Below are 72,089 nucleotides of genomic sequence, written 5' to 3'. Positions count from 1 at the left end.
CGGCCTTCGGTAGATCGCTACCTTTTTATCACGTGACCAGGGACAGCTCAACGAGACCACCGATCACTGCTCCAGGGTCTCGGTGACCTTTGGTAGCCGGGAGCACAGAGATTTAAAATTTACCGGGCTCCCCAGCTGCTGCGCATTTTAAGGCAGGTTCATGTGCAGAAGCCAGAGAAGGTCCACGGAGGAGGATCACATTGAGGTTCAAATACGGAGGCTTCCAGTAAGAAGTTTCATCTCCTCTCACCGATCGAAGAGGGGAGATTAAACTTCAACTTTTTCTTAACTTTTACATGATCGCCATTATCCAACCGAGGATAAGGATCCCGGGGGACATCGCCGGAGGCCTATAGAAATATTTTCACCTTCCTTTACGGATTGGATTCGTTACGGAATGGATATCCATTGGCTAACGGCAATCACGTGATTGGGGACCACGTACTGCGGCCCACCATGAAATCTCCAGGCTCTCGGCTATGTTTGGTAGCCAGGAGCAGGGATATCTTAAATTACTCAGGCAAACTGCGGCTCTTGCATCGGCCAACGTTGACGACGGACGCGTGCGCAGAAGCCGAGGTGAGGTCCAAGGGTAAATCCGGGGGCCTTAGGTATGTAATTGCATCTCCCCTCACGAATATGAGCGAAGATTACATTTTCCCATTTTTTAACTTTCTGTTTACTTTTAAGGGTGACTGGTGGTCGCGCCAACAGCAGGGAGCTGTCATGTCCACAGCCCCCAGGGCTTTAATCCCCAGAGCAAGTGTCTTTTTACGGCCCTGGAGATTAAAGCCCACTTAGGCAGGAAGTCACTAAGGGGTTAAGGAGCAAACAGACTTCGTCACTAGGGCCGCTCTCACACAGACAGTTTTTACAGCGTTTAGCTCTGCGTTTAAAAAGCCACGGTAAACACTGTAAAACACCTCCATTGATTTCAGTGGAGCTTCTCAGTGATGTGGATTTATTTTGGGGTCTACGGCGTAATCAATAGGAATGTTTGTACCCTTCCAGATTTATGTTCAGAGATTGTGCGCACAATGTAAGAGATCACACGGAGACAAGACTGTCAGTGTAGAAAGTCTTCCTGACTGTTTATTAGTAGGCGTATAGCATCTTATATAGCATGATGAGTTAATTGCCCTTTATGGGCAGCAGGAAGCAATACGTGGTTGGGAATCAAAGCATGGGATTGGGTGGTCCAAATATGGTCTTTTTCCATCCGGTCCTGCGTGAGTTGCTGTCGTCATGGACGTCCGACATCACGTGGTTTCAGGTACAAAATCAGCGCCATCTCTCCGAGTTTGATGGAGAGGGCAGGGGCGAGAATGACGCCTGAGGGTTATGTGCAGGTAAAATGTGTCCTGAGGTTATGAGCGTGTGTTTCTATCATGCTGCATATTCTGATGACGGTTAGCAGTAATGAAACTGTCTGTTTTACTAACTGTCCCTACACTACCCCGCAGCCCTCAACGGTTGACCCTCCTCAACCCCCCAGATCGAGGCCGGCCCATCGAGCAAGCTAAGGCAAGCTCTCCGGGTCTACCACGGGGTTTTTCACAGCCCTTGCGACTGGACCACAGCTAGCCTGAGTCCCCTGTATTAGTTTAGTCGCTCTTCTTTGAACCCCCTCCAATACTGTAACATCTTTCCTGAGCACCGGTGATGAAATAAGAACATCTAAAATCTATTTGGTATCTTCGTGTCCATAACAATTCAAACTCTCAAAAAATCAGCATCATTTATGTTGTCAGAAAAAAAGCCAAAATGTCAGAATTGTACTTTTTGGGTCATTCAATTTCCCCCCAAAAAAATATCATAAAAAACGATGAAAAAGTGGCATGTACCAAGAGAAACCATAGGTTGTCCTGCAAAGTTTTGAGATGGCAGCAAGTAAAGGATTCCCCGAGGGAGCGTGCTCCCTATGTTATGTCGTCTGGCCCTTGTAATCGTGGCGGGCCGATTGGTTGCCATGACAACAGGTGTCCCTGCTTGCCATTACCTATGATCACTACTGTAACTGATGAGGCATTGCCGTACGTGTACGTATGTATATATATTTATTATATATGATTGTTCTGACCAGGTTGGGGGAGTAGTGGTCAATGTGAGTGGGTGGAGCGGATCTAGGGATCAGTAATACTGGTGTGATGTGACTGTTAACCTGCTGATTTTTCGTCATTTCCTGCAGATCTGACGTCCTTGAGAATGGGAAGGCTGTCCGACAGTGAAGAGACCCTCGACGTTCAGCAATCTTGAAACCCTTCGTTTTATGGACTGCTTTTTGCCTGTGGCTCACCTTTTTTTTTTTTTTTATAAGCTTTTTCTTTCAAAGAATTATGACGGAGGATCCTGAAAAACTGCGCAATATTTTACACCGATTGAGTAAACAGAAAAGATACCCAAACACAGCGGCCTTTGGTTTATCAGGGAATGACACTTGGTGTAAAATGCACATTTTTAATAAATAATAAAACGTGATTTGAATTTGTTTTTTTGTTTTACCTTATTTATGTTTTTAACTCCTGATTACCCACGCTGTAAAGCCGGCTGCACATAGCTGTGACGGGCTCCGCCATGGAATTCCGGGGCGGAGCCCGTCACGGCGGCCCCAAGAGACCCCAATACTTACCTCCGGTTTCGGAGTCCCGCATGACGCCGCAGCGCGCATGGGCAATCGAGCGTGTGACGCACCGCAGCGGCATGTGACGCGGTAGGCGTAGAGGCGGTTTCACGCTATCTTCCGCTGTGCTACAGCGGAAGATAGCGTGAATGGACGGCTTCCACAGACTGCAATGAAAGCCGTCCGCGCGTACACCCGCGGCAAATAGAGCATGCCGTGGGTGAGGACGGGTGATTTTACGGTGCGGAATTCCGCTGTGAAATTCCGCACCGTAAGCATTGAGCTATTAGGTTGAATAGATCCGTCTGTGGGAAGGAGCCTTAAGGCCTCATGTCCACTAGCAAAATGGAATTGCGGTTTCCGCAGCGGATTTGCCCCTAGGGAATCATTGGCCATCCGTGGTCCATTAAACTGATTTTTGCACCCGCGGATGGAATTTTAATAGAATTGCGTTTTTCACGCGTGGGAGAAAAAAACCCGGCATGCTCCATTTTACCGCGGATCGGACACATTGCTATCACATTGATAGCAATGTGTGCAGATATCTGCATGCAAAAATTATACAATAGAAAGCTGATTCTACGCGGATTGTATTTTTCCAGTGGACATGAGGCCTAAGGCCGCCTGCAGACGGCCGTGTCGCATCCAGCTGCTCGCAACGGGACCCGACCTGAGCGCCTGCAGAGAGCAGTGCGGAACTCGCCCGCTCCCGCAGCTCTGACTCATGTGCCAGCAGACGGCACATGCGCAGAGCCGGCAGCCAGCGAGTGACGTTTATGTCCGGGGCTCTGCGAACCCCGCACAGAATTAGAGCATGGCGCGGTTTGTTTTCTGCGCGTGATTTCGCGTAGACAAACCACGGCCTTCTGCATAGGATTGCGTATTAAAATGCAATCCTATGCAGGCATGTACAGCCGGAAATGTACGGTGCTGCGTCTGGCATAGACTGAAGTGGCAGCGGTGCGCACTCGTCATCAGCTGATTGGCAGGGATTCTGTGAGGCAGATCAACACTTCACTGCGCATAGATCATCAGTACTGGAGTCCCAGGGAACCCTTTTAACCCCTTGCCACCGCAGCACGTGAATGTATGTATATGTTAGGAAGCAGCTTTCTGGAATGGACTTGCATCTACATCCTACAGATCTGAGCCCATCTACTGCTGAAGACTGTTGCTAATGACAGTTGGCCTCCCGCAGTCACAGCGGGGATGGGTGAGACAACCGATTCCCGCTGTTAATGCTTTGCATGCAACGATTGCTCTTATTTCATTAGGTTTTTGCATGTAATCAGATATACTTCAGTCTAAGCCGACCTGAGTATAAGCCAAGGTACCAACTTTTACCCCAAAAACCTGGGGTCAATTATTGACTTGAGTATAAGCCAAGGGGTAATATTAGGTACCTCGGCTAACACTTGGATCGGCTATACTCAAGTATGCATTGTGGCTGCTGCTACAGGCCAAGTGGGCAGTATACCCCTAGGTAAACTAATTAAGGGTGTATTGTTAAAATTTTGTGACTGCTCAAGAGCTCTACAACTGTGCTATGGGGCTTTAAAGGCCTTCAAGCAAAATGTCTGTTACGTCTGCTGCTGGTATATGTTGCTCAAAGCTTCAGTTTACTAGCAGCACAGCCCTGAGAGGGTTAATTGATTAAGCTGCCTGGGTGTGGTACTTCCTGCAAGCCAATCTCCTGGCTCTGTGCATACATATAAACCCAGCTCTTGGCAGTCTGTGTCTGGGTTTCAGACTGAGCAGTTATGAATCCTTGTCTTGAGGTATCTGCCTTTTTCCCACGCAGAACTTGTAAGTGGTTATGTGTCTCTCAGCTTCCCCAAGACGGTTTGGACACCTGTAGTCCTCGTCTCCGTTATATGCATTCCCTTTACAGCTGTGGCCTCTGTACGTCTTGTCTGCTCTGTGTTAGTTGATGTAACTTGACACAGTCTCTTATCTCACCTTGTGTAGCTGTCTGTCTATTCCCCTTGGTATGAGGACACATTGACTTACTGTGAGTTTCACCTGTGTGCATGTGAGGTAGGGGTATTGTCTGTGTGGTTTTCACTATATTTGATAGTTGGTGGTGTGCCCCATGCTATGTCCTGCTCCACTTGCAGTTGGCAGTGTGCCCCCTGCTCTGTCCTGTCCCAGATGCAAGCTTTCTGTGTGATCTGTGTCTTGCAGTTTCATGCCCGTTTGTACGTTTACGTTCTGTCAGTTTAGTGTTACCTCATCTCCTGTGTGAATGTTGTCCGGGTCTCCTGGACTCATGGTTAGTGTAGGGAATAGCGGTATAACCAGGAGCTTAGAAGTTCGCCCGCTAGCTTCACGTTTTGTCTAAAATGTCAAGTAATACCTGTTCTTTATAATCAGCCTATCTGTTAGTAGTGGTTGCATTTTTGGCTTCTGTATGCAGTGTTTTCTATCTCTGTGTATTCTGTTCCGTCTCTGTTATATGCCATGCGTGTGTCCTGTTCTGTGGCTCCTAGGATCAGCTATGGCCCAGTTCCGAAGACCGCTGGGCCGCCCTCTTATTTGGGCGATGTCTACGCTTAGGTTGGGCCACTGTCGACCCCCCCCCCCCCTTTTAGCACAGGGTCAGTGGCATGGATTCCATGTGAATTTCCTGTGTGCATGTATACTACTAGACTACTAGTCCTTTGGTCACGATGGTGTTGGCAGTCTGCTAAATCTGCCCACACGATCATAACAGTCTGTTCAGAAAGCCACATAGTACTGATTACATTTTGGGTCCCATTTGTGCATACTAACATAACATTAGGGCCACAATGGGTACATTTCTGAAAACAATACAAACAGGGGTATCCATTTTGGGGTGTCAGTGGGAAAAATTTTAGAATAGCACAATACCCGAACACTTTTTTTTTTTTTAATCTAAATTGCATTAATTCCTGAAAATGTGGGATCTAAATACTCCTGACACCCCTCAGTGAACACATTAAGGGGTGTACTTTGTAAAATAGGGTCATTTTAGGGGGTATGTATTCTGACACCCACGAGCCTTTGCAATCTTGGCTCGGTGGAGAAAAAAGGGTTTATCAAAATGAGGAAAAGTAAGATTCAACTTGAATGTCTCCTAAATGGTTCCAAACAAAGGATGTTTTTGCAAATGTGCGTCTAGAATAAAGTGAACAGATGGAAATATATGTTGGCAAAGATTTGTAGAGTATGCTTGCACATATGAGATATAACATTTGCAAATGTTAAAAAATTACAAGTTATTCAAAATGTTGTCAATATTCTTAATTTTAATTAATATACACAACTTCTAACTGCCCATTTTTACCACTTAAACGAAGTACAACAAGGCACAGAAAAAACAATGTAAGAATCACTTCGATTTGCAAACATGCCCATCTTGAAAGCGTCCTACTGAGCCAACATCTAGGACCGTCAGTCTCTCTGCTGCTTCAACAATGATTGTGAGCAAACGCAGTGTGGTAATCTTGAAATAACTTATCAGCTCACCTGTAAAGAAGAAGGAAAAAAGTTTGCTTTATTCTGGTGGTTTGCGTACTTTGTGGCTAATAAATCTCTAAACCGCTATAAGCTACATACTGTCCCTGCTTTTCTTCACCACAACTTTAATCGATCCAGACATCTCATTTGGACAATTGGTATGTTTTTCCGAAGCTTTGTTAGCTGTGTGCTAATTTGGTACAGTATTGTGATGGCACCTGTACGTTTGCTAGAAAATAAATAAAAACTATTAGTGTATCCAAAAATGCCAAATAAAAAATAAAAATTCAAAAATTTTATGTAATCTGTTATCCAGCCTATAAAATGAAGTTTTAACACAGCAAATTATTGTCCAAATTCGATGTACGTGTACACACGCGTACGTACATACACACACAGTAATATATATACATATATGAACATATGAGCAGATGCAAGTGAAAACCTACAAATATGCACCAAATATGCACATATGAGCAGATGCTAGTGAAAACATGTAAACATGCACATATGAGCAGATGCAAGCGAAAACCTGCAAATATGAGCAGATACAAGCAAAAACCTGCAACTAGGCGCAAAATGTGCACATATGAGCAGATGCACGCAATGAAAATTTTGGCAGATGCAGCAGCTTACCTCGACGAGTTATGTCAGCTGGTGTCCGAGCAAAGCGAAATTCTTCTCAAAACGCGTCCAAACGTCAGGATCCTCTCCACACGTAAGTTTGCAAAAAGGCGCAAAAATCTCGGGTGGCCACGTCTCCACACGTAGCGCACAATTCTGCAAAAAAAAGTCAGGTGGCGTCGCGCAAATCTCAGGTGACGTACTCACCACACGTAGCGCACGAATCTCGGGTGGCCGCGTCTCCACGCGTAGCGCACGAATCTCAGGTGGCTGCGTCTCCACGCGTAGCGCACAGCGCACAAATCTCAGGTGGGTACTCACCACACGTAGCGCACAGCGCACTAATCTCAGGTGGCGTCTCCACACGTAGCGCACAAATCTCAGGTGGCCGCGTCTCCACAATTAGCGCACAGCGCACAAATCTCAGGTGGCCGCGTCTCCACACGTAGCGCACAGCGCACAAATCTCAGGTGACCGCGTCTCCACACGTAGCGCACAGCGCACTGGCTGCTGGGAGATCCTACCACCAGCCAATACATTCTAGCCAGTGTTAGGGGGGGGGCGTCACAAGGGGACCCATCAGCTGATGCTGTCTGCTTCCCAATCAATTGAACATGCGAGTATACTCGGAGGAGATCAATGGACACCACACCATATGTGCTAACCAAAGAAATGCCCGTTTAATGTTCAATGTATTCAATCTTTATACAGTTCTTACGAAGCAAGTGGCTTTATGCCAGATACAATTAAAATTTAACAAGCACATACGTTGATTAAAAACATATCGTCCTCTTATCAGTATGTCCCCCTCTGTGTAGGGAGGTACATTCTTGTGGGCTTGTTAGTGGGTGTCCAGAACAGGACATAAACCCAGTGTTATCCAATTAGTAATTCCAGGTGGGTCATTATAATTGGAATCTAACATCTTTCTAGGTAAAAGTTGAAATCCATACAGATATATATGTGTTTTATAGCAGTTTGTGAAGAAATACAAAATGGAGTCTCTGTAGTCTATTTTTAAAGCGTCAGCCTTTACACGTATAAGCTTAAACCTTTAGCAGAAGAAGACGCAAATTATAAACACATAAGTATTCTGTGAAATACACTTATCATTCTCTATTTAAAGGCATAAACCTGAATTAACCCCCCCACATCCCCCCATTTGGACATAGGGTCCACCATCATGCTAGGTACTACAACCGATTCCCTAGAGTCATGTGGTGGTCCCAAAGTCCATCTGGGTGGAAGTTTAGCAAAAGCCTTTTCACTACAACGTGTGGTACAAGACATGATTAACTTTAAAGCAATATATATATATATGACGAACAAAATCATCACTACTTAAAGCATACTTGGTAATACTCCCGTGAACCACCCTCCTAAACCAGAGAACCAATTGGCAGGGTTCAAAGAACTAAATGTGTTACCCCACCAGCTATCTCTGGTTTCTGAGTTTTCATTTGTCCATGCAAACAGTTCTTTTGACAGAACAGGAACAGCCAAGAAAGGAAAACCAGTGGCACCAGGTGTGTGTACAAGTCCAACAGTACTTGGTGGTGTCTATCAAGGTGGTTCTGGGCATTGTCCCTTTGCACCCTCTCACAAGGGCGAAGCATGGAGTGAGGAGTCCAAAAAGTCCATCAATAAACAAAATGTCCTTCATTTTCCTTCTCATGGGGGGGCAAAGGTAAGGCATGAAAAGTCCATTAGTCCCAAAACAAACAACAATTCCTTCAACCTTTACCAAAGTAGGTGCGATCAGCAGGACTCGATAGGGCCCCTCGAGTCCGGGCTCTAGAGATTTCCGGACACGCCTCTTTACGACCACCCAGTTTCCAGGTAGTAGGGAATGAGATCCCTCTAGGTTGTCTGGGCCTGGAATGGGAGAAAAAGACTAGATTCTGGGTTACCATTAGTTGGTCACACAGGTGCTTTGCATATCCGGCTACTATGTCATAGCCCTGCTGTAGGACCTGTGGATGATACAGCCCCAATCTTGGCATAGAGCCAAACAACACTTCTTTTAACTTAAGCGTACCATTTAGTCTTTTAACTTTGTCTAAACTCTGCAGGTGTGAAGTGTGTACCTTTGTTTGAGTCAATCACTTCCGGTGCCCCATATCTGCAGATTACCTCATTCATCAGCTCCTGTGCGATTACCTGCTTATTTACTTTGGTAACAGGGTAGGTCTCCAACCTGAAAAGACATCAACAACAACAAGCACGTATTCATACTTCCCAACAAGTGGGAGCTGAGTGTAGTCAATTTGCAATCCCTGAAATGGGTAGAGTGGTCTAGGCAAGTGTGATGTGGCAAATTTACTTCTGCCCTGTTGCTTACGGCAAAGATCATGCAAAATTGGACAAGTGATGATGCAGCAACTACAGAAAACCCAGGAGCCACCCGTCCTTGTTCAAGCGTCGACATCATTGCTGCTTTGAACGGGGTGCTGGATGAGGCAAGCATCGCCACCATGCTGAAGAAGGTGCTAGAAGGCCTGGAGTACCTGCATAAGAACGGCCAGATCCTCAGGGATGTTAAGGCTGGGAACATCCTCCTGGGTGAAGACGGCTCCGTGCAATTTGCAGATTTCGGCGTCAGCGCGTTTCTAGCCACAGGAGGCAACATCATCAGGAATAAAGTCAGAAAGACCCTTGTGGGCACGCCATGCCGGACGGCACCAGAGGCGACGGAGCAGGCCAGAGGACACGACCTCAAGGCGGACTTCTGGACCCCCGGTAGGTGTGTCTTTCCGTGCATTCGCTGGGCCATCATGGGGCACAGGGACCGTGGTGGGCAAGTTCTGTTGAATGTTCGCCATTCACCGTCCCATTTCTGCTGCTCCCATATTTAGCCCATTTGCCTTTTTCTTCCTTGCTGGCTTGTAATTGTAAAGTCTTTAGCATATCAAAGTCCAAAGTTTGTATCAAAGTCCAAGTTCATATCAACGTCCAAGGTTTATATCAAAGTCCAAAGTTATTGTTAAATTCTTCTTTTCTTCCACGGCTTAAGGGCCGCTGCCTTTGCTGTGTGGTCTGTGATGGCGTTGCCTCTTGTTTCTCTGCTGTAGGAATTGGTGTGAGCTCTCCACTTTGTCACCGCTGCACCATTCTTAATTGGCTGTCCTGCTGAGGTAACAAGCTGTCTGGCCTTCCATGTTAGACCGTAGTCATGAGCTATGCCAAATGCATACCGGGAGTCAGTGTAAATGTTTGCCATCTTACCTTCTACCACTCCACACGCCTCAGTGAGGGCCTGTAACTCCGCTTCCTGTCCTGGGACATGCGGAGGCATTCTGCTTTTAGGACATCTTGTTGCGTGACCACTGCATATCCAGCGTGGAGTCGTCAATTACCCTGGTACCATCTACAAAAACAACTCAGAATATGCTTTATTAACAAGGGCTTTCAGTTAACATAAAGAAGAGACAGTGTCTGCAATTGCATCTTCCTGGACATGTGCCAGGGGGTACTGACGGACCAAGGGGGCTAAGAGCTTGTTCCTCTGCGTACGTAAGAGTGAGGACGGGTAGAGGTGTCGCTTGGTCTGCTGCCATCCGACATAAGGTCGGGTGACTTTCAGACCCGGGGTGTATACGAGCCTCACCGGACGGGTGACGTTTGATACAACCTCCCAAGGGTCCCATCACGCAATTCTCAATATGCTTTCAGGACCTTCCAGCACAAGGAAGCGCGTGAGGTATCGTGACCCTTTAAACATTACCTCAAGCGGTTCAGTTTCTGCCAGCTGAATTGGCACTTCTGAAACCCCTTGCACCGATTACCGCTAGACAATCAGGCTGGTATTCTATTTCAAATAGATCATAACCTTGTTGTAAGAAGGAAAAGAAAAAAAATTTAAAAATTTAAAAATAGCTGACCTGCAATACCTAGATCACCTATATCTTCTCTCCCCCCCTTTTGAACTAGGGTACTTAATTGGAAGGGTAACTGAGTTCAAGGTAGTAGCAACAGTGAGAAGAATGACAAGAGCACATTGTAGCTGGATTTGACGGGCCAGAAATAAGTGCTTGGGTTGCACTTGCGTGTATATGCTCCGGGTGTCATGGGGGGGGGTGAGAACCAGTAGGGGGGGGGGGGGTTCAATACCAACTCCGAAGATTTGTTAACCATTGCCTGTACTGCTGCCACCGCACAAACACATGAGGGAGCTCCTCGAGCCACTGGATACAGCTTCATGGAGTAGCATCCAAGTGGCCGTGGTTGTCCCCTGTGCTTTTGTGTCAATACTGTCGTCCCCTGGCCAGAAAATTCCGTGCAGAAAAGAATAAAGGATAAAGTGTAAAAGGGTGAGAAATGAGCTTCAGGGGTGAGAGAGAAAAAAAGAATGACTGAAAGGCAGTCATAGAGTAGTTGTATAAGAGCGAAAACAAAGTGGACCCATGGGCGGCAGTATGAAAACAAAGCCCAGAAAGGTGCGGAGTTTGGCAGCAGGTGTAAGTACAGGTATGGCCGTCTGCACGTTTCTTCTATAGAGCATTCTCAGAAACAGTATAATTGTGACTTGTTGGCAGGCTTCCAAATTATCAGCACACAGCACCTACATCACACATTAACTCTCATCCGTTCATGCAGTCAAGTCTCATTCAAATATTAGTAAGAGTTCACACAGGACGTAACGCGTATGATGCAACTGTCCTCATCTTGCAAACAAATGCATTCAATCACTCCCACCCCTCCCTGGAATCAGTCAAACTTTAACTGTCTGTAATACTAGAGAAATATACCAGATTCCACAACAACCACTTTGTAAAACTAATGAAAGGAACACACATTTAGCAATTATGCACACGTCCGACCAGTTACAGAACTGACATTTACACAAAGAACAGCAAAAACAGTAAGATTCACTGGATTCATTACGGGTTTCATTCTATTCAAGCAAGCAGGGTTACTCGTCCAGTGTTCTCAGCTTTAATCTTTGGCCTTGAGAGGTACGCATTCCTTCTCTGTAAACTCTCACTATACCCCCCTTTCGGAGACAAGGGGGGGCGACTTGCAGCTGCGGCTTTTCACAAGAAGTACACATTAACCCTCTATCTCTCTTATATTCTTCCATTTTCAAAACCATACAATTCACACAATACATTCAACGTCTGTCTTTCTTCTCTGACTTTGAATTTTTCATCTCTCTCTGGAACAGAACAATCTTATATTTTTGGAAAACAGCCAGAATATCCAGGCTCCAAACCACAGCATTCATTAGCAGCAACAAGAGAAAACTAATATTTCTCTGCACAGACTATCAAACCCAGACGGCAGAGGAATAGTTAAACACATAAAAGAAAGGACAAAGAAGAACGTATAGATTACATAACATGAAGACATACAGACAATATTGGTTATTTGACACATAATTATCCACAGATTCTGCATGAACTTGCTTTATGTCCCAAAGGAACACAAACTATAAAAGAATTCCCTTTTTCTGATAATTACCGTATCTACACGTGCCTTACTCCATCTATCTAACATACGTTCCTCAACAACTTGCTAGATTCTCTCCCCACGGCTAACTTGCTTTGTCTGACCTTTGCTATTTCTCTAGCTGTTCCCATATAGACATACTCCTTGCCTTAAACATTTCTACTATTTCACATGAATTTTTGAGACAGGATTTGTAGCCCCAGTGTCTATAAGGAAGGGCACTTAGCTGCACCTTCCCCTCCTGGTTGCTATAGTATTTAACCGCCACTGGAGGGCGCTTCTCATCCATAGCAAACCCTACTGCCTTTTTATACAAGTCTCTGGGCTTGGCCTGTCGCCAGTCAGGGGTACATGCTTTCCTAGCCGGGTTTGGCACCGGGGGTGAGTACACAAGTATGCCGTCATCCCTCGTTGCGCAATCCCATGGTTCTACATTTACTTTTTTGCTATATCTTATTATGGTTTCTATCCCTCTTCCTAGACCGGCATCTCTGATCTCCTGCATGTGTTCTTCCTCGTACTGTTGCCAGAACTCATAGTTAAAGGTTCCCGCCGTTTTACCTATCTGTTTATATATTTCATAGGCTTGCCTATAGATGTCCTTCCCTTCCCCCAATCTTATTATCTCAATGGGTGTCAGGAAAGTCTGAGACCCCATTCTAGCTATGGACTTTACTTACCACTATTGTCCCTACTGCCGAGTCCGCAACTGGCAGGATACTATGGACTTTAAGTCCCTTCTGCCTACATCCGCAACGGGGCAGGATATTTGAGGGCCCTCCTGCCAAGTAAGTATTGGCAGGATATTTCTTTTCTGCAAGTACGCAACTGTCAGAAATACTTTTGGACTTAAATGTCCCTTCTGCCACGTCCGCAAGGGGCAGGATCTTCTGCGAGTCCGCAACTGTCAGAAATACTTTTGGACTTTTCAGTCCCTTCTGCCACGTACGCAACGGGCAGGATATTCGCAATCTATATTACGAATATATTACTACTATACTTACGGGGATAGAGGAAGGACCACGGCTTGCCTTACTGGGCGGCTTTTAGTAATCTTATTACAAATTACAGCTAACATTATGAGTCCGGCAAAAAAAACCAAAACAATAATTTCTACAGCACACAGCAGACAGCATGGCAATATACACAAGGGTTCTTCCGTCTAGCACGGTTACTAAGAACACCGTAAATAACAGGCAGAAGTGTCCTATAAATATGCAGCAACAAACCGTACTGTCGACACGTGACTTTTGAAGACAGGGGAGTTCAGATCTAGGGCGGTAAGTCAAAGGCTTACCTTACACCGGTGTTTTGTAGATCTGGGGTCCCGTGGCCTCTGGTCCAGGTGGTCGGCAGGCAGGGTTGTCAGATATCGGCTGCAGGTAAGGAGTTAAATTCTGCCCCAGGTTGGATGCGCCAAGTATTGTTAGGGGGGGGGGGGTCACAAGGGGACCCGTCAGCTGATGCTGTCTGCTTCCCAATCAATTGAACATGCGAGTATACTCGGAGGAGATCAATGGACACCACACCGTATGTGCTAACCAAAGAAATGCCCGTTTAATGTTCAATGTATTCAATCTTTATACAGTTCTTACGAAGCGAGTGGCTTTATGCCAGATACAATTAAAATTTAACAAGCACATACGTTGATTAAAAACATATCGTCCTCTTATCAGTATGTCCCCCTCTGTGTAGGGAGGTACATTCCTGTGGGCTTGTTAGTGAGTGTCCAGAACAGGACATAAACCCAGTGTTATCCAATTAGTAATTCCAGGTGGGTCATTATAATTGGAATCTAACATCTTTCTAGGTAAAAGTTGAAATCCATACAGATATATGTGTTTTATAGCAGTTTGTGAAGAAATACAAAATGGAGTCTCTGTAGTCTATTTTTAAAGCGTCAGCCTTTACACGTATAAGCTTAAACCTTTAGCAGAAGAAGACGCAAATTATAAACACATAAGTATTCTGTGAAATACACTTATCATTCTCTATTTAAAGGCATAAACCTGAATTAACCCCCCCACACCAGCAGATCAGTGAAGTGGCTAGAGTGGAGCTACTGAAGAGAGGAGCCGCTCCAATCTAGTCTTGTGGAGCTAGTGAGCTCCATATTACCTTCAGAGGGGAAGGATGGGTGGGGGGCTCATTTGTTGGCTGATGGCCTCCTTTACATGGGCTAAACACGAACGGCTCCTTGTCGTCTCTCCGTGTAAACCACAACCATAGCTGCGGATTTGGACAGCAGATCACTGCAGCCGATCCACAACCGTAGCTGCGGATTTGGACAGCAGCTCCCCGCAGCCGATCCACAACCGTAGCTGCGGATTTGGACAGCAGCTCCCCGCAGCCGATCCACAACCATAGCTGCGGATTTGGACAGCAGATCACTGCAGCCGATCCACAACCATAGCTGCGGATTTGGACAGCAGATCACTGCAGCCGATCCACAACCGTAGCTGCGGATTTGGACAGCAGCTCCCCGCAGCCGATCCACAACCATAGCTGCGGATTTGGACAGCAGATCACTGCAGCCGATCCACAACCATAGCTGCGGATTTGGACAGCAGATCACTGCAGCCGATCCACAACCGTAGCTGCGGATCTGGACAGCAGCTCCCCGCAGCCGATCCACAACCATAGCTGCGGATTTGGACAGCAGCTCACCGCAGCCGATCCACAACCGTAGCTGCGGATTTGGCAAACAAAAAACTGTGTACTGCGCATGACCGCCTGTTTATGCGCAGTACACCGTTTTTTGTTTGTATTTCCCGCACCATCACTTAGATATGACTCGGGTACCCGCAGCCCATGCACAATATAGTTGCGCATGGGCTGCGGGTATATCCGCGACTATAGAGCACGATGGGCTCGAGGTCGTGGATATCCACGGTAAAATATAACATGCTGTGTTCTGTTTTCTGCGAGTGGATTAGGTAATTCCAACTCGCTTATTGGGGGGAATTGTGATTGATCCATGGATTACCGCTGATCAAGCGCATGCAGAACCCGTAATTCCTATCCGGCCGTGTGAGACTGGCCCAATGTTAGATCCCTACTTTTTTATCACGTGACTAGGGACCGCTCATCAAGGCCACCAATCACTGCTCCAAGCACTCCGCGACCGTTGGTCGCCGACAGCAGGGAGGTTTAAAATTTCCTGGGCTCCTGCGAATGTGTCCGGCATTTTGCCGGCGGGCACATGCGCAGAAGCCGGAAAGGTCCATGGAGGATAACCGCATCTGGATTCAAATGCGGAAGCCTCCGAGAAGATGTTTTATCTCCTCTCGCTGATCGCCGGGGTAAGGTCCGCGGATCAAATGCAAATCACAATAATAAAGTATATAATAAAACAAAAGAACTGTTGTGATGAGTCTATGGATGAACCTCGCCTTGTTTCTCAGTGGTAACGGGTCTAAATCATATTCCACATTATTTGAAAGATGCAAAATTGGCCAATCGTTACATTTCGTATTATTCGGTTTGCATAATTTAATTCTTAACCCCTTAATGACCAGCCCATAGTGTTTTTACATCCTGCCCAAGTGGGCCTTAATCCCTGAGGACGTAAAAACTTGTGTCTGGACGTGACAGATTCATGCTGTCGGTGCCCGCAGGTAGCTCCTCTGGGTAATATGTAAATGAGGGAGCTGGCATGAATCCTCCTTAGGGAGAGCAACTACAAACTGAGTAAGGAGACGCACCTGGCCATGCACGCTCCTCTGGGTAATATGCAAATGAGGGAGCTGGCATGAATCCTCCTCAGGAAGAGCAACTACAAACTGAGTAAGGAGACGCACCTGGCCATGCACGCTCCTCTGGGTAATATGCAAATAAGGGAGCTGGCATGAATCCTCCTTAGGGAGAGCAACTACAAACTGAGTAAGGAGACGCACCTGGCCATGCACGCTCCTCTGGGTAATATGCAAATAAGGGAGCTGACATGAATCCGCCTTAGGGAGAGCAACTACAAATTGAGTAAGGAGATGCACCTGGCCATGCACGCTCCTCTGGGTAATATACAAATAAGGGAGCTGGCATGAATCCTCCTTAGGGAGAGCAACTACAAACTGAGTAAGGAGACGCACCTGGCCATGCACGCTCCTCTGGGTAATATGCAAAAGATGGAGCTGGCATGAATCCTCCTTAGGGAGACCAACTACAAACTGAGTAAGGAAACGCACCTGGCCATGCACGCTCTTCTTGGTAATATGCAAATGAGGGAGCTGGCATGAATCCTCCTTAGGGAGAGGAACTACAAACTGAGTAAGGAGATGCACCTGGCCATGCACGCTCCTCTGGGTCATAGGCGTACATATAGGGGGTGCTGGGGTCGCGGTTGCCACCCGGCCCCTGAGCCCCCGGGGGCCCTCTTTCGCACGGACTGACCGCAGTTACTTTCATTAAGGTCTCTGCACTCGCCGGCAGCTTCTCCTGCACGCCGGTGCTTCCTCCCGAACCTCCACTCAGACTCCTCCCCTCTGTAGGAGAAGCTGCCGGCCTGCGCGCATATGTTTCTTTTCAGCCCCACTTCTGTAGCCTTGAGTACTTCCAGCAACCTCATTGGTTGTTGGGGACACACCTTCCTTTAAGATGTGCCCGAGGATACAGTTACACAGAGCTGTGCACGAGAAGCAGGTGCTGACAGGAATACAGTTACACAGATCTGCCGTGTATTCACAGAGCTGACGAAGCAAGAGAAGCAGTGAATACACCGCAGATCTGTGTACTGTACTCCTGTCAGCACCTGCTTCTCGTGCACAGCTCTGTGTAAATGTATCCTCGGGCACATCTGAAAGGAAGGTGTGTCCCCAACAACCAATGAGGTTGCTGGAAGTACTCAAGGCTACTGAAGTGGGGCTGAAACTGCGGTCAGTGTGCGGGACCCTGTGTGACGGGGGTGGGGAGCACGAGGGGCACCCTGTGTGATGGGGGGAGGAGCACGAGGGGGACGCTGTGTGATGGGGGGTGAACGAAGGGGACCCTGTGTCATGGGGGTGGGGAGCACGAGGGGCACCCTGTGTGATGGGGCGGGGGAGAACGAGGGGGACCCTGAGTGATGGGGGGGGGGGGAAGAGAACGAGGGGCACCCTGTGTGATGGGGGGAGAACGAGGGGGGCCCTGTGTGATGTGGGGGAGAACGAGGGTGATCCTGTGTGATGGGGGGGGGGGGGAGAACAAGGGTGATCCTGTGTGATGGGGGAGAATGAGGGGGATCCTGTGTGATGGGGAGTGGGAGGTGGGGTACGAGAGGCGTTCTGTGTGATGGGGAGTGTGTGGGGGGAAAACAAGGGGCGTTCCGTGTAGTGGGGGGGGGGGGGGGTATAAGAGGCACTTCGTGTGATGGGGAGTGGGGGGGGGGGGGGGCGACGACGACAAGGGGTGTTCCATGTGATGGGGAGTGTTTAGAGTGTCAATGCGTATGGAGACAATGTATTGCGTATGGGCGGTTTATCACATGCAGCCCATACAAGTGTACAGGGCTCACGTTGCATGGTACACAAAGAAAGAGAGCATGCTGGGATTTATTTCTCTTGCATATCTACACGCAGTCCATTGACTTTCATTGACTCCGTTCACTGTGCACCACGTGTGTGTGCGCAACGCACGAATAGGTGGTGAAAACCTGGCCGTGGACATGAGCCCCAAACATGTTATATAAAGTTAGCTTTATGTTGTCTCTATTGTATATATTGTTATTATGCTGTCTCCAATGTATATGTGTGTATGTACAGTATATATATATATATTTTTTTTTTTCTTTCCTGAGGAAGCGAAGCATGCCTTGAGGCTTGTGTTCTGGATGTTTTAAAACTCTGCTAAAACCACTGATTACCAATGATCTATTGATGGGTAATTTAAAAAAAAACAGTAATGGAGCTAAAAGTGATGTAGAAGTAGTAGCCGTGAAAAGGAGTGGAGGTTGGAGGGGTCTGTAGAGGGCCCCAAGCTAAACTTATGCACCCGGGCCCATGAGCCTCTATCTACGCCCCTGCTCTGGGTAATATGCAAATAAGGGAGCTGGCATGAATCCTCCTTAGGGAGAGCAACTACAAACTGAGTAAGGAGACGCACTTGGCCATGCACGCTCCTCTGGGTAATATGCAAATAAGGGAGCTGGCATGAATCCTCCTTAGGGAGAGCAAGTACAAATTGAGTAAGTAGACGCACCTGGCCGTGCACGCTTTTCTGGGTAATATGCAAATGAAGGAGTTGGCATGAATCCTCCTTAGGGAGAGCACCTACAAACTGAGTAAGGAGACGAACCTGGCCATGCACGCTCCTCTGGGTAATATGCAAATAAGGGAACTGGCATGAATGCTCCTTAGGGAGAGCAACTACAAACTGAGTAAGGAAACGCACCTGGACATGCACTCTCCTCTGGGTAATATGTAAATAAGGGAGCTGGCTTGAATCCTCCTTAGGGAGAGCAACTACAAACTGACTAAGGAGACGCACCTGGCCATGCACGCTCCTCTGGGTAATATGCAAATGAGGGAGCTGGCATGAATCCTCCTCAGGGAGAGCAACTGCACGATTCGCGTCTAACACAAACTCACTGTTTTCACCGTCCTGTAGCTCGGCAGCTGAAAGGTGCAGACCGTGTTTGAAAGAGCATTAAGCTTGCGCTCCCAGCCTAGAGCATGAATCCGAGCAAGATTCGCGTCTAACACAACTCACTGTTTTCACCGTCCTGTAGCTCGGCAGCTGAAAGGTGCAGACCGTGTTTGAAAGAGCATTAAGCTTGCGCTCCCAACCTAGAGCATGAATCCGAGCATGATTCGCGTCTAACACAAACTCACTGTTTTCACCGTCCTGTAGCTCGGCAGCTGAAAGGTGCAGACTGTGTTTGAAAGGGCATTAAGCTTGCGCTCCCAGCCTTGAGCATGAATCCGAGCACGAATCGTGTCTAACACAAACTCACTGTTTTAACAGTCCTGTAGCTCGGCACCTGAAACATGCACATCGTGTTTGAAAGAGGCTTCTGGTTGCGCTTCCAGCCTAGAGCAGGAATCCGATACGGGCGGCAGTGCAGAGGAGAAAGAGAACTGCTCTCCTCTGCTGCAACAAGGATGCGGATATGCGATTCTGCAATAGTGCCGACAGGATGTGCAACCCTGCAATAGTGACGGCCAGCTTGAAGTTCGGCACCTTCGCTTTATAAGACGCACGGACTTCTGCCCCCACCACACACTTTGGGGGAAAAATGTGCGTCTTACGGAGCAAAAAATACAGAATATATTATTTTCGCATTGGGCAGCAGAAGATTAAGCAGACCCCAGTACATACATCACACACGTATGTGGAGCTCATGTGTGTGTGATACGGGTGTGCGGGGGACATGGATGGGATTCTAATGACCTTTATGTACCCCTTTAGTTTTATTTTCCTAACGTTGTATAAAACCTGCATGGGGAGGCAAGATAATGGAGGCAAACATCTTCCTAGAGCAGTTTTATTTGAGCGCAGAGCGAGGGAACCTGAAGGAGAAGTACATTATAAAACAATGCGGGTGGCCAACATTGTGGGATCAGCAGCGCGGCCTCAGGAGGCTTGGCTAGTAAAGTTCTCTGGTTTTCTCTAATTTTCTAAGCATCCGGTTATCCATCGGCTACGATGATATACGATGACGATATTGCAGACACGTCAGCCGCCCCTCCTTTTCTTAATCAAAACCTGCAAAACACAAATATAGTAATCGTTCAATCTTAAAGCAACTGAGCTCAAATATGTTATACAAGTCCGTAGTTATAGGTGACACATGCAGGCGAAAGCCCTGATTGGCTGACTACTAATTCTCCACCTACCCAGTGTCGTACAGACATGACATTTGGCATGGCCATTCTTCAGCTCCTAAAGAGGAAGAGTGAGGGGGTCACAACTCAATTATTCAATTCTAGGTGCAAAACTAAGTCCCTATGTAATGTAACGTCTGGGTGTCGTCAAGGGGCTGCAACTTTAATATTCAATTCTAAGCATGAAAGACTGAAAATCTGTGATACATGAGAGAGTTCTTTTCTCAGAAACCATAATATGATTTTAATGAGGAGAATCTACCTCCCCTCTCTGTGTATATACTGAGGAGAATCCACCTCACCTTTATTTGTATATACTGAGGAGAATCCACCTCACCTTTATTTGTATATACTGAGGAGAATCCACCTCACCTTTATTTGTATATACTGAGGAGAATCTAACGCTCCTCTATGTGTATACTGAGGAGAATCTACCTCCCCTCTCTGTGTATATACTGAGGAGAATCTACCTCCCCTCTCTGTGTATATACTGAGGAGAATCTACCTCCCCTCTCTGTGTATATACTGAGGAGAATCTACCTCCCCTCTCTGTGTATATACTGAGGAGAATCTACCTCCCCTCTCTGTGTATATACTGAGGAGAATCTACCTCCCCTCTCTGTGTATATACTGAGGAGAATCCACCTTACCTTTATTTGTATATACTGAGAATCTAACGCTCCTCTATGTGTATATACTGAAGAGAATCCACCTCACCTCTGTGTGTATATAATGAGGAGAATCCACCTCACCTCTCTGTGTATATACTGAGGAGAATCCACCTCACCTTTATTTGTATATACTGAGGAGAATCTAACGCTCCTCTATGTGTATATACTGAGGAGAATCTAACGCTCCTCTATGTGTATATACTGAGGAGAATCTACCTCACCTCTCTGTGTATATACTGAGGAGAATCTACCTCACCTCTCTGTGTATATACTGAGGAGAATCTACCTCACCTCTCTGTGTATATACTGAGGAGAATCTACCTCACCTCTATGTGTATATACTGAGGAGAATCTACCTCACCTCTATGTGTATATACTGAGGAGAATCTACCTCACCTCTATGTGTATATACTGAGGAGAATCTACCTCACCTCTATGTGTATATACTGAGGAGAATCTACCTCACCTCTATGTGTATATACTGAGGAGAATCTACCTCACCTCTATGTGTATATACTGAGGAGAATCTACCTCACCTCTATGTGTATATACTGAGGAGAATCTACCTCACCTCTATGTGTATATACTGAGGAGAATCTACCTCACCTCTATGTGTATATACTGAGGAGAATCTACCTCACCTCTATGTGTATATACTGAGGAGAATCTACCTCACCTCTATGTGTATATACTGAGGAGAATCTACCTCACCTCTATGTGTATATACTGAGGAGAATCTACCTCACCTCTATGTGTATATACTGAGGAGAATCCACCTCACCTCTATGTGTATACTGAGGAGAATCCACCTCACCTCTATGTGTATACTGAGGAGAATCCACCTCACCTCTATGTGTATACTGAGGAGAATCCACCTCACCTCTATGTGTATACTGAGGAGAATCTACCTCACCTCTATGTGTATACTGAGGAGAATCTACCTCACCTCTATGTGTATACTGAGGAGAATCTACCTCACCTCTATGTGTATACTGAGGAGAATCTACCTCACCTCTATGTGTATACTGAGGAGAATCTACCTCACCTCTATGTGTATACTGAGGAGAATCTACCTCACCTCTATGTGTATACTGAGAAGAATCCACTTCACTTATATGTGTATATACTGAGGGGAATCCACCTCACCTTTATTTGTATATACTGAGGAGAATCTACCTCACCTCTATGTGTATACTGAGGAGAATCTACCTCACCTCTATGTGTATACTGAGGAGAATCTACCTCACCTCTATGTGTATACTGAGGAGAATCCACCTCACCTCTATGTGTATACTGAGGAGAATCCACTTCACTTATATGTGTATATACTGAGGAGAATCCACCTCACCTTTATTTGTATATACTGAGGAGAATCTACCTCACCTCTATGTGTATACTGAGGATAATCTACCTCACCTTTATTTGTATATACTGAGGAGAATCTACCTCACCTCTATGTGTATACTGAGGAGAATCTACCTCACCTCTATGTGTATACTGAGGAGAATCCACCTCACCTTTATTTGTATATACTGAGGAGAATCTACCTCACCTCTATGTGTATACTGAGGAGAATCTACCTCACCTCTATGTGTATACTGAGGAGAATCTACCTCACCTCTATGTGTATACTGAGGAGAATCTACCTCACCTCTATGTGTATACTGAGGAGAATCTACCTCACCTCTATGTGTATACTGAGGAGAATCTACCTCACCTCTATGTGTATACTGAGGAGAATCTACCTCACCTCTATGTGTATACTGAGGAGAATCTACCTCACCTCTATGTGTATACTGAGGAGAATCCACCTCACCTCTATGTGTATACTGAGGAGAATCCACCTCACCTTTATTTGTATATACTGAGGAGAATCTACCTCACCTCTATGTGTATAGTGAGGAGAATCCACCTCACCTTTATTTGTATATACTGAGGAGAATCTATCTCACCTCTATGTGTATACTGAGGAGAATCTACCTCACCTATACGCGTATATACTGAGGAGAATCTACCTCACCTATACGCGTATATACTGAGGAGAATCTACCTCACCTATACGCGTATATACTGAGGAGAATCTACCTCACCTATACGCGTATATACTGAGGAGAATCTACCTCACCTATATGTGTATATACTGAGGAGAATCCACCTCACCTATATGTGTATATACTGAGGAGAATCCACCTCACCTTTATTTGTATATACTGAGGAGAATCTAACGCTCCTCTATGTGTATATACTGAGAAGAATCTACCTCACCTCTATGTGTGTATACTGAGGAGAATCTACCTCCCCTCTATGTGTGTATACTGAGGAGAATCTACCTCCCCTCTATGTGTATATACTGAGGAGAATCTACCTCACCTCTATGTTTATATACGGAGGAGAATCTACCTCACCTCTGTGTATATATGGAGGAGAATCTACCTCCCCTCTATGTGTATATACGGAGGAGAATCTACCTCCCCTCTATGTGTATATACTGAGGAGAATCTACCTCACCCCTATGTGTATATACTGAGGAGAATCTACCTCACCTCTATGTGTACATACTGAGGAGAATCTACCTCACCTCTATGTGTATATACTGAGGAGAATCTACCTCACCTCTATGTGTGTATACTGAGGAGAATCTACCTCACCTCTATGTGTGTACATATTTTATTCCTCAGTCCCTCTGAAGTAACTATGACTTCATAAAACTTTCCATGTGAATAACAGGTAAACACGTGGACCAACTTAAATTCGGGCAAAGCCGGGTATATCAGCTAGTATGTTCTACAAGTCTGTATTTATAGGTGACACTCGTCTATTAGCTGTAAATTCCTCAGTGCAAAGTTTAAAAAGTTTGTCATTCACATGTTAAAAGAGCCCCTCATGACTCCACCTCACTACAGGTGCAGAGATTACCTGGTATTTGTGCTACCTGAGGTTTAGTAGCACCTCATCAGCTCTTCATACACCTATTGGTGAGCCGGTAACAGACTTGTGTTATACACCGCAAGCAAACCAGATGATACGGGAGGGATGAGGCAGGAAGGGTGTCTTAGATCACCTCACACTCCCTCAGATACTGTTGATAAACTGCTGATCACCGCTCTGCACAATGTGGCTAAAAGCAGTCATGAGCGAGCACTGACTAACACAAGCCTTAGACAGTCTAATGTTTCAGAATAAGCTACAATGTATGCGTGCATGAGGTATAACACTAGGTCTAGGCATTATATGATGCATTTCCGGTATTTTCTTTATTTCCCCGCTCTGCAGCCTGTAGCGGTGACTCTCAATTCTCTTTCAACTGGTGGGAGGAGCTTGCAGTGTTCTGTAGACTGTGCACAGAGAACTGCAGATTCTGCTCTCTAGCACACACAGACATAAGATCATTGTGTAGGCCGGTGTACAGCAGGGCTGAGCTTTGGAGATGCGAATGGAGGCAGATAACTGATTCTTATTCTGTAAATAAAGAAAAACTAGAATCCGGAGTTCCCCTTTATTTGGAGCTTTCTGCAGGTAAATCCATTCCAGGCCGGCCTGTAAGGCACTTGCACACAACAGTATTTCAGTCTCTGTTTGCAATAATATCTATAAACCAGGAGCGGGACCAAAAGACGGAAGAGATGCAAATCTTTGCACTGTAGATTTTCTCTGCATGTTCCACAGCTTTCATCATTAGAAGACGTTAAGCCGTGATTCACACAGATTCCGTATCAAATCCGCAGCTAATAAGTGTCTAATCCGTTTGAATGGGAAGCCACGCCAGATATGAAGTCTGCGTCGCAGGAGAAAAACTAGAAGTGCCGCATCCTTCTGTGAAGAAGAGATCGCCCGCGGATCAGCTCTACTGAGTGGGGGTAATCTGCATGCACATTCACAGCCACCATAAAGCCAATCTGCAGTAGGAACCTCAAGGCTTCTCTGCGGGGATCCCAATTAAAATCCGTGTTGTATTTTACCCACACAAGTTTCTACCATGTGAACAACAGCAGAGGTGCCCGATTCTGTCAGCCCGCTAGATGCATGAAGGTGCCGGATTCTGTCAGCCCGCTAGATGCATGAAGGTGCCGGATTCTGTCAGCCCGCTGGATACACAAAGGTGCCGGATTCTGTCAGCCCACTAGATACACGAAGGTGCCGGATTCTGTCAGCCCACTAGATACACGAAAGTGCCGGATTCTGTCAGCCCACTAGATACACGAAGGTGCCGGATTCTGTCAGCCCACTAGATACACGAAGGTGCCGGATTCTGTCAGCCCACTAGATACACGAAGGTGCCGGATTCTGTCAGCCCGCTGGATACACAAAGGTGCCGGATTCTGTCAGCCCGCTAGATACAAGAAGGTGCCGGATTCTGTCAGCCCGCTAGATACAAGAAGGTGCCGGATTCTGTCAGCCCGCTAGATACAAGAAGGTGCCGGATTCTGTCAGCCCGCTAGATACACGAAGGTGCAGGATTCTGTCAGCCCGCTAGATACACGAAGGTGCAGGATTCTGTCAGCCCGCTAGATACACGAAGGTGCAGGATTCTGTCAGCCCGCTAGATACACGAAGGTGCAGGATTCTGTCAGCCCGCTAGATACACGAAGGTGCAGGATTCTGTCAGCCCGCTAGATACACGAAGGTGCAGGATTCTGTCAGCCCGCTAGATACACGAAGGTGCAGGATTCTGTCAGCCCGCTAGATACACGAAGGTGCAGGATTCTGTCAGCCCGCTAGATACACGAAGGTGCAGGATTCTGTCAGCCCGCTAGATACACGAAGGTGCAGGATTCTGTCAGCCCGCTAGATACACGAAGGTGCAGGATTCTGTCAGCCCGCTAGATACACGAAGGTGCAGGATTCTGTCAGCCCGCTAGATACACGAAGGTGCAGGATTCTGTCAGCCCGCTAGATACATGAAGGTGGCCTCCCGTCTGACCGAGGTGCCGCTAACAGCAGCCTCTATACGCCCTCCACGGATAGTGAGATGTAATAAGCTGGTAATTGATTTTGAGGCTTTTGGATGGATTAACAAAGCTAAATCTCCCCCCGCTTCACCAGCAGCCCGCTGACGCTGGTCATCCAGGAGTCAATAAACCTGCGTGGAGATTAGTTCTGGCTCATTAAATCAGCATATTGTAGGAAGAGTAATGGCAAGAACAGACAATGTAAGAAATGAAGGCGGTGATTTATCTGCACAGCGGGCAGGAATCTCACACAAAATGACAATGCACTGAAATGGAAATCAAGCCCATCTGCCGATTTACCTCTGGCTTTGGCCTTTTGTACGGGCCTCTTATCTTCCTCTCCGTGCTCATGATGCCATTCATCTCCATATCCGTTGCTAAGCAATTTGCCAAAGTTAACCGAGTCACTTTTGTTCCCCGACCTGCAATAAGAGGAGAAAGGGTCTTACAATTCTGCAGTTCATGTTTTGTAGGATTTGGGAGCTGGGTGCCCGGGACATGATGTACCCACCGCTGATGTACACCAACCTGCCACCACAACACCTTCTCTTCATTACTAAATGGAACTTTTGCTAGAAAGTATTTTGATATCTTTTTAAGTTTCACACCAGCCTCACATGGGCGGACGTAGATGAGCATCGCGGCCTGGCCGTCGGTCTGCTGACCTAAACGCGCCTCATTAAAGGACTCTATGATGCTGTCAGTTCGGGTCAGTATATCTGCGGTTAGACTGGGGTGGTTGCCCATACTTCAATTACGCCTTTTTGAGACTGGCCTTAAAAATTTTTCCCACAAGCCAGATGGTGCCGCTTCCGTGTTGTGCCTTGAACTTTACACATTTTACAATTAAGTTTTTGGTCACATGACTTTCACAAATGCTTTCAACTTGTTTCACTTGTAGAAGCTGTGTGACTAAAAAGGCAAAATAGGGATAAACATAGTCCAGTGCCTACTGCGGCTAGCTGCAGGGGGCGGTCACAGCACCATTGTCAGCAAGGAGGAAAAGGTTTGGGTTTTCTTTGGATCCCCTCCGTGCCTCCAGCCGGAGATACTGGCGGAGAGTAGTGGTCCTATGACAAGGAGTCATGCTCCTCCCTCTCTAGTACAGAAACATCACTGATTGGTGGAGCAGCATCGGGGCTTTATCTACTGCTCCAAGCACAGAGCACCGAGGAAGACTCAGGAGGGGTGTAAGCTGCAAATACAACAATTCTTGAACAAGAATCAGTATTTATTTCCATATGGTACCTTTGGCCCTAATGACATTGGATACTCTCCATGGCATACTTTCTACTAACATCTAATACACTTCAGCTGGTATTTCCCTCCATTCATCCTGCAATCACCAGACAAGTTCTCTCCAAGAAGATGGACGCTGCTCATATTTCTGACCTGAAGCTCCAGTTCACCCCAAAGATGTTCAGTAGGTTCAGGTTGGGACTCTGTGCAGCCGGTCCAATCATGGAACATCCATATCCTCAAACCAACGTAAAACCGCGAGGGATTTCTGACGAGGCACATTGTTTTGTTGGCCGACCATTCCCAGAGTATTGCCACATTGTCGGCAGCACACTGTTGTCTAGAACAGCGTTTCTCAAGCTTTACAGCCTTAGGACACCCCTGAGAAGAAAATTTTACCGAGGGGCACCCCTAACAAAAAAGGGGGGTGGTGAGGGGCGTGGCTAAAGGCCTACGATTGTATCTCCGATATTCCAGGCCCCGGGGCGGCCCCTAGTGGCCACTTTCACATCACCCAAGCAGCGGCACAGCGCTTACTAGAAGCCAATATGTTCCTGGTGCAGGAGGGACAGAAGGTGCGAAGACTTCGGAGGTGAGAGGGACTGCGTTAACCTCTGAAATCAGCTACAGAAGCGCAGCTGCCTTGGAGTCATCATCCACGCCGACGGTGCGCATTCTGACTGTGTGTTGCGAAAATGCTACAGATTTTTCCGCTATGGAAAACCCGCTGCAAGTAAACATACGTTAAACCCGAGTCTGTGGCAGATCAGTAGCAGAAAGTCGCCTCCAGACCCGCGCCATTTGGTTTTGCCGTGGGTCTCATCATGTACTCCTGTGTGGGCCGCTTTCACACGAACACCTACATGCGCAAAAATCACGCCCGTAAAAAACTCGCAGCTATTAGAACTTACGGATTCCTATGGGAACGTTCAGATGAAGGAATTTCAGATGCGCAAAAGACACCTGAACGTTCCCGTATTAAACCATTGGTTCTAATAGCTGCGAGTTTTCTATGTGCGTAATTTTTGTGCACATGAGTCCCCATGTGAAAGCGGCCCAAGGGTGAACGCGATATTGCACCGAGAAACTCAGCCAATATTGTGCCCGCCAACACCTCCTCATCACTTCTGTGATCTTCCAGCGCATCTTTCAGGTTCCTTAGAGGATCGGCAGGTGTTTTCCACATCGCATGGCACTCGCGTGGTTGTTGCACGCCGTGCAATGTGTTTTCCTGTCCCATTGAAAACAATGGGAGACGCGTTCCAAAGAATGCGAAAATATAGGACATGCTGTGATTTAGATTTATTTCCTCGGGAAAACATGGCTCATGTATACGACTCCAATCAAAAGAATGGGGTTCATATTTACGCAACTTCTGCAAGTCCCACAATGCACAAATCTCACGCAAGTTTCTCGGCTGTGTGAAACTGGCCTAAAGGGGTTTCCAAGCCAGCGCCCGCGGGGATGTACTGCAGTTGGAGCAGGAACCGGGGCTCGTAATTGCAGGCACAGCTACCATTGATTTCAACCATGGCACCACAGTTGGGAATCCCTGGTCCAGAATGTTAAGGTCCACCTCCATGTAAGTGATCATGCCATTACAACCTAAGAGCCGAGACCATGCCACATATTGCATCCCCAGACCATGAAGGAATCTCCGTTGTACTTAGCTGCTGGCACAACACACTCAGGAAGAGCGCGTTCACGAGGCGTCCTCCATACTCAGGTACCACCATCTGATCTCAAGATGGAGACAAGCGATCCATCACTCCATAGAACGTTCTCCATCGTTCAACTGTTCAATGATGATGATCTTTGCACCACTGTAGACAGACCAATGCATCTTCCCTGAGAGAACCAGAGGTTTGCAGGATGATTGGAGGGAAATACCAACTGAAGCGTATCAGATGTTAATAGAAAGTATGCCACGGAGACCATCTGATATCATTAGGGCCAAAGGAGCCCCACTAAGTATTACCATAGGCCAATAAATACTACATTTGATTCTTGCTGAGGTATCCTATTACTACATTTGGTAGGATATCTAATATCCATCTATTTCATATCTCTCTCTACATATAAAAGGATACATAATGGTTACCACCACAACCATAATGATTTGTGCCATAGAACTAACGTGATATTCATCGGGCGCAGTGAATGCCAGAATATAAAACGGACTAAAAACTGCATCACAAAACGCCAGCAGTTGGCGGTAAAAACATTTGGATTTCTGTGGCATTTTTGAAGTGCAGTTACCTCCCACATCCCAGACCCCGCAGGCTGGCTGTGTGCCACATGGAGAAACTATGTGCAGGTTGCCATGTGATTCTGACTGCACGGCTTCTACAGGTGAAGCACGCTGAAAGAATTAGTTTCGGCTGTGAAGGTATTGTGGCCAAACTTCATTCCGTTGAACCCGCATCTCCAAAAGCAAAGTTCTAATATGCAGCAAAGTAGCAGTTCTGTTCCCCTGCGTTTCCATGGCTACAAATCGCAACAGAAAATGGATGATGTGAGGCGACAGCTGAGATATGTTTCCACGCTGGATGAGAGTTGGGGAATCGTTCCTCCTGGCGCCCTGCAGGTCACCGCAGTGTTTAAAGGTTTAGTTCTTAAGACATGCATGTTGGAAGTTTCGAGCCTCTTCGGACTCGTCTGTCCACCACAACAGCTATTGGTTGGCTTCGTTTACTCCAAGATTTGGTAGCAACATTTGGGCACACATTGTTGTATATGAAACCACACAATCTTTCTGCTAAAGTACACCCGCTTGTTGGCAGAGCTGCAAAGTGTCTAAGACACAGTATAAATGTAGCAGAAGGCGCCGGCAGCACTTTTCTTTGGTGTAAAGTGGGACAGAAATCGGGTGCATTCAAAGCTCCTCAAAAATGTTTTTCTATAGCAGCTCTATACTTACACGGGTGGGAAAAAAACCTTCTTCCCAAACTTGTCCCCCTTGGCTCTTGTGGAAGGAGGTCCTTTCCCAGATGTACTTACAGGATTCTCATTCATAAACTTTGGATTTATTGCTGGCAGCTTAACCTGTATAAAAACACACAAATATATAAAAGTGCAGTAACAGACGTGATGCAGACACTAGGAGGGGGCCCACAGCTAAACCTCAGAGGGCTCTGGGCATCTTGTTAAGCTTGGACGTTGGCATGGGTAGACGCTGCACTGGGCGGCTCATAGATGATTGGCGTGACGGTAGCAGAGCAATCATAGCGCTAGTCCCGAATTACGGAAAGCTGGACCCCTTTGAGGAGGTAGTAAGGGTCCGGTCGGAACAAGCTCCACTGTTTCAGTATATGCATTATAAGTCCTACATGCTCATTGGGAACTGAACTACTGGAAGCGGACAGGACATACAATGAGCCATAAAGACTGCAAGTAAACCAGAAGGAAAGATACATCATCAGTAATTAAATCCCATCTGCCACAGCTGATAGGACGCACGCCTGCTAGTTATGGACTTTGGGAGTCTTTTGGACTCATATACCCCTTTTCCCAAGCAGAAGGCATTTTAATGCACATCGATAATGTGAGAATCTGCAGCATCCTCAGTGCCAAGATCCGGTGACTGAAGGGTTGTAGAACCGCCAGGTTCTGATGACATTTCCTGTTCACATAGTCACATAATACTATTCCTGCTCTTCACGTGTCAGCAATACATCTGACAGGAATCAGAAGGGGATATCCTGTCCTCCGATCTCAGCGGTGCAGCCTCAGGGCTCCCTCGCACGGATGATTGTGTCCCGTGTAAATTACGTAGTACACAGCAAACACACATCAATTGGCTTTTAGTGTCACGTAATATGCGCATAATACATGGGACACGTAAGCCCACGTGCCTGTCATAGTATAATGTGCACTAAACGCCATGTTTAAATGTTCTGCTGTCCTTTTGTCTCCTTTTTTATGTAAAATTGCCCAATTATCTTAGCGACAGATTAAAATCACCTGCAGGTGGCGCTGCTGGACCTGCGCACACAGAGACATCCAGCATTAGCGCCTCCTCTCAGTACAAGTTCCAATTATTCCTTCTCCCCAGCATTTCTAGTCCAGCTGTCAGGGAGATACTTGGCTGCAGAGCTCTGAGGTGGGAGCACACGAGGGGGACGGGGAGTTTTGGACAGGAGGTTCTCTTTCCTTGTTAGATTTTATTTTTTCTATTACATTTGTTAATATTAACTGCAAAGTAGCCCAAAGCTGAATCCGCATCGCTCATCGCTCATCGCTCATCACTCAATCATTGCATTTTAAATGCCACACATGAGTGCTATATGAAGTGGCCAGGTTGGCCGTCACTATTAAGGTTTGTGTTGTATCTGGCATAAGAACTTTTGTAATATAATCTCAATACTTAATGCCTTGGTTTGGACAACAGCTTGCTTTACTTATATAGCACTTTTGAAGCGCACCTGAGTTTTCAACAAGTTTTTTAAAGTAAAGCAGCTTCACTTTAGCTGCTCAATTGCTCCCTGTTTCATGTCTTGGCTTTCCCCATTTTTCTGTTCTACTGTTTGCATCCTATTTTCAGCAAAGGGGCATGTAGCAACCCTAGCATTTTGCCAGTAGTTCACTGTCCTGTATTTCCTTGCCCTGGCTTCCCATGCTGCATTGTGCAGTCTGTGGTCCAATGAATGCCTACACCTCTGCTTTCCCAGGATGACTCAGGCATTCTGGCCAAATGATGAGTAAATTCAATATAATGTGCATACACACACACACCAGCACCCCTTTCCCCCAGGATAAAAATGGTGTATTCCTAAAAAATGATGTTGAGAAGGCTGAACGTTTAAGGTCCTATTTTGTATCAGAAAGCAAACGTTGTCCCTATCTTCAAAAAAGGGAAGAAGGTGGATCCAGGAAACTACAGGCCTGTGAGCCTGACTTCTAGACTGGGATAGATCTTTGAACAAATTATTAAACAGCATGTATGCAAGTACTTGGATAAATATGGAGTAATTAACCAGAGCCAGCATGGGTATGTAACAAACAAGTCATGCCAGATGAATCTAATTTCCTTCTATGATAGTATCACTGACTGGGTTGATCAGCAAAATGCGGTGGATATAGTGTATTGTGACATTAGTAAAGCATTTGACAAAGTATCTCACACCATACTTATTGAAAAAATGACCAGATATGGGATTGACAAGGCGACTGTTAGGTGGATTCACAACTGGCTGAGTGATCGTACTCAAAGAGTGGTCATAAATGGCTGCACATCCAAGTGGAAGAATGTATCAAGTGGGGACCACAAGGCTCTGTCCTAGGCCCAGTGTTGGTCAACATTTTTATACATGATAAAGATGAGGGAATTGAGAGGAAAATGGTCAAATTTGCCAACGACACAAAGCTAGGAGGGATAGCCAATATTAGCGAAGAGAAGAAGGAGTATTCAAAAAGATCTAGACAAACTTGAAGAGTGGGTGGCAACCAACAAAATGGTATGTAAGAGGGAGAAATGCAAAGTCCTACATCTGTGCAAGAAAAATGAAAAAAGCATATACAGAATGACAGGAATTGGGCTAAGCTGCAGCACATGTGAAAAAGACTTGGGTATACTAATAAATCATAGACTGAACATGAGTCAATAATGTGATGCAGCAGCCAAAAAGGCAAACACAATTCTGGGATGTATTAAGAGAAGCATAGAGTCTAGATCACGTGAGGTCATTATCCCCCTCTACTCTTTCTTAGTCAGACCTCCTCTGGAATACTGGGTCTAGTTCTGGGCACCCGACTTTAAAAAAGACATAGACAAACTGGAGAAGAGTTACTAGTATGATGAGCGGTTGGCAAATCATGTCCTATGAGGAACGGTTAAAGGATCTGGGAATGTTTAGCTTGCAGAAGAGAAGGCTGAGAGGAGACCTAATAGCTGCCTACAAATATCTGAGGGGCTGTCACAGTGCAGAGGGATCAGCCCTATTCTCATCTGCACAAGGAAAGACTAGAGGCAATGGGATGAAACAAAAAGGGAGGAGACACAGATTAGACATTAGACGGTGAGGGGGATCAATGAGTGGAACAGGTTGGCACGGGAGGTGGGGAGTTCTCCTTCAATGGAAGTCTTCAGAGGCTAGACAGACATCTGTCTGGGATGATTTAATGATCCTGTATTGAGCAGGGGGTTTGACCCGATGACCCTGGAGGTCCCTTCCAACCTCTATGATTGTGGAGATTGTTATCACAGTGTCTGTAGATCTGTCAGCCTGCAGCCTCTGATTGCATGGGAGTGCCCCTGTGGAGACAGCTGCTCCTCCTATTGCTAAGAGAACGACCCTGGGTCCAACTAACTACAAAAGCTCTGTACATAATGACAAAGTGAATCGCAGAGGAGCTGGAAGGGTGAACCCTAATGGAAGCCACTACAAATGTGATTTACAGAGGTAAAGGAACACAATTTTTTATGCAAGTATATTACAGAAATGATGAGATGAACACAGGCTAGTAGATGAGCAGATGTCTGAAAAGTAAGTGCCCCTTTAGGCTTTCATCATCATTGGGTCTTGGATGAAAGAAAGACTTATTTTTTGTAAATCCAACGCTAATTTTGGCTAAAATAAAAAAAATGCTTGAAAAAAGCACCAAAGTGGCCCTCTTAACAAAGCGACATATAGTGTGCTGCATTTTTGGCTGTTAGGAAGGAAGGAGGATATTTGTAGACGTATGTGTAATAAATGTGATATTAAAAATGTATGAAAATCCCCGTATTCTGCATCCTGAAAGCAAACAGATGCCGGGCGATGTCCCTACGGCCTCCCAGAAGAGCGAATCCCGTTAGTATCTATTTACCGTCACTGCATGAATCCCACAGTAAAGTTTTCACTTTGCCACATTTGGACTTGAGTGCGGCCGTATGATTTGTAGTCTTCCTGTTTTCAAACCTACTTCCTATGGTGAACTCAGATTGTTGTCTACAGATGCTGATGACGGCTCTGCAATCGTTGGACACCGCATGCATCCGATTGGGACATGATACATCCTGCAAGCGTCTTACAACAGAAATACAACAATCTGCCGAGAGCCCCGAGGAGGCCTTAGTAAATGTTGTGTTGACATCAGAGGTTGGTTCTGCCAGGCATCCAGTGAACGCTGTAAGAGCCGCTATGGACTCTCTGTAGCACAATGGGCCTTCCTGGGAACCAACAGCATGCGGCGTGCGTAGACGAAGCTGGAGTAATGTGTTGTGCCTAGGGCAGGTCTTGGGGTGGCAGTGATGGCACACGGATGCCGAGAACACCAAAGGCATCTTCACATGTAGCCGAAAATCCTGCAGCAAAATCCGGTCCCAATCGGCACCATTGGTGCAGATTATTACTCAAAACCTTTTGAGCGGCACATTTTTGTCCCACTAGGGAACAGGACCGTGCCTATTGGGGCCTCATTTAGTCTTACTTTCGGTATAGCCGGATAGTCTACGGTAACATGCAGTAGGAGAGGTGAGAGGTGCATCAGCACTACTGCAATGGAAAAGTGGCAGAGTTTAATATATAAAAAGACCTCCAGAAAGAGAGCGCTGGAGTTTAACTGGTGACTGCTAGTCTCTCCTTACATTCATCGGTGTCTGCAGTACAGCCAGCAGCTGGTAAGTTGGCCAGTCATGTTTTACCTAAAGGGGTTGTACCACAAAACAAAGTAGTCCCTATATACAGTAGAAGGGATAACTAGCTAATTGTGGGGGGGTCTGACTGCCGAGACCCTCACAGATTCTGAGATCGGGAGTTCCGAAGGTCTCCGCATGAATGGAGGGGCTGTTGAGCATGAGCATTGCTGTGCCACTCACTTTAATAGGACTGCCGAGGATAGCGGAGTTCAAGCATTAGGGCATCTCTGGAAGTCTAATTGCAATTAATGGAGCGGCAGTGAGCATGCTTGACCGCCACTGCATTAATGGGGCAGATCTTTGAGACCCCCATTCTCAGCATCTGTGAGGGTCCCAGCATTCAGACCCCCACGCACAAACCACACATCTGCCATCCTGTGGATAAGGAATCACTTAGTTTTGTGGGACAACCCCTATACACTATTTGCTGGACCCGAGCCCTACATTGAATTAGGCTGTTCACATGAAAGGCCGGTTCCACACTCTGTGCACGAGATGCGGAACCTGCACCAAAGTTCAACAACTAAGTACTGTACAACGTTAGTGAATGGGGTTTAAGAAATCCCTCACTCCAGACAAGGAGGTGGATATGTCAAGAGAAATAGAGCGGTCTATACAGCCAACACCCTTAGTCTGATCCCGTCAGCGCTCTGCAACTCCAGGCTGCAGCTGCCTCCCACGGCCTTCTTGCCCTGCCCACCCCACCCCACACATCATACTGTTCGTGCACAGAGCAGTCCTTCAGGTAATTCTCCCTGGTTGCTGGTCCAAAAGCAGGAAGGGGCAGCACAAATTGAGGAAAGCTCCCACTAGTGCCAGTATCATGTGCACGGCAGCAGGAGTGGAAAGAGCAAACGGCTGTGCAGTACAGCTTCAGAGCGCAGAGTGCTGTCGTATTGGCAGCAATGTGCAGTTATTTCCTGTGGTGCCAAGAACAGAACGTGGACAAAGTATTCTTGGAACTTGCTTTGCGGAGCCTAACTGCCTCCAGCATCACCTCCAGGGGAACACATTGCAGACCCCACGTCAATAGTCACGAAATGACATAAAGCTACCCGATCCATTACCTTTATGTCACAGTGATTCTCCTTCTCGTTTTCCTCCTGATCACGCTGCCAAATTGTTTTCTGGTCAAAATCAAACGGGCCTCTTCTCAACTCATATTTCTGGTCGTTGCTCTCCTCACTAAACTCCTCATGGATCATGTAGTCCGGAACGTTTCTTAAAGGGGCGCTGACAAGGTGAAGCAGAACGGATACAATTTACATCACTTGTTTCATACATCAGTAGTAAACGCGAAGATGATACACTTGGTTATGTAAAGGCCTCTTTCTCCACTTGCTAGCCACTTCTCCCCACCCCCTTTGCAATGATCATTCACCATAAAAAATCCATACACAGAAGTCCATAGACTGAGAGATGAGGTTACAGCTGCAGCCGCTAGAAGTTTATGGAGAGCAAGGAAAGGAAGCAGAGAGGCTGCTGAAGGAAGTGGCAGAGAGACACAGCTGCAGCTTCTTAGTAAGTTACTACAGTGCTGGACACACAGCTCCATTGCTCAGTACTGCTGTGTAATGTCCTCCATGCTGCTGAGGGTGTGCTATGAAGAGATAGGCGAGAAGGATCTCTATGTGTGCTGAGTATGGGAGACATCAGAGCAGCTCGTGTACACTCACCAGCTCAGGGAAAACAATCAGAAATTGAAACTACAGGAGGAAAGCTGCTAAAAAATGCAAGGTACAAGTTATATAATGGCCAGTATTATTCCTCATGTATGCAAACAACTTATTCTGAAAAGGAAGGAAGGAAGGAAGGAAGGAAGGAAGGAAGGAAGGAAGGAAGGAAGGAAGGAAGGAAGGAAGGAAGGAAGGAAGGAAGGAAGGAAGGAAGGAAGGAAGGAAGGAAGGAAGGAAGGAAGGAAGGAAGGAAGGAAGGAAGGAAGGAAGGAAGGAAGGAAGGAAGGAAGGAAGGAAGGAAGGAAGGAAGGAAGGAAGGAAGATGCTGTACTCCCATTTACTCCAATGGGAATCACAAAAATGGCGTAAGGCTGCTGCCGTTTCCAACGCCGTGGTCAGGAACAGCTGCGGGTTTCTCATCTCACCCACTAAGTTTTAAGATGAGAACACTCCTTAAAAAAATCCAGCCTGGGGATGAAATTGAATCCAGACTGCTAGCATCATAGGCAAGTGATCTGCCCTATCTGCACCTGCTACATCAATGGCATACTCCGTACTTAGAATTACTGGAAGTTGGTCAGAAGAGAAACAAACTTCTTAGCTGGGTATCTACCACCAGACGTCATCCACGGCAGCCAGGTATCTACCACCAGACGTCATCCACGGCAGCCAGGTATCTACCACCAGACGTCATCCACGGCAGCCAGGTATCTACCACCAGACGTCATCCACGGCAGCCAGGTATCTACCACCAGACGTCATCCACGGCAGCCAGGTATCTACCACCAGACGTCATCCAGGTATCTACCACCAGACGTCATCCAGGTATCTACCACCAGACGTCATCCACGGCAGCCAGGTATCTACCACCAGACGTCATCCACGGCAGCCAGGTATCTACCACCAGACGTCATCCACGGCAGCCAGATCTCTACCACCAGACGTCATCCACGGCAGCCAGATCTCTACCACCAGACGTCATCCACGGCAGCCAGATCTCTACCACCAGACATCATCCACGGCAGCCAGATCTCTACCACCAGACGTCATCCACGGCAGCCAGATCTCTACCACCAGACGTCATCCACGGCAGCCAGATCTCTACCACCAGACGTCATCCACGGCAGCCAGATCTCTACCTCCAGACGTCATCCACGGCAGCCAGATCTCTACCACCAGACCTCATCCACGGCAGCCAGATATCTACCACCAAACCTCATCCACGGCAGACAGATCCCTACCACCAGACCTCATCCACCGCAGACAGATATCTACCACCAGACCTCATCCACGGCAAACAGATCTCTACCACCAGATCTCATCCACGGCAGCCAGATCTCTACCACCAGACGTCATTCACGGCAGCCAGATCTCTACCTCCAGACGTCATCCACGGCAGCCAGATCTCTACCATTGACGTCATCCGCGGCAGCCAGATCTCTACCACTAGACCTCATCCACGGCAGCCAGATCTCTACCACCAGACCTCATCTACGGCAGCCAGATCTCTACCACCAGAACTCATCTACGGCAGCCAGATCTCTACCACCAGAACTCATCTACGGCAGCCAGATCTCTACCACCAGACCTCATCCACGGCAAACAGATCTCTACCACCAGATCTCATCCACGGCAGCCAGATCCCTACCACCAGACCTCATCCACGGCAGCCAGATCTCTACCACCAGACCTCATCCACGGCAGCCAGATCTCTACCACCAGACCTCATCCACGGCAGCCAGATCTCTACCACCAGACCTCATCCACGGCAGCCAGATCTCTACCACCAGACCTCATCCACGGCAGCCAGATCTCTACCACCAGACCTCATCCACGGCAGCCAGATCTCTACCACCAGACCTCATCCACGGCAGCCAGATCTCTACCACCAGACCTCATCCACGGCAGCCAGATCTCTACCACCAGACCTCATCCACGGCAGCCAGATCTCTACCACCAGACCTTATCCACGGCAGCCAGATCTCTACCACCAGACCTCATCCACGGCAGCCAGATCTCTACCACCAGACCTCATCCACGGCAGCCAGATCTCTACCACCAAACCTCATCCACGGCAGCCAGATCTCTACCACCAGACCTACAGAAGTTACACACTTACCCCCTCCGGTGCTGGCGTCCAAGTCTGCATGGCGCCGACCGAAGCTTTCTTCTCCTTCCATTAGACGCGCTTGCGCAGTCCGCTCTTCTGTTCTGTTGAATGGGGCCGCTCCGGCGCGCTCGCGCCGCACTGGTCTTCTGCGCATGCGGGGATGCCAACACCAGAGGGGGTAAGTGTATAACTTCTGTATGGCCAATATTTAATGCACGATGTATATTACAAAGTGCATTAATATGGCCATACAGAAGTGTATAACCCCACTTGCTTTCACGGGGCAACCCCTTTAAAGCTACAGACTCCTGTGAAGCCCGATGTAATAACAGCATCTACGGCAGCCGTAGTGCTGAATGCTTCTGCGTACCTCCCCACTGATGTCACTCTCCTAGCACCTCTAACTATTCTTCGGGGCTTCTTCTGTATCGGCAGGATCGGTGGGGGACGGGATCGCCGTGTTCATTGCCATGTGCAGTGGATGTAAGACGTCTTCACACCCCGGTATAATGCCAGGTTTGGTCATGTTAAAAAAAAAAATCTGACAAACATAAATGATTTCAGATTAAGTTACAGATCGAATCCCATTGAAGATCCGTGGGTGGCCTGAAGAGGGCGCTACACACAAGATGTCCTCGCCATCTGACAGATTTGGAGAGTTTTTGCAAGGATGAGTGGGTAAAGACTGCCAAGTCAAGATGTGCCACGTTGATAGACAACTACCCAAAAGACTGAATGTGGCCATAAAGCCAAAGGGGGCACCAACACTAGTTTTAGGGTGTGTATAGTTATGCAATCACATTTTAGTTTTGTTCTTCTTCCACCCTAAATGATTCCAGTTTGTCTTTCAATGGATTTGTACAGCTAGCGGGTCACACGGACAGAAATGTAAAATGATGCATCTTACCGGGTGTGCAGACTTTTATATTCACTGTATTGCATTCCCTTCTAATGGTTTGTTGCTCTGCTATTTACTCCCTGATGGATTGGTCTCTGCTCAGGGTGATTGTGTTCTGTGCTCCTACGAGGATACCAGGTAAACATTTGTATTCTTGTGCGTCTGACATTATCTCGCGCCCCTTCTATATTGTAGACGCTCTTTACAATGTTGTCCTATTATTATGTGCTCCACCATTGTAACCGCTGAGCGCTGCAGAACATCTTGGCGTTACGTAAATAGATTTTATTATTACTACCCGGCATTTGGTGGTTTATATTATATTGTGTATTATCTTCATTTATTTTGTTTTCTGATCTTCTGTTTTGCTTTTTGCTGCTAGTGTTTGATAAAATGTCTGTATGGACTGAAACCTCACGTTGTCAACCCAGTAAAACCGACACAGCTTGAACCACATTGTTCCTCGTTTTGGGATGAGACTCCAGCTCCCCCCTTACTGACACACAAGCAGTCAAGCATTTCATTCTATTTTTAAGAACTTTCAGTAATTTGTTTTTTTACATTTTTGATGTCACTATGCATAGTTAAAAAATCTTAAAATCCTGCAGTTTTCCCACCGACCACTAGGCCTAATAATAGTCTGAGCTTTCCTGTCCTGTAGAGAAAACTTTTCAGCAATTTTCTCATTATCATGGATTACAGTGAGAGGTGACACCTATACGTAAATAACTCAGGAGCTACCATTCACAATAGGTGATGTCACAGCTCACCTCCTCCCCCTCCCTATACACATCCCTCCCCCTCCCCCGTCCATTGTGTGTGAACAGCCCATGATTTCGGCTATAAAAATATCCCAGCTCAGACAAGATGCCCACCCTCCACCCGGGTCGCGCACGGACAGGTCGGCCGCCCCCGTGGTCGCGCACGGACAGGTCGGCCGCCCCCCGTGGTCGCGCACGGACAGGTCGGCCGCCCCCCGTGGTCGCGCACGGACAGGTCGGCCGCCCCCCGTGGTCGCGCACGGACAGGTCGGCCGCCCCCCGTGGTCGCGCACGGACAGGTCGGCCGCCCCCCGTGGTCGCGCACGGACAGGTCGGCCGCCCCCCGTGGTCGCGCACGGACAGGTCGGCCGCCCCCCGTGGTCGCGCACGGACAGGTCGGCCGCCCCCCGTGGTCGCGCACGGACAGGTCGGCCGCCCCCCGTGGTCGCGCACGGACAGGTCGGCCGCCCCCCGTGGTCGCGCACGGACAGGTCGGCCGCCCCCCGTGGTCGCGCACGGACAGGTCGGCCGCCCCCCGTGGTCGCGCACGGACAGGTCGGCCGCCCCCCGTGGTCGCGCACGGACAGGTCGGCCGCCCCCCGTGGTCGCGCACGGACAGGTCGGCCGCCCCCGTGGTCGCGCACGGACAGGTCGGCCGCCCCCCGTGGTCGCGCACGGACAGGTCGGCCGCCCCCCGTGGTCGCGCACGGACAGGTCGGCCGCCCCCCGTGGTCGCGCACGGACAGGTCGGCCGCCCCCCGTGGTCGCGCACGGACAGGTCGGCCGCCCCCCGTGGTCGCGCACGGACAGGTCGGCCGCCCCCCGTGGTCGCGCACGGACAGGTCGGCCGCCCCCCGTGGTCGCGCACGGACAGGTCGGCCGCCCCCCGTGGTCGCGCACGGACAGGTCGGCCGCCCCCCGTGGTCGCGCACGGACAGGTCGGCCGCCCCCCGTGGTCGCGCACGGACAGGTCGGCCGCCCCCCGTGGTCGCGCACGGACAGGTCGGCCGCCCCCGCGGCCGCGCACGGACAGGTCGGCCGCCCCCGCGGCCGCGCACGGACAGGTCGGCCGCCCCCGCGGCCGCGCACGGACAGGTCGGCCGCCCCCGCGGTCGCGCACGGACAGGTCGGCCGCCCCCGTGGTCGCGCACGGACAGCAGAATTTAAAAAATCTACAATCAGAAAATAAAGACTGATTAATAAAATAGACATTTTTTTTTAACTATCAGGTTTCAATCAGTATAAAGCCATAGAGGCGATCCGTCCCCTTCGGTATAGTTAGACCACACGCAGCCATCATCAGAGCTTATTGTTGATCACCAACAGGTGTGACTTCTGCATACTGGACCACGGCAATGTAGGAAGCACTTACACGGCCGATTCTGCTGGTGTGGTGGTGGCCTCGTGGCTGTACCAGTCCGGAGGAGCGTACGACATCGGCTGGGCTTTCTTCGGAGCCGGATCCATATGCTTCAGCAGGTCTGAAAATACAAATTATTGCAGCAGAATAAGAATATTCGCTTTACGTCTTATGCTTCCTGCAGATGTTATACTTTTACTTAACCCCTTTACGACCACCCACACATCTATTGACGGCAACCGTTAAGTAGCTTCATTTTCTTTTAACTGCCTGCGACCTGCTCAAAGAGAAACCTCCAATCCCCGCTGCTTAACCCTTTACATGCCGCAGTTCGTTTGAAGGCTATAAAGCGATTCTCCAGTTTCGGGATACAATGTACCACCCGACCCTTCCGGTTCCAAAACTGCAGGCTCATGTTAATGTATAGAAAAAGCTCCAGAGAGGAAGACAGATGAGCCGGTAAGAAGAGGTGGAGAGTAAAGAGTGAAGGGGCTTGGGAGAAGTGAAGTAGTTTCAGGGCTAGGCAAGCCATTGAGAACGCACGGTTTTTGTTTTCAGAGTGATGAAGCAGAAGATGATTAAGGGTTTTGCTAATTACCTTCAGCTCACATAATTCTGCTGTCCCCTAAGAGCTGCACTTAGATGGACCGGGACAGAGGAGACCTCTGGGCTTAAATGATACAACCTAGATTTCAGAAGAAGTGCTACCAGATGTGAACGAGTAGGAGGAACATGCGGGCTAATCAGTGCTTAATCAGAGATGACAAGAGATAAAAGTGAAATGGGGTTGTATGTTGTAGTTGTGGGTCAGATGGCTTACATTTACCATTTCCAAAAAAAACCTGGGCCGCTGTGTAAAATTGCAGATAAATGTAAAGAAAAAAAGGCTACAATGATTTGGAGATCTCATCTAACCACATATTACTAACTTTATAACTTAGAACGGATGTCAATCAAAACAAGTAACTCATTTAAAAATTGTTGGCAACAACACATCTCACAAAAATTGGGGCGGGCCCATGTCGGCCGTTGTGCGGCATCCCCTCTTGGTTTACAACAGTCAATTGCTGGAGTTGTGGGATAGAATGTTGTCCCATTCTTGTCCGATGTAGGATTCTATCAGCTCAGCGCTCCTCAGTCGTCCTTGCCGAATCTTTAGTACCACTATGTGCCAAGTGTTTTCTATTGGTGAAAGGTCTGGACTGCAGGCGGACGGTTCACCCCGGACTCTTCTCCTGTGAAGCCATGCTGTTATGATGAATGTAGTATATGGTGGAAGGTCTGGACTGCAGGCAGACGGTTCACTCCGGACTCTTCTCCTGTGAAGCTGTTGTGATGGATGTAGTATGTGGTGGAAGGGCTGGACTGCAGGCGGCTGGTTCACCCCGAACTCTTCTCCTGTGGAGCCATGCTATTCTGATGGATGCAGTATATGGTAGAAGGTCCGGACTGCAGGTGGCCGGTTCACCTCGGACTCTTCTCCTGTGAAGCCATGCTGTTATGATGGATGTAGTATATGGTGGAAGGTCCGGACTGCAGGCGCCTGGTTCACCCCGGACTCTTCTCCTGTGTAGCTGTTGTAATGGATGTAGTATATGGTGGATGGTCTGGACTGCAGGCAGCCGGTTCACCCCAAACTCTTCTCCTGTGAAGCCATGCTGTTATGATGGATGTAGTATATGGTGGAAGGTCCGGACTGCAGGCAGCCGGTTCACCCCAGACTCTTCTCCTGTGAAGCTGTTGTGATGGATGTAGTATATGGTGGATGGTCTGGACTGCAGGTGGCCAATTCACCCCAGACTCTTCTCCTGTGAAGCTGTTGTGATGGATGTAGTATGCGGTGGAAGGTCTGGACTGCAGGCGGCTGGTTCACCACGAACTCTTCTCCTGTGGAGCCATGCTATTCTGATGGATGCAGTATATGGTAGAAGGTCCGGACTGCAGGTGGCCGGTTCACCCCAAACTATTCTTCTGTGAAGCTGTTGTGATAGATGCAGTGTATGGTGGAAGGTCTGGACTGCAGGCGGCCGGTTCACCCTGGACTCTTCTCCTGTGAAGCCATATTGTTGTGAGGGATATAGTATATGGTGGAAGGTCTGGACTGCAGGCAGATGGTTCACCCCAAACTATTCTTCTGTGAAGCTGTTGTGATAGATGCAGTGAATGGTGAAAAGTCTGGACTGCAGGCGGCCGGTTCACCCCGGATTTTTCTCCTGTGAAGCCATGCTATTCTGATAGATGCAGTATATGGTAGAAGGTCCGGACTGCAGGCAGCCTGTTTACCCTGGACTCTTCTCCTGTGTAGCTGTTGTGATGGATGCAGTATATGGTGGAAGGTCTGGACTGCAGGCGGCCGGTTCACCGCGGACTCTTCTCCTGTGAAGCCATGCTGTTGTGATGGATGCAGTATGTGGTTTAGCATGGTCTTACTATAATATGTAAGGACTTCCCTGAGATGTTGTTCTACAACCTCAATATGCTGTCAGCATTGATAGTGCCTGTCAGGATGTGTAAGCTGCCCATACCATCATACAGGACTGTGTGCTGATAGCAAGCTGGATGGTCCCTCTCTTGAGTCCGCGGGACACCGTGTCCGTGGTTTCCAGAAAAAGAAGTTTACATTTTGATTCAGCTGACCACAGAACAGTTTTCCATTTTGCCTTAGTCCATTATAAATAAGCTTTGGCCCTTGGAAGACGCTGACGTTTCTGGATTAGGTTTGATATATGGCTTCTTGTTTGCATGATGCAGCCTTACCTTGCGTTTGTGGATTGCATGGCGAACTGTGTTCACGGTCAGTGATTTCTGGAAGTATTCCTGAGCCCATGCGGGGATTACATTACAGAATCATGCCTGTTTATAATGCAGGGCTGCCCGTAGATCTCCCACTTCCAGTACTGACTGGCGACATTGTCCGTTGTGCACATGAATTTCTCTAGATTCCCTGAATCTCCTGGTGATATTATATACTATATATGGTGGGATAGTCGAAGTCTTCACAACCTTTAGTTGCAGTTTTTCACCGATTGGTAACCTCTGACCCTCTTTGTTTCTGAGAGACTCGGCCTCTCGGACATGCTTTTTATACAGTCATGTGACCTGGCAGATTGACCCTCCAGCTGTCTTTTATTAGTGCCACTTATGTTCCAAGCCTTTTGTTAACCCCATCTATACTTTTGTGAGATGTGTTGCAGCCACCAATTTTTAATTTAGTTTCTTTGTCTCTCTTTCACCTTCTCATATGCTCCATTGTGAATAAAATATAGTTATATGACATTTCAAAATCATTGCATTCTTTTTTCTTTACATGTCTTTACATTTTACACTGTGCCCCAACATTTTTTTTAAATTGGGCTTGCATTTGCATTTTTTTCTGGCACATTATACTCTTGGGACACATTTATTAACCGTTTGCACCATGAACTTCAGTTTTTAAAAGAGAAGTGTAAAGTGGGCGTGGCTTGCTGCTTGGCTCGGATTTGGAGATATTTATCAACACGTTTTTAAATGTTGCTACATTTTTGCAGATTTTCACTCCAGCAGATGAACAGCATAAACATTGCAGAAACACCTCTAGATGCATCTAAAGATGTGACACAATGTTGATAAATTTGTCACATTTTGATATACTTGTCACAAGTACCAGCAACACCGCCTCTAGCAAAACAGACTTCAAAACTACCACACAGGATAAATCCCCCCTCTATCTCTATACACAACCTGGAAATAGAAAGGCGATTACAGATGAAATAATATGAACCTTTCCCATACAGCGGCAACATAAATCCGACACTACAGAGTGATACACTAACTGACAAGCAGTACAGGTGCGGGCCCCGCTTATCATATCCGCCCTTGTGGGGTGTCCTGGACTGCTTCTAGCAGATGATGGATTACCTGGGCGGCCTCCTTGTTTGGCCAGCTTCACATACTCCGAGTCCGTTTCTTTGACCCATTGTTTGCGGCTTTCGTTCTTTAACTCGTTATGTGGCTCTGCAAGGTCACTGAGTCCTGGGATTTGGGAGGTGGGAGGAAGGTCACTCTTGGTTGTCGTCTTAGTTTGCTTCAAGGGTGCATGGTAAAACCAATCTGTAATGCAGAAGTAATATATGACAACCCGATGCTCCCCAGGGTAGAAATAAAGCTTCTTCTGTTTAACCCGTCACCATCTCCAACATGTTTGCTTTAGTAAGTTATTGCATTCCCATGATAGAACAATTCTAAAGCATCTTTACTTACAACTTTCTATCATGCGGTTCCTCTGTTACTCCTCCTGAAAACTGAAGAACACATTGCAAACTAGCTGTTACAATTCTCCTTGCCAATGGGGAGTGTCCCTACACAGTCTGCTACTGTCGGCACTTCAAATGGGAACACCCCGTTGTCAATGTGTTCCTCTTTTAGGAATAACAGTATAGCATAGAGTTCAACAGGAGACGGGTCCCCGGGGTCAATGCCAGAAAGTACAGCACATTTTTTTACATTCTGTAATCATAACAAATGTTATTTTCCCAATATAACCCCCCCCCCCCTTTAAGGTGCAGAATAACGCCAAGGAAATAAGCAAAATATAACATGCCTAGGAATAAGTGGAAATGGCGATGCAGAATAAATATTACTATATTTAGCTGAAGAGGTTGAAATCCCACGTTACGGAGCAGCGGCCAGAGAGTCCTCGTATTCCCCGAGCGGGGCGTCTCCGGAGGAGATCCTCATCTGTTTACAGCAAAACAATCCAGGCAGCCGATGGGACTAATGGCTCCGCTGCACACATGACTAAAGGGGCATTACACTATGTAAATACTATGGTTGGATGGTTAGATCGATATTTAACTTATTCTTAGAGAAGCTCCTCTAACTACCAATATCTACAGGGTGATTCAAAAGTCAGGGCCAACCGGTTTATCTTCTGAACAAAAAGAGATATAAGTAGGAAACTTTGGAGGACACATAGATGGGTGGGGAGGAGCTCTCTAGCACTATGGTGCTGCCAGTCAGCCATCTTGGATTCAACCCAAGCAACGTCAATGGAAAAGGGGTCATGGGATATGATTGAAGGGTAGAATTCCATCAGACATTGATAGGTGCAGTCACTTTTTCAATATCTGCAATCATTTTCAAGTTGTGTATGAAGTCATGTTGAGAATTAATAAAGTTGTCGTATGAAAAACACTAATCACGTGTCTTTTCAGGTACCAGAAGATGCTGTAAACAATCCAGGACAGAACTGTCTGAGGCCTTCAAACAAGAACACCCAGGAAGAAGCCAGAGAGTGCGGAAACGGTCAGAAACTGATTCAGAAGTGTCTGGGACAAATGGAGAGCTGGTGGTCCGAGCTGCGCTTCCCATCCCCAAGTGTCAACATCAGGGCTAGCCGTTTTTACCAAAAGTCCACAGAATAACACCAGGAGACAGGCAGCGGAGCATGGGGTCAGTCAGCCAGCTGTCATAAGGATCCTCAATACATACTAGAGGCTCCCATACAAGGGAAGGTTGTGTGAAGACCAACCTGACAGATCTTGGAATGGTCAGTGGGAATTACAAATGTGTCAACAATATAAGACGCACGATTTGCAATTTCGGTTTTGTTTAATCACAGGTAAACTTTTTTGTTAATCTTCTCGGTTTGCCCCGGACACGACTAGTGTCCCTGACGGTCAATCAGTTTCCTGACAGTTCGTAGACTAACTGGCTTCTTCCTGGGTGTTTAATCGAAAGCCCCGGCCAACTCGCATGCACTTCCGTTACCGACCATCAGGATGATCTCCCTTCTGGATTGTTCATGACATCTTCTGGTACCTGAACAGACATGTGATTAGTGGTTTCCAAACCACAGAACTCAGGACAACAAATGTGTTAATACTCAACATGACACCAGCCATAGCTGGAAACTGGTTGCAGGTATTGAAAAACCAGAATGACTGCACCCATCAATTTCCAATGCCTTTCTACCATTAGAGGCATATTCCCATTCCAGGAACGCCATTCTGCAAATGTGAAATAATGTTCTCACCAATCGAATGTGTGTTTCAAAAATGACCCATTTTCTTGAAAAGCTAAAAAGTTTTCATTGAAGTTACTAAATGCTCGTTACTAGGCAAACCGACTACCTCGGCTACGGAGTGGAGATGGCCGATGCTCGCGCACTTCAATCTGCTGGGTGGCCGGGACCTCTGGAACGCATGTGCAAACAGTTACCACGACTCTACACTGTTTCTTTGCATAGAAGAGCTTCTGAGCAACGCAAACAAGTCCTGGTTGATGAAATTCTACCCTTAAATCATATCCTGTGGCCCCTTTTCCATTTTAGTTTCTTGGGTTGGATCAAAGATGGCTGCCACCAAGATAGCTGATGGGCACCACCCATCTAAGTGCACTACAAAGTTTCCTACTTGTATCCCAGTGTTCAGAAGACATTCCAGGTAGCCCAAACTTTTGAATTACCCTATATATCTGGTTTAAAGGGATCCTGACACGATCGTGCTGTCCAAACCGTGTTATAGAGCAGATTGATAGAAATAGTTTTGGTATAACTTGGATTTTATTCATTTACGTCACTGCGTATTCGGCGCTCAGAGGTCCAGTGGGCGGAGCTATCAGTGATTGACAACTATCTGTGAATGACTGTACATATGGAGTTAGCTGTCAATCACGGATTGTACTACCCACTGGGCCTCTGAGCTCAGGATGAGCATGTAGAAATGTATAGAAGATAAGGGGGATTGTATTTAAAATAATAACTTCAATAAAAATGATCCAATTAAAAAAAATACAAGTTCTATCAAATCTTTTTGGCCCGTCTGCTCAGCTCCTCCGGCTGTGTTACACACTGCCTGCGGGCTCAGACACCATGTTTAAGGTGACAGGTTCCCTTTAAGGAGTTGTACGAGATTTTAGAAGACGATTCTTTTTTTGCCCAAATAACACCATTCTTGCCCATAATATCCAGTAATCCAGGCCAGCCGCAGCCATTTACATAAGGCCAGGAACATACCTGGGGCTGTAACGCTCCAGCACATAATGCTTGGTTATCTGCCTAGTTGCCATGGATTACACATCTAATCCCCACGGCGAGAGCTTAGAGATGGCAGTATAGACTGGGGGTGGAAGTCTTCAAGACCGCCATTTCAGACGCCAGTCTTCATCTCATGCTGAGCGGGACGCATTCAGTTTAGGGCTCACACCCACTGGCGTTTTATTTCCTGTGCTGCGAAAGCGAGTAAAAACACTCACCTTGCATCGCCAAAAAACCGCTGCGATATCACCAGTGTTTTCAATGGGGCCGGCAGCAGCACTAACCCCATTGAAAACATGGAGTAAATCGCGGACTTCTGACACAGCTGTGGCAACAGGAGTTTCCTTCATCTCTGCGGGGATCATGGGGATGAAGGAATCCTCTGCCACAGCTGTCACAGAAGTCCAGGATGCTATCCCATTGCTTTCAATGGGGTCGTCGCTGCTGCCGGCCCCATTGAAAGCAGTGGTTTTGTGGCAACCCCGCAGCATGATTTTCGGGGAAGGGCTTAAAATATAAGCCCTTACCTGAAAATCATTCCTAGCTGGTGAGCAAAACAAACAAACAAACAAAAAAATCCTTACTCACCTCTCCGCCGCGTCCTCCGGCTGGCTCCCCGCACTTTCAGCAGGCGGGGAATTAAAAATCCCCGCCTCCTAACAGGGCTGTGCTGATTGGCTGAGTGTTCAGCCAATTACAGGCAGCGCTTAGCTATTGTGGCTGCGCACTCAGCCAATGGGATAGCATTCTGGACTTCTGCCACAGCTGCGGCAGAGGATTCCTTCATCCCCACGGTCCCCGCAGAGATGAAGGAAACTCCTGCTGCCACAGCTGTGGCAGAAGTCCGCTCTATTCTCCCTATGTTTTTGATGGGGCTAGCGCTGCTGCCGCTGGCCCCATTGAAAACACTGAGCCATATCGCAGATTTCTTCTCTGCAATGCGAGGCTCTGCTGAAACATCGCAAATGAGCATAAGACCATTGAAAATCATTGGTTTCATAATCATCGCTGTCGCATCGCAGGGAAAAAAAAATAAATAAATAAATAAAAATCGCAAGCGGGTGTCCACCCTTACTAGGAGGCGCATCTCTTGCTGCACCAGTCAGATCTATGCCAGCAGACGCAAAGGCACAAGCGCCGGCGTAACTTACATGACGCCTTCACTGCAAAAACCCTGCTTATTCCCAAGTGTCATCTGTTGGCTTTAAACCCCCGCCAGTCCTTGTCACTTACCGCAGGTAGCGTGTCTGTTGGGGGGGCCCGAAGGTTCTTTACTTTGTTGCCGCATTGTCGTCTTCCCCTGGGAATTACAGCAAAATAACAACCTTATCAGAATGCGGATCAGGAGAACAGCCTTGGCTCTTCTCTGCGTCGCATAACCCCCAGGACCTCTGATGGCGGTGGGAGGTGGCGCCGCTGATCATGAGAATGGGGCTCCAACTTCTCCTCCTCCCTGCACCCTGTATGTGTAGAGCTGCTCCATTGACTTCTACATGGATGATGGATATAGCCAAGCACTTGTACTCAGCCACCTCCATCAGCCCCATTGAAATGAATGGAGCAGCCCCACCCATACTAGACTGCTGCCCCCTACATGTCCATCCTCACTGCAGTGAGAGGGGGGGGCCCACGGGAGCTCCGCTTCCATTATCAGTAGTGAGACCTCTTCCCTCCTTGGTCACAGTCTTATCACCTGGGATGACTCCTTTAAATGAGTTACCCCAAGATTTAAACTTAACCCTTTCCATTCATACTTAGGACACAACAACTTTTCCATTATCTGTTGGGGTTCCAGCAGTCGGACCCCCACTGATCCAACACTCATCCTCTATCCTGGGGAGATGGAAGAAGTTTAAATCTTTGGAAAGCCCCTTAATGTGTACAGTAAGAAAACGTCTTTAAAGCGACCCTCCGTTTCTGGTGAAACAAAGATGGCCGAACCGCTTCTCTGACTACCTGATGCACACTGTGTATTGGTAGACTAAGACACTGCAGGCTGCTCTGACTGGCCGGCACTGGTCATGTGGGCAGCACTGGCCAATCACAGCAGGTGTCATGTCTTAGACTAATGATGTATAGTAATACACAGTGTGCAGCAGGAAGTCAGAGAAGCGGTTCGGCCATCTTTGTTTCTGGAGGGTCGCTTTATATTCCTAATATAATCTTTGTAGAGCTTAGAATGGATATACAATCCAGTACCTGCAGCAGAGGATCACATGGTTGTCTTTTTGCAGTAGCCCAGCTCTCTTAGGATACAGTTGTGCCTAATCAGAAGTAATCTGAAACACACCCTCTGTCTGCCTGAACCAATGATTAGGCAGGGGGTGTGTCCCAGACTACTTCAGATTAGGCACTGAAGTCACAGATCACAGCTCAGTAGCAGCCAAGGAGATGTAAGCAAGCAGGTAATTATTCCCTGTAGGTACAGACTAGCACAGCAATTCTGAGCTCCTCACTGGAGATTCGCTTTAAGGGCGTTTTCACGCGGATGAGAAAAACGTGAGTTCTGTGCACTGCAAGATGCTGCAATAAGTTATTTACATGGGCGAATTTTCTCACAGCAATGTTTGAAGATGGAAATAATTGCAGCAGGTCCTATTTTCGTGCGAGTCTCCCATGAGAATAATCCATGGAAAAGTGCATGAATGCCAGGCTCGACCCGCTGTCACCCGTGTGAATGCACCCTTAAGAGGACCTTCCTTGTGTAACTTTACTGCAGCTGGCCATCTAGCTTGGCACTCACACGCTCTATACATCGGTTTCCATGAAGAGGGGATAAGAAAAGTGATTGACAAGTTTAAGTTTAGACTGAATCCCCCTATCGTGTCACGCACCTCGTTTACGGGTGCAGATGTCATTTAGCTATAATCAATGATATGCCTACAACAAGTAGAGCACTGGGGAGCCTGAGCTTGTAAACGGCGTACCCGGAGCATCGCCCGTGTGTCCCCGGGAGCATCGCCCATGTATCTCCAGAGCATCGCCCGTGTATCCCCGGGAACATCGCCCGTGTGTCCCCGGGAGCATCCCCCCGTGTGTCCCCGGGAGCATCCCCCCGTGTGTCCCCGGGAGCATCCCCCCGTGTGTCCCCGGGAGCATCCCCCCGTGTGTCCCCGGGAGCATCCCCCCGTGTGTCCCCGGGAGCATCCCCCCGTGTGTCCCCGGGAGCATCCCCCCGTGTGTCCCCGGGAGCATCCCCCCGTGTGTCCCCGGGAGCATCCCCCGTGTGTCCCCGGGAGCATCCCCCGTGTGCGCCCAGCGCCACCGCTACTTGCAGGTTGTTCTTTGTGCTGCTTGCTGAGCACAACGCATCTTGCCAAAATAGAGCCATATATTCTACAGCAGTAATAAGGAGCCCCGATTTGGGACCCTCGTTAACTGACAGCAATCAGGTCTGGGGTGTCGAGATGTACGAGATGGCAGATAATGATGAAAGCGGTCAGAGACACTCGGACATGCAGCCTTGGCTGGAAGCAGTTATTAGCAAAGTGACTCAATCTTCTAGTAACAGGAATTCTTTCTTCCGCCGGCAGAGCATCCCCGCCCCCACATCTTTCTTCCGCCGGCAGAGTATCCCCGCCCCCACATCTTTCTTCCGCCGGCAGAGTATCCCCGCCCCCACATCTTTCTTCCGCCGGCAGAGTATCCCCGCCCCCACATCTTTCTTCCGCCGGCAGAGTATCCCCGCCCCCACATCTTTCTTCCACCGGCAGAGTATCCCCGCCCCCACATCTTTTTTCCGCCTGCAGCGTGTTCCCAATCCCACATCTTTCTTCCACCGGCAGAGTATCCCCGCCCCCACATCTTTCTTCCACCGGCAGAGTATCCCCGCCCCCACATCTTTTTTCCGCCTGCAGAGTGTTCCCAATCCCACATCTTTCTTCCGCCGGCAGAGTATCCCCGCCCCAACATCTTTCTTCCGCCGGCAGAGTATCCCCGCCCCAACATCTTTCTTCCGCCGGCGGCGCATTCCCAATCCCACAGCTTTCTTCCGCCGGCGGCGCATTCCCAATCCCACAGCTTTCTTCCGCCGGCGGCGCATTCCCAATCCCACAGCTTTCTTCCGCCGGCAGAGTATCTTTCTTCCGCCGGCAGAGTATTCCCACCCCTACATCTTTCTTCCGCCGGCGGCGCATTCCCAATCCCACAGCTTTCTTCCGCCGGCGGCGCATTCCCAATCCCACAGCTTTCTTCCGCCGGCGGCGCATTCCCAATCCCACAGCTTTCTTCCGCCGGCAGAGTATCCCCGCCCCCTCATCTTTCTTCCGCAGGCAGAGTATACCCGCCCCCACATCTTTCTTCCGCAGACAGAGTATCCCTGCCCCCACATCTTTTTCTGCCAGCAGAGTATCCCCGCCCCCACATCTTTTTCTGCCAGCAGAGTATCCCCGCCCCCACATCTTTTTCTGCCAGCAGAGTATTCCCGTCCCCCATCTTTTTCTGCCAGCAGAGTATTCCCGTCCCCCATCTTTTTCTGCCAGCAGAGTATCCCCGTCCCCCATCTTTTTCTGCCAGCAGAGTATCCCCGTCCCCCATCTTTTTCTGCCAGCAGAGTATCCCCGTCCCCCATCTTTTTCTGCCAGCAGAGTATTCCCGTCCCCCATCTTTTTCTGCCAGCAGAGTATCCCCGTCCCCCATCTTTTTCTGCCAGCAGAGTATCCCCGTCCCCCATCTTTTTCTGCCAGCAGAGTATCCCCGTCCCCCATCTTTTTCTGCCAGCAGAGTATCCCCGTCCCCCATCTTTTTCTGCCAGCAGAGTATCCCCGTCCCCCATCTTTTTCTGCCAGCAGAGTATCCCCGTCCCCCATCTTTTTCTGCCAGCAGAGTATCCCCATCCCCCATCTTTTTCTGCCAGCAGAGTATCCCCGTCCCCCATCTTTTTCTGCCAGCAGAGTATCCCCGTCCCCCATCTTTTTCTGCCAGCAGAGTATCCCCGTCCCCCATCTTTTTCTGCCAGCAGAGTATCCCCGTCCCCCATCTTTTTCGGCCAGCAGAGTATCCCCACCCCTCAAGGCAGCTGCAGGAACAGCCTTTCATATCAAGCATAGAAACAATAGTAAAGTTTAGCAAATTGCAAGAAATACATTGAAATCAGCACAGAATGAACATTTTACAGGGTTCTGTCATTCCAAAACATGTCAACCAGCTGGACATATAGGTAAAACAGAGAGCCCTCACCCGTCTCTGGCCCTGGGACACAGCTGATTGGCTCCTGTGGCCCCAGCGTCCGGCATGGATGTCCAGTGAAAGATCATCCTGGGATCAGCACTCATATCCTGCGCACCATGATGCCAGAAGTTTGGGCCAGTGACGCTATGGTCGCAGTGGTCACCTGACTTCTGGTGGACGTCCTTGGCAGGTGCCGGGGCCACAAGAGCCGCACAGCTGTGTTCCAGGTGTCAAAATCAGGCATGCAGTCTTGTTTTGTCCCGTGCTCAGCCATTAGCTGCTGGCGTATCCTCAGGGTAGGCCACCAATGTCTGCTGCCCGAGACCCCAGACAGTCAGCTGACTGAAGGGTCCTCAGCCTCTGCAGGGCTATTCGCTCTGCGTATCACCTGATGTTCAGTTGTGTGAGCAAATACACCGTGTGTCCTATCATACACTGCAGTATTATACACCGTGTGTCCTATCATACACTGCAGTATTATACACCGTGTGTCCTATCATACACTGCAGTATTATACACCGTGCGCCCTATCATACACTGCAGTATTATACACCGTGCGCCCTATCATACACTGCAGTATTATACACCGTGCGCCCTATCATACACTGCAGTATTATACACCGTGCGCCCTATCATACACTGCAGTATTATACACCGTGCGTCCTATCATACACTGCAGTATTATACACCGTGCGTCCTATCATACACTGCAGTATTATACACCGTGCGTCCTATCATACACTGCAGTATTATACACCGTGCGCCCTATCATACACTGCAGTATTATACACCGTGCGCCCTATCATACACTGCAGTATTATACACCGTGCGTCCTATCATACACTGCAGTATTATACACCGTGTGTCCTTTTTTACACCGCAGTATTATACACCGTATGTCCTATCATACACTGCGGTATTATACACCGTGTGTCCTATTATACACTGCAGTATTATACACCGTGTGCCCTATCATACACTGCAGTATTATACACCGTGTGCCCTATCATACACTGCAGTATTATACACCGTGTGCCCTATCATACACTGCAGTATTATACACCGTGTGTCCTATCATACACTGCAGTATTATACACCGTGTGCCCTATCATACACTGCAGTATTATACACCGTACGCCCTATCATACACTGCAGTATTATACACCGTATGTCCTATCATACACTGCAGTATTATGCACCGTGTGTCCTATCATACACTGCAGTATTATACACCGTGTGTCCTATCATGCACTGCAGCATTATACACCGTGTGTCCTATTATACACTGCAGTATTATACACCGTGTGCCCTATCATACACTGCAGTATTATACACCGTGTGCCCTATCATACACTGCAGTATTATACACCGTGTGTCCTATCATACACTGCAGTATTATACACCGTGTGTCCTATCATACACTGCAGTATTATACACCGTGTGTCCTATCATACACTGCAGTATTATACACCGTGTTTCCTATTATACACTGCAGTATTATACACCGTGTGCCCTATCATACACTGCAGTATTATACACCATGTGTCCTATCATACACTGCACTATTATACACCGTATGTCTTATTATACACCGCACTATTATACACCGTATGTCTTATTATACACCGCAGTTTTATACACCGTGTGCCCTATTATACACTGCAGCATTATACACCGTATGTCTTATCATACACCGCAGTATTATACACCGTGTGTCCTATCATACACTGCAGTATTATACACCGTATGTCCTATTATACACTGCAGTATTATACACCGTGTGTCCTATCATACACTGCAGTATTATACACCGTGTGTCCTATCATACACTGCAGTATTATACACCGTGTGTCCTATCATACACTGCAGTATTATACACCGTGTGTCCTATTATACACCGCAGTATTATACACCGTATGTCTTATTATACACTGCACTATTATACTCCGTATGTCCTATTATACACTGCAGTTTTATACACCGTGTATCCTTTTTTACACCGCAGTAGGCCATTCAAGTTAATGGGCCGGCGCAAATTTGTAGGCACCACGCAAGAAACCTGCATGTTCACCGCGTCCTTTCGTGCAGCAAATCAATGAGCCGTTCTGCGCACTTTTATGTTTGCGCACATATGAAGGGTATTTGTGCGCATGAAGACCTACAGAAGAGCGTGAGACGTGCGGATGTGAACAGGCGATGTATTTATATGGCCGAGATCCGCCCAGCGGCCACGGAAGCAGGCGTGAAGAGCCGGCAGCCCAGAGCGGCCGCTATATGAAGATCATACTCATTCAGGTGCGTCTACAAGGGTGGCAATTCCCAGGCGTGACTGGCATCGCACAGGTCCCCTCCATCCACGTGCTGCGGGAGACTCGCAGGTACATAGCGCCCGCTGACACCTTGCAACGCACAACACTCACACCATTTTATCGCCCGTGTTATTGACCACTGAACCCCCGCTTTACGGTACCTGTCCTCTCCCCGATACCCGTCTCCCGCTCTCCGGTACCTAAACCCCCTCTCTGGTACCTGTCCCCCCCAACCCCCGCTCTTTGTTACCTGCCCCCCCCCCATCCCCTGCTCTCTGGTACCTGTCCCCCCCCCCCCCCCCCCTGCTCTCTGGTACCTGTCCCCCTTCCCCCCCCTTGCCTGGGTACCTGTCTTTCCCCTCCTTCCCCTGTGCCCCCTGTCCCCTCCTCTCCGTCCCCTGCTGTCCAGTATGTCGTCCTCTCCTCCCCTCCTCCCCCTGATACCCGTCCCCCCCTCTCCGGTACCTGTCCCCCCAGTCAACCGCTTTCCGTTACATGTCCTGCCCCCCGCCCTGCTACCTGTCCTCCCCCTCCTTCCCCTGGTACCTGTGCCCCCCTGTCCCCCCGGTCAACCGCTTTCCGTTACATGTCCTGTCCCCCCGCCCCGCTACCTGTCCTCCCCCTCCTTCCCCTGGTACCTGTGCCCCCCTGTCCCCCCTCTCCGGTACCTGTCCTCCCTGTCAACCGCTTTCCGTTACATGTCCTGCCCCCCGCCCCGCTACCTGTCCTCCCCCTCCTTCCCCTGGTACCTGTGACCCCCGTCCCCCCCTCTCCGGTACCTGTCTTCCCTCTCCGTCCCCCGCTCTCCGGTACCTGTTTGCCGAGCGCTGATCGTTGAAGAACTCCGACAAACTGAAACAATACACAAACGTGTTTCCAGGCAACGGCAGCCGGAGGTGAGCCGCGGATCCGAGGGCGACAGCCGCCATTTTCTTGAAGCACAAATACAAAAGCAGGTGACAGGAGAGCATATTACCCACTTCAGCCGTAGTTCTCCGGCGCGGCCGATTCAGCCAATCAGCTGGCTGGAATCGGCACCACGGACTCAGCGTTGAGCCCGCGCGTCACATGACCTGTGACGTCACCGAACCGCTCAATTTGCCCGCGGATTCCGAGCACTATTTCATCTACAGAGGAAGCTGATGGTTGGAGCCTTTTTTTTTTTTTTTTGCAACTTACAACGTGAGAGAGTAAGATTTGTGCGCTACGTGTGGTGAATACCCACCTGAGATTCGTGCGCTACGTGTGGTGAGTACCCACCTGAGATTTGTGCGCTGTGCGCTACGTGTGGAGACGCGGCCACCTGAGATTCGTGCGCTACGTGTGGTGAATACCCACCTGAGATTTGTGCGCTACGTGTGGAGACGCGGCCACCTGAGATTTGTGCGCTACGTGTGGAGACGCGGCCACCTGAGATTTGTGCGCTGTGCGCTACGTGTGGAGACGCGGCCACCTGAGATTTGTGCGCTGTGCGCTACGTGTGGTGAGTACCCACCTGAGATTTGTGCGCTGTGCGCTACGTGTGGTGAGTACCCACCTGAGATTTGTGCACTACGTGTGGAGACGCGGCCACCTGAGATTTGTGCGCTACGTGTGGTGAGTACCCACCTGAGATTTGTGCGCTACGTGTGGTGAATACCCACCTGAGATTTGTGCGCTACGTGTGGTGAATACCCACCTGAGATTTGTGCGCTACGTGTGGAGACGCGGCCACCTGAGATTTGTGCGCTGTGCGCTACGTGTGGAGACGCGGCCACCTGAGATTTGTGCGCTACGTGTGGAGACGCGGCCACCTGAGATTTGTGCGCTACGTGTGGTGAGTACCCACCTGAGATTTGTGCGCTACGTGTGGTGAATACCCACCTGAGATTTGTGCGCTGTGCGCTACGTGTGGAGACGCGGCCACCTGAGATTTGTGCGCTACGTGTGATTAGTACCCACCTGAGATTTGTGCGCTGTGCGCTACGTGTGGTGAGTACCCGCCTGAGATTTGTGCGCTGTGCGCTACGTGTGGAGACGCGGCCAACTGAGATTTGTGCGCTACGTGTGGAGACGCGGCCACCTGAGATTTGTGCGCTGTGCGCTACGTGTGGAGACGCGGCCACCTGAGATTTGTGCGCTGTGCGCTACGTGTGGAGACGCGGCCACCTGAGATTTGTGCGCTACGTGTGGAAATGCGGTCACCTGAGATTTGTGCGCTGTGCGCTACGTGTGGAGACGCGGTCACCTGAGATTTGTGCGCTGTGCGCTACGTGTGGAGACGCGGCCACCTGAGATTTGTGCGCTACGTGTGGAGACGCGGCCACCTGAGATTTGTGCGCTACGTGTGGAGACGCGGCCACCTGAGATTTGTGCGCTACGTGTGGAGATGCGGTCACCTGAAATTTGTGCGCTGTGCGCTACGTGTGGAGACGCGGCCACCTGAGATTTGTGCGCTGTGCGCTACGTGTGGAGACGCAGCCACCTGAGATTTGTGCGCTGTGCGCTACATGTGGAGACGCGGCCACCTGAGATTTGTGCGCTACGTGTGGAGACGCGGCCACCTGAGATTTGTGCGCTACGTGTGGAGACGCGGCCACCTGAGATTTGTGCGCTACGTGTGGAGACGCGGTCACCTGAGATTTGTGCGCTACGTGTGGAGACGCGGTCACCTGAGATTTATGCGCTGTGCGCTACGTGTGGTGAGTACCCACCTGAGATTTGTGCGCTACGTGTGGAGACGCGGTCCCCTGAGATTTGTGCGCTGTGCGCTACGTGTGGAGACGCGGCCACCTGAGATTTGTGCGCTGTGCGCTACGTGTGTAGACGCGGTCACCTGAGATTTGTGCGCTGTGCGCTACGTGTGGTGAGTACCCACCTGAGATTTGTGCACTACGTGTGGAAACGCGGCCATCTGAGATTTGTGCGCTACGTGTGGAGACGCGGCCATCTGAGATTTGTGCGCTACGTGTGGAGACGCGGCCACCTGAGATTTGTGCGCTACGTGTGGAGACGCGGCCACCTGAGATTTGTGCGCTACGTGTGGAGACGCGGCCACCTGAGATTTGTGCGCTACGTGTGGAGACGCGGTCACCTGAGATTTGTGCGCTGTGCGCTACGTGTGGAGACGCAGTCACCTGAGATTTGTGCGCTGTGCGCTACGTGTGGAGACGCAGTCACCTGAGATTTGTGCGCTGTGCGCTACGTGTGGAGACGCGGCCAACTGAGATTTGTGCGCTACGTGTGGTGAGTGCCCACCTGAGATTTGTGCGCTACGTGTGGTGAATACCCACCTGAGATTTGTGCGCTGTGCGCTACGTGTGGAGACGCGGCCACCTGAGATTTGTGCGCTACGTGTGATTAGTACCCACCTGAGATTTGTGCGCTGTGCGCTACGTGTGGTGAGTACCCACCTGAGATTTGTGCGCTACGTGTGGTGAGTACCCACCTGAGATTTGTGCGCTACGTGTGGTGAATACCCACCTGAGATTTGTGCGCTACGTGTGGTGAATACCCACCTGAGATTTGTGCGCTGTGCGCTACGTATGGTAAATACCCACCTGAGATTTGTGCGCTACGTGTGGTGAATACCCACCTGAGATTTGTGCGCTACGTGTGGAGACGCGGCCACCTGAGATTTGTGCGCTGTGCGCTACGTGTGGAGACGCGGTCACCTGAGATTTGTGCGCTGTGCGCTACGTGTGGAGACGCAGTCACCTGAGATTTGTGCGCTGTGCGCTACGTGTGGAGACGCAGTCACCTGAGATTTGTGCGCTGTGCGCTACGTGTGGAGACGCAGTCACCTGAGATTTGTGCGCTGTGCGCTACGTGTGGAGACGCGGCCAACTGAGATTTGTGCGCTACGTGTGGTGAGTGCCCACCTGAGATTTGTGCGCTACGTGTGGTGAATACCCACCTGAGATTTGTGCGCTGTGCGCTACGTGTGGAGACGCGGCCACCTGAGATTTGTGCGCTACGTGTGATTAGTACCCACCTGAGATTTGTGCGCTGTGCGCTACGTGTGGTGAGTACCCACCTGAGATTTGTGCGCTACGTGTGGTGAGTACCCACCTGAGATTTGTGCGCTACGTGTGGTGAATACCCACCTGAGATTTGTGCGCTGTGCGCTACGTATGGTAAATACCCACCTGAGATTTGTGCGCTACGTGTGGTGAATACCCACCTGAGATTTGTGCGCTACGTGTGGAGACGCGGCCACCTGAGATTTGTGCGCTGTGCGCTACGTGTGGAGACGCGGTCACCTGAGATTTGTGCGCTGTGCGCTACGTGTGGTGAGTACCCACCTGAGATTTGTGCGCTGTGCGCTACGTGTGGTGAGTACCCACCTGAGATTTGTGCGCTGTGCGCTACGTGTGGTGGGTACCCACCTGAGATTTGTGCACTACGTGTGGAGACGCGGCCACCTGAGATTTGTGCGCTACGTGTGGTGAGTACCCACCTGAGATTTGTGCGCTACGTGTGGTGAATACCCACCTGAGATTTGTGCGCTACGTGTGGTGAATACCCACCTGAGATTTGTGCGCTACGTGTGGAGACGCGGCCACCTGAGATTTGTGCGCTGTGCGCTACGTGTGGAGACGCGGCCACCTGAGATTTGTGCGCTACGTGTGGAGACGCGGTCACCTGAAATTTGTGCGCTACGTGTGGTGAGTACCCACCTGAGATTTGTGCGCTACGTGTGGTGAATACCCACCTGAGATTTGTGCGCTGTGCGCTACGTGTGGAGACGCGGCCACCTGAGATTTGTGCGCTACCTGTGATTAGTACCCACCTGAGATTTGTGCGCTGTGCGCTACGTGTGGTGAGTACCCACCTGAGATTTGTGCACTACGTGTGGAGACGCGGCCACCTGAGATTTGTGCGCTACGTGTGGTGAGTACCCACCTGAGATTTGTGCGCTACGTGTGGTGAATACCCACCTGAGATTTGTGCGCTACGTGTGGTGAATACCCACCTGAGATTTGTGCGCTACGTGTGGAGACGCGGCCACCTGAGATTTGTGCGCTGTGCGCTACGTGTGGAGACGCGGCCACCTGAGATTTGTGCGCTACGTGTGGAGACGCGGCCACCTGAGATTTGTGCGCTACGTGTGGTGAGTACCCACCTGAGATTTGTGCGCTACGTGTGGTGAATACCCACCTGAGATTTGTGCGCTGTGCGCTACGTGTGGAGACGCGGCCACCTGAGATTTGTGCGCTACGTGTGATTAGTACCCACCTGAGATTTGTGCGCTGTGCGCTACGTGTGGTGAGTACCCGCCTGAGATTTGTGCGCTGTGCGCTACGTGTGGAGACGCGGCCAACTGAGATTTGTGCGCTACGTGTGGAGACGCGGCCACCTGAGATTTGTGCGCTGTGCGCTACGTGTGGAGACGCGGCCACCTGAGATTTGTGCGCTGTGCGCTACGTGTGGAGACGCGGCCACCTGAGATTTGTGCGCTACGTGTGGAAATGCGGTCACCTGAGATTTGTGCGCTGTGCGCTACGTGTGGAGACGCGGTCACCTGAGATTTGTGCGCTGTGCGCTACGTGTGGAGACGCGGCCACCTGAGATTTGTGCGCTACGTGTGGAGACGCGGCCACCTGAGATTTGTGCGCTACGTGTGGAGACGCGGCCACCTGAGATTTGTGCGCTACGTGTGGAGATGCGGTCACCTGAAATTTGTGCGCTGTGCGCTACGTGTGGAGACGCGGCCACCTGAGATTTGTGCGCTGTGCGCTACGTGTGGAGACGCAGCCACCTGAGATTTGTGCGCTGTGCGCTACATGTGGAGACGCGGCCACCTGAGATTTGTGCGCTACGTGTGGAGACGCGGCCACCTGAGATTTGTGCGCTACGTGTGGAGACGCGGCCACCTGAGATTTGTGCGCTACGTGTGGAGACGCGGTCACCTGAGATTTGTGCGCTACGTGTGGAGACGCGGTCACCTGAGATTTATGCGCTGTGCGCTACGTGTGGTGAGTACCCACCTGAGATTTGTGCGCTACGTGTGGAGACGCGGTCCCCTGAGATTTGTGCGCTGTGCGCTACGTGTGGAGACGCGGCCACCTGAGATTTGTGCGCTGTGCGCTACGTGTGTAGACGCGGTCACCTGAGATTTGTGCGCTGTGCGCTACGTGTGGTGAGTACCCACCTGAGATTTGTGCACTACGTGTGGAAACGCGGCCATCTGAGATTTGTGCGCTACGTGTGGAGACGCGGCCATCTGAGATTTGTGCGCTACGTGTGGAGACGCGGCCACCTGAGATTTGTGCGCTACGTGTGGAGACGCGGCCACCTGAGATTTGTGCGCTACGTGTGGAGACGCGGTCACCTGAGATTTGTGCGCTGTGCGCTACGTGTGGAGACGCAGTCACCTGAGATTTGTGCGCTGTGCGCTACGTGTGGAGACGCAGTCACCTGAGATTTGTGCGCTGTGCGCTACGTGTGGAGACGCGGCCAACTGAGATTTGTGCGCTACGTGTGGTGAGTGCCCACCTGAGATTTGTGCGCTACGTGTGGTGAATACCCACCTGAGATTTGTGCGCTGTGCGCTACGTGTGGAGACGCGGCCACCTGAGATTTGTGCGCTACGTGTGATTAGTACCCACCTGAGATTTGTGCGCTGTGCGCTACGTGTGGTGAGTACCCACCTGAGATTTGTGCGCTACGTGTGGTGAGTACCCACCTGAGATTTGTGCGCTACGTGTGGTGAATACCCACCTGAGATTTGTGCGCTACGTGTGGTGAATACCCACCTGAGATTTGTGCGCTGTGCGCTACGTATGGTAAATACCCACCTGAGATTTGTGCGCTACGTGTGGTGAATACCCACCTGAGATTTGTGCGCTACGTGTGGAGACGCGGCCACCTGAGATTTGTGCGCTGTGCGCTACGTGTGGAGACGCGGTCACCTGAGATTTGTGCGCTGTGCGCTACGTGTGGAGACGCAGTCACCTGAGATTTGTGCGCTGTGCGCTACGTGTGGAGACGCAGTCACCTGAGATTTGTGCGCTGTGCGCTACGTGTGGAGACGCAGTCACCTGAGATTTGTGCGCTGTGCGCTACGTGTGGAGACGCGGCCAACTGAGATTTGTGCGCTACGTGTGGTGAGTGCCCACCTGAGATTTGTGCGCTACGTGTGGTGAATACCCACCTGAGATTTGTGCGCTGTGCGCTACGTGTGGAGACGCGGCCACCTGAGATTTGTGCGCTACGTGTGATTAGTACCCACCTGAGATTTGTGCGCTGTGCGCTACGTGTGGTGAGTACCCACCTGAGATTTGTGCGCTACGTGTGGTGAGTACCCACCTGAGATTTGTGCGCTACGTGTGGTGAATACCCACCTGAGATTTGTGCGCTGTGCGCTACGTATGGTAAATACCCACCTGAGATTTGTGCGCTACGTGTGGTGAATACCCACCTGAGATTTGTGCGCTACGTGTGGAGACGCGGCCACCTGAGATTTGTGCGCTGTGCGCTACGTGTGGAGACGCGGTCACCTGAGATTTGTGCGCTGTGCGCTACGTGTGGTGAGTACCCACCTGAGATTTGTGCGCTGTGCGCTACGTGTGGTGAGTACCCACCTGAGATTTGTGCGCTGTGCGCTACGTGTGGTGGGTACCCACCTGAGATTTGTGCACTACGTGTGGAGACGCGGCCACCTGAGATTTGTGCGCTACGTGTGGTGAGTACCCACCTGAGATTTGTGCGCTACGTGTGGTGAATACCCACCTGAGATTTGTGCGCTACGTGTGGTGAATACCCACCTGAGATTTGTGCGCTACGTGTGGAGACGCGGCCACCTGAGATTTGTGCGCTGTGCGCTACGTGTGGAGACGCGGCCACCTGAGATTTGTGCGCTACGTGTGGAGACGCGGTCACCTGAAATTTGTGCGCTACGTGTGGTGAGTACCCACCTGAGATTTGTGCGCTACGTGTGGTGAATACCCACCTGAGATTTGTGCGCTGTGCGCTACGTGTGGAGACGCGGCCACCTGAGATTTGTGCGCTACCTGTGATTAGTACCCACCTGAGATTTGTGCGCTGTGCGCTACGTGTGGTGAGTACCCACCTGAGATTTGTGCGCTACGTGTGGAGACGCGGCCAACTGAGATTTGTGCGCTGTGCGCTACGTGTGGAGACGCGGCCAACTGAGATTTGTGCGCTACGTGTGGAGACGCGGCCACCTGAGATTTGTGCGCTGTGCGCTACGTGTGGAGACGCGGCCACCTGAGATTTGTGCGCTGTGCGCTACGTGTGGAGACGCGGCCACCTGAGATTTGTGCGCTACGTGTGGAAATGCGGTCACCTGAGATTTGTGCGCTGTGCGCTACGTGTGGAGACGCGGTCACCTGAGATTTGTGCGCTGTGCGCTACGTGTGGAGACGCGGTCACCTGAGATTTGTGCGCTGTGCGCTACGTGTGGAGACGCGGCCACCTGAGATTTGTGCGCTACGTGTGGAGACGCGGCCACCTGAGATTTGTGCGCTACGTGTGGAGACGCGGCCACCTGAGATTTGTGCGCTACGTGTGGAGACGCGGCCACCTGAGATTTGTGCGCTACGTGTGGAGATGCGGTCACCTGAAATTTGTGCGCTGTGCGCTACGTGTGGAGACGCGGCCACCTGAGATTTGTGCGCTGTGCGCTACGTGTGGAGACGCAGCCACCTGAGATTTGTGCGCTGTGCGCTACATGTGGAGACGCGGCCACCTGAGATTTGTGCGCTACGTGTGGAGACGCGGCCACCTGAGATTTGTGCGCTACGTGTGGAGACGCGGCCACCTGAGATTTGTGCGCTACGTGTGGAGACGCGGTCACCTGAGATTTGTGCGCTACGTGTGGAGACGCGGTCACCTGAGATTTGTGCGCTACGTGTGGAGACGCGGTCACCTGAGATTTATGCGCTGTGCGCTACGTGTGGTGAGTACCCACCTGAGATTTGTGCGCTACGTGTGGAGACGCGGTCACCTGAGATTTGTGCGCTGTGCGCTACGTGTGGAGACGCGGCCACCTGAGATTTGTGCGCTGTGCGCTACGTGTGTAGACGCGGTCACCTGAGATTTGTGCGCTGTGCGCTACGTGTGGTGAGTACCCACCTGAGATTTGTGCACTACGTGTGGAAACGCGGCCATCTGAGATTTGTGCGCTACGTGTGGAGACGCGGCCACCTGAGATTTGTGCGCTACGTGTGGAGACGCGGTCACCTGAGATTTGTGCGCTGTGCGCTACGTGTGGAGACGCAGTCACCTGAGATTTGTGCGCTGTGCGCTACGTGTGGAGACGCAGTCACCTGAGATTTGTGCGCTGTGCGCTACGTGTGGAGACGCGGCCAACTGAGATTTGTGCGCTACGTGTGGTGAGTGCCCACCTGAGATTTGTGCGCTACGTGTGGTGAATACCCACCTGAGATTTGTGCGCTGTGCGCTACGTGTGGAGACGCGGCCACCTGAGATTTGTGCGCTACGTGTGATTAGTACCCACCTGAGATTTGTGCGCTGTGCGCTACGTGTGGTGAGTACCCACCTGAGATTTGTGCGCTACGTGTGGTGAGTACCCACCTGAGATTTGTGCGCTACGTGTGGTGAATACCCACCTGAGATTTGTGCGCTGTGCGCTACGTGTGGTAAATACCCACCTGAGATTTGTGCGCTACGTGTGGTGAATACCCACCTGAGATTTGTGCGCTACGTGTGGAGACGCGGCCACCTGAGATTTGTGCGCTGTGCGCTACGTGTGGAGACGCGGCCACCTGAGATTTGTGCGCTGTGCGCTACGTGTGGAGACGCGGCCAACTGAGATTTGTACGCTACGTGTGGTGAGTGCCCACCTGAGATTTGTGCGCTACGTGTGGTGAATACCCACCTGAGACTTGTGCGCTGTGCGCTACGTGTGGAGACGCGGCCACCTGAGATTTGTGCGCTACGTGTGATTAGTACCCACCTGAGATTTGTGCGCTGTGCGCTACGTGTGGTGAGTACCCACCTGAGATTTGTGCGCTACGTGTGGTGAGTACCCACCTGAGATTTGTGCGCTACGTGTGGTGAGTACCCACCTGAGATTTGTGCGCTACGTGTGGTGAGTACCCACCTGAGATTTGTGCGCTACGTGTGGTGAATACCCACCTGAGATTTGTGCGCTGTGCGCTACGTGTGGTAAATACCCACCTGAGATTTGTGCGCTACGTGTGGTGAATACCCACCTGAGATTTGTGCGCTACGTGTGGAGACGCGGCTACCTGAGATTTGTGCGGTGTGCGCTACGTGTGGAGACGCGGTCACCTGAGATTTGTGCGCTGTGCGCTACGTGTGGAGACGCGGCCAACTGAGATTTGTGCGCTACGTGTGGAGACGCGGCCAACTGAGATTTGTGCGCTACGTGTGGTGAGTGCCCACCTGAGATTTGTGCGCTACGTGTGGTGAATACCCACCTGAGATTTGTGCGCTGTGCGCTGTGCGCTACGTGTGGAGACGCGGCCACCTGAGATTTGTGCGCTACGTGTGATTAGTACCCACCTGAGATTTGTGCGCTACGTGTGGTGAGTACCCACCTGAGATTTGTGCGCTACGTGTGGTGAGTACCCACCTGAGATTTGTGCGCTACGTGTGGTGAATACCCACCTGAGATTTGTGCGCTGTGCGCTACGTGTGGTAAATACCCACCTGAGATTTGTGCGCTACGTGTGGTGAATACCCACCTGAGATTTGTGCGCTACGTGTGGAGACGCGGCCACCTGAGATTTGTGCGCTACGTGTGGTGAGTACCCACCTGAGATTTGTGCGCTACGTGTGGTGAATACCCACCTGAGATTTGTGCGCTGTGCGCTACGTGTGGAGACGCGGCCACCTGAGATTTGTGCGCTACGTGTGGATACGCGGCCACCTGAGATTTGTGCGCTACGTGTGGAGATGCGGTCACCTGAGATTTGTGCGCTGTGCGCTACGTGTGGAGACGCGGTCACCTGAAATTTCTGCGCTACGTGTGGAGACGCGGCCACCTGAGATTTGTGCGCTACGTGTGGAGACGCGGCCACCTGAGATATGTGCGCTACGTGTAGAGACGCGGCCACCTGAGACTTGTGCGCTACGTGTGGAGACGCGGCCACCTGAGACTTGTGCGCTACGTGTGGAGACGCGGCCACCTGAGACTTGTGCGCTACGTGTGGAGACGCGGCCACCTGAGATTTGTGCGCTACGTGTGGAGACGCGGCCACCTGAGATTTGTGCGCTACGTGTGGAGATGCGGTCACCTGAAATTTGTGCGCTGTGCGCTACGTGTGGTGAGTACCCACCTGATATTTGTGCGCTACGTGTGGAGACGCGGCCACCTGAGATTTGTGCGCTGTGCGCTACGTGTGGAGAGTACCCACCTGAGATTTGTGCGCTACGTGTGGAGACGCGGCCACCTGAGATTTGTGCGCTACGTGTGGAGACGCGGTCACCTGAGATTTGTGCGCTACGTGTGGAGACGCGGTCACCTGAGATTTGTGCGCTGTGCGCTACGTGTGGAGACGCGGCCACCTGAGATTTGTGCGCTACGTGTGTAGACGCGGTCACCTGAGATTTGTGCGCTGTGCGCTACGTGTGTAGACGCGGTCACCTGAGATTTGTGCGCTGTGCGCTACGTGTGGTGAGTACCCACCTGAGATTTGTGCACTTCGTGTGGAGACGCGGCCACCTGAGATTTGTGCGCTACGTGTGGAGACGCGGTCACCTGAGATTTGTGCGCTGTGCGCTACGTGTGGAGACGCGGTCACCTGAGATTTGTGCGCTGTGCGCTACGTGTGGAGACGCGGCCAACTGAGATTTGTGCGCTACGTGTGGTGAGTACCCACCTGAGATTTGTGCGCTACGTGTGGTGAATACCCACCTGAGATTTGTGCGCTGTGCGCTACGTGTGGAGACGCGGCCACCTGAGATTTGTGCGCTACGTGTGATTAGTACCCACCTGAGATTTGTGCGCTGTGCTCTACGCGTGGAGACGCGGCCAACTGAGATTTGTGCGCTGTGCGCTACGTGTGGAGACGCGGCCAACTGAGATTTGTGCGCTACGTGTGGAGACGCGGCCAACTGAGATTTGTGCGCTACGTAAGGAGACGTGGCCACCTGAGATTTGTGCGCTGTGCGCTACGTGTGGAGACGCGGCCACCTGAGATTTGTGCGCTACGTGTGGAGACGCGGCCACCTAAGATTTGTGCGCTACGTGTGGAGACGCGGCCACCTGAGATTTGTGCGCTACGTGTGGAGACGCGGCCACCTGAGATTTGTGCGCTACGTGTGATTAGTACCCACCTGAGATTTGTGCGCTGTGCGCTACGCGTGGAGACGCGGCCAACTGAGATTTGTGCGCTGTGCGCTACGTGTGGAGACGCGGCCAACTGAGATTTGTGCGCTACGTAAGGAGACGCGGCCACCTGAGATTTGTGCGCTGTGCGCTACGTGTGGAGACGCGGCCACCTGAGATTTGTGCGCTGTGCGCTACGTGTGGAGACGTGGCCACCTGAGATTTGTGCGCTGTGCGCTACGTGTGGAGACGCGGCCACCTGAGATTTGTGCGCTACGTGTGGAGAAGCGGTCACCTGAGATTTGTGCGCTACGTGTGGAGACGCGGTCACCTGAGATTTGTGCGCTGTGCGCTACGTATGGAGACGCGGTCACCTGAGATTTGTGCGCTGTGCGCTACGTGTGGTGAGTACCCACCTGAGATTTGTGCGCTACGTGTGGAGACGCGGTCACCTGAGATTTGTGCGCTGTGCGCTACGTGTGGAGACGCGGCCACCTGAGATTTGTGCGCTGTGCGCTACGTGTGGAGACGCGGTCACCTGAGATTTGTGCGCTACGTGTGGTGGGTACCCACCTGAAATTTGTGCACTATGTGTGGAGACGCGGCCACCTGAGATTTGTGCGCTACGTGTGGAGACGCGGCCACCTGAGATTTGTGCGCTACGTGTGGAGACGCGGTCACCTGAGATTTGTGCGCTGTGCGCTACGTGTGGAGACGCGGTCACCTGAGATTTGTGCGCTACGTGTGGAGACGCGGCCACCTGAGATTTGTGCGCTGTGCGCTACGTGTGGAGACGCGGCCACCTGAGATTTGTGCGCTGTGCGCTACGTGTGGAGACGCGGTCACCTGAGATTTGTGCGCTACGTGTGGTGAGTACCCACCTGAGATTTGTGCGCTACGTGTGGAGACGCGGTCACCTGAGATTTGTGTGCTACGTGTGGAGACGCGGTCACCTGAGATTTGTGCGCTGTGCGCTACGTGTGGAGACGCGGCCACCTGAGATTTGTGCGCTGTGCGCTACGTGTGGAGACGCGGCCACCTGAGATTTGTGCGCTGTGCGCTACGTGTGGTGAGTACCCACCTGAGATTTGTGCGCTGTGCGCTACGTGTGGTGAGTACCCACCTGAGATTTGTGCGCTGTGCGCTACGTGTGGTGAGTACCCACCTGAGATTTGTGCACTACTTGTGGAGACGCGGCCCCCTGAGATTTGTGCGCTACGTGTGGAGACGCGGTGACCTGACATTTGTGCGCTACGTGTGGAGACGCGGTCACCTGAGATTTGTGCGCTACGTGTGGAGACGCGGTCACCTGAGATTTGTGCGCTACGTGTGGAGACGCGGCCACCTGAGATTTGTGCGCTGTGCGCTACGTGTGGAGACGCGGCCACCTGAGATTTGTGCGCTGTGCGCTACGTGTGGAGACGCGGTCACCTGAGATTTGTGCGCTGTGCGCTACGTGTGGAGACGCCGTCACCTGAGATTTGTGCACTACGTGTGGAGACGCGGCCACCTGAGATTCGTGCACTGTGCGCTACGTGTGGAGACGCCGTCACCTGAGATTTGTGCGCTACGTGTGGAGACGCGGCCACCTGAGATTTGTGCGTTGTGCGCTACGTGTGGAGACGTGGTCACCTGAGATTTGTGCGCTGTGCGCTACGTGTGGTGAGTACCCACCTGAGATTTGTGCGCTACGTGTGGAGACGCGGCCACCTGAGATTTGTGCACTGTGCGCTACGTGTGGAGACACGGCCACCTGAGATTTGTGCGCTGTGCGCTACGTGTGGAGACGCGGCCACCTGAGATTTGTGCGCTACGTGTGGAGACGCGGCCACGTGAGATTTGTGCGCTCTGCGCTACGTGTGGAGACGCGGCCACTTGAGATTTGTGCGCTGTGCGCTACGTGTGGAGACGCGGCCACCTGAGATTTGTGCGCTGTGCGCTACGTGTGGACACGCGGCCACCTGAGATTTGTGCGCTGCGCGCTACGTGTGGAGACGCGGCCACCTGAGATTTGTGCGCTACGTGTGGAGACGCGGTCACCTGAGATTTGTGCGCTGTGCGCTACGTGTGGAGACGCCGTCACCTGAGATTAGTGCGCTGTGCGCTACGTGTGGTGAGTACCCACCTGAGATTTGTGCGCTCTGCGCTACGTGTGGAGACGCGGCCATCTGAGATTTGTGCGCTGTGCGCTACGTGTGGAGACGCGGCCACCTGAGATTTGTGCGCCGTGCGCTATGTGTGGAGACGCGGCCACCTGAGATTAGTGCGCTGTGCGCTACGTGTGGTGAGTACCCACCCGAGATTTGTGCGCTGTGCGCTATGTGTGGAGACGCGGCCACCTGAGATTTGTGCGCTGTGCGCTACGTGTGGGGACGCGGTCACCTGAGATTTGTGCGCTGTGTGTGGAGTCGCGGTCACCTGAGATTTGTGCGCTACGTGTGGAGACGCGGCCACCTGAGATTTGTGCGCTACGTGTGGAGACGCGGCCGCCTGAGATTTGTGCACTGTGCGCTACGTGTGGAGACGCGGCCGCCTGAGATTTGTGCACTGTGCGCTACGTGTGGAGACGCGGCCACCTGAGATTTGTGCGCTGTGCGCTACGTGTGGAGACACGGCCACCTGAGATTTGTGCGCTGTGCGCTACGTGTGGAGACGCAGTCACCTGAAATTTGTGCGCTGTGCGCTACGTGTGGAGACGCGGCCACCTGAGATTTGTGCGATGTGCGCTACATATGGAGATGCGGTCACCTGAGATTTGTGCGCTACGTGTGGAGACGCGGTGACCTGAGATCTGTGCGCTACGTGTGGAGACGCGGTCACCTGAGATTTGTGCGCTACGTGTGGAGACGCGGCCACGTGAGATTTGTGCGCTGTGCGCTACGTGTGGAGACGCGGCCACGTGAGATTTGTGCGCTGTGCGCTACGTGTGGAGACGCGGCCACCTGAGATTAGTGCGCTGTGCGCTACGTGTGGAGACGCGGCCACCTGAGATTAGTGCGCTGTGCGCTACGTGTGGAGGCAGAAACCAAAATTGGCAGCAGCACGCAAAATAAATTCACTATCAGAGGTATACAAACCTATAATCTAACCACATTAAATAATGCAAGGTTCTTAGTATATAATTTGATCAAATTATATACTAAGAACCTTGGATTATTTAATGTGGTTAGATTATAGGTTTGTATACCTCTGATAGTGAATTTATTTTGCGTGCTGCTGCCAATTTTGGTTTCTGCCTCTACTGTATGTTGCAGCCATGGTTTAGCGTGCACCTATACATTTCTATTGGGATATATTTCCAATGGGTAGTGCTGACCCCCCTTTTTTTCTCATTCTGTGCGCTACGTGTGGAGACGCGGTCACCTGAGATTAGTGCGCTACGTGTGGAGACGCGGTCACCTGAGATTAGTGCGCTACGTGTGGAGACGCGGCCACCTGAGATTTGTGCGCTACGCGTGGAGACGCGGTCACCTGAGATTTGTGCGCTACGTGTGGAGACGCGGTCACCTGAGATTTGTGCGCTGTGCGCTACGTGTGGAGACGCGGTCACCTGAGATTTGAGCGCTACGTGTGGTGAGTACCCACCTGAGATTTGTGCACTACGTGTGGAGACGCGGTCATCTGAGATTTGTGCACTGTGCGCTACGTGTGGAGACGCGGTCACCTGAGATTTGTGCGCTACGTGTGGAGACGCGGTCACCTGAGATTTGTGCGCTACGTGTGGAGACGCGGCCACCTAAGATTTGTGCGCTATGTGTGGAGACGTGGTCACCTGAGATTCGTGCGCTGTGCGCTACGTGTGGTGAGTACCCACCTGAGATTTGTGCGCTACGTGTGGAGACGCGGCCACCTGAGATTTGTGCGCTGCGCGCTACGTGTGGACACGCGGCCACCTGAGATTTGTGCGCTGCGCGCTACGTGTGGACACGTGGCCACCTGAGATTTGTGCGCTGCGCGCTACGTGTGGAGACGCGGCCACCTGAGATTTGTGCGCTACGTGTGGAGACGCGGTCACCTGAGATTTGTGCGCTGTGCGCTACGTGTGGAGACGCCGTCACCTGAGATTAGTGCGCTGTGCGCTACG

The 72,089-nt window shown here is 50.1% G+C and overlaps 1 protein-coding gene across 2 annotated transcripts; it reads right to left on the bottom strand.

The window, feature by feature from the left end:
• Positions 1-19,612: 19,612 nt before the first annotated feature.
• Positions 19,613-56,688, bottom strand: C12H7orf57 (chromosome 12 C7orf57 homolog). 2 transcript variants are annotated; one of them, XM_066585638.1, is made up of 8 exons: positions 56,557-56,688; positions 49,499-49,565; positions 45,148-45,339; positions 41,263-41,371; positions 35,513-35,678; positions 29,748-29,872; positions 25,889-26,010; positions 19,613-19,849 (listed from the first exon to the last, which is right to left on the bottom strand). In XM_066585638.1, the coding sequence occupies exons 2-8, from the start codon at positions 49,551-49,553 to the stop codon at positions 19,839-19,841; spliced, it is 780 nt and encodes a 259-aa protein (XP_066441735.1). In that variant the 5' UTR covers positions 49,554-49,565; positions 56,557-56,688; the 3' UTR covers positions 19,613-19,838. The 2 variants fall into 2 exon arrangements, with proteins under 2 accessions (XP_066441735.1, XP_066441734.1); XM_066585637.1 differs by having other exon boundaries at positions 56,523-56,609.
• Positions 56,689-72,089: the final 15,401 nt, after the last annotated feature.

Source organism: Eleutherodactylus coqui, chromosome 12, assembly GCF_035609145.1.
Source record: "Eleutherodactylus coqui strain aEleCoq1 chromosome 12, aEleCoq1.hap1, whole genome shotgun sequence".
Taxonomy (NCBI): domain Eukaryota; kingdom Metazoa; phylum Chordata; class Amphibia; order Anura; family Eleutherodactylidae; genus Eleutherodactylus; species Eleutherodactylus coqui.
Note: the sequence above shows the minus strand (reverse complement) of the source record. Positions and strands in the feature narration are given on the sequence as shown.

Bases quoted from the DNA above. Each gene is read 5' to 3' on its own strand.
- C12H7orf57 (XM_066585638.1), bottom strand. From the start codon at position 49,553: ATGCGGCAACAAAGTAAAGAACCTTCGGGCCCCCCCAACAGACACGCT. The intron at 35,679-41,262 runs GTAAGTGCTTCC...TCACCTTGTCAG, and splicing joins ACACCAGCAGAATCGGCCGT to CGCCCCTTTAAGAAACGTTC. The intron at 29,873-35,512 runs GTAATGGATCGG...GTTTTTATACAG, and splicing joins AGAATCACTGTGACATAAAG to GTTAAGCTGCCAGCAATAAA.